Source organism: Amblyomma mixtum, chromosome 1, assembly GCF_055824585.1.
Source record: "Amblyomma mixtum isolate Tamu chromosome 1, ASM5582458v1, whole genome shotgun sequence".
In the NCBI taxonomy this organism is placed as follows: Eukaryota; Metazoa; Arthropoda; class Arachnida; order Ixodida; family Ixodidae; genus Amblyomma; species Amblyomma mixtum.
In genome coordinates, this window is record NC_143012.1 from 272254080 (window position 1) to 272326168 (window position 72089).

At 47.8% G+C, this 72089-nt stretch overlaps 2 protein-coding genes across 3 annotated transcripts in view; one reads left to right on the top strand and one right to left on the bottom strand.

Moving 5' to 3' along the window:
- LOC149371694 (uncharacterized) overlaps positions 1–20308 on the top strand; it is a 34185-nt gene extending 13877 nt beyond the window's left edge. The window contains exons 6-9 of the mRNA XM_089565934.1: positions 2756–2878; positions 12013–12193; positions 13748–13919; positions 15335–20308. Coding sequence (XP_089422060.1) covers positions 2756–2878; positions 12013–12193; positions 13748–13919; positions 15335–15465 — 607 coding nt within the window. The 3' untranslated portion in view covers positions 15466–20308. The remainder of the gene's footprint in view (positions 1–2755; positions 2879–12012; positions 12194–13747; positions 13920–15334) is intronic.
- A 12008-nt stretch (positions 20309–32316) lies between these two features.
- LOC149371695 (uncharacterized) lies at positions 32317–54429 on the bottom strand. 2 transcript variants are annotated; one of them, XM_089565943.1, is made up of 3 exons: positions 54334–54429; positions 43949–44305; positions 32317–32577 (listed from the first exon to the last, which is right to left on the bottom strand). In XM_089565943.1, the coding sequence occupies exons 1-3, from the start codon at positions 54347–54349 to the stop codon at positions 32330–32332; spliced, it is 621 nt and encodes a 206-aa protein (XP_089422069.1). In that variant the 5' UTR covers positions 54350–54429; the 3' UTR covers positions 32317–32329. The 2 variants fall into 2 exon arrangements, with proteins under 2 accessions (XP_089422069.1, XP_089422070.1); XM_089565944.1 differs by having other exon boundaries at positions 43949–44445; positions 54334–54381.
- Positions 54430–72089: the final 17660 nt, after the last annotated feature.

Consider the following 72089-nt stretch of genomic DNA (forward strand, 5'->3'; position numbering starts at 1 on the left):
ACCAAGAGCGCCCGTCGACGAAGAGCGGAGCTGCGAGCGAAACGTCCGGTCGCTTCCCGATCCCAGGGAGAAGAGAGCTAGCCTTCCCCCGCGCGCGAGCGGCAAAACACGCCATCCGTGGTGCTGCTGTCGCTGCGACGCGAGCGCCCTCCCCTGTTAGCTAGAGTAACCAAACTAAAGGGAGTGCTTTGCGGAGGAGCTAACTACAGTAGGGGGTGCAATGCGGGAAAGTGAACGCAGGGGACAAAGGCGTCCCCACATCCCCCCAACCTTAAATAGACCCACACGCCTGCAAGTTACATGCTATGGAGGAGTCTCCTGGTCTTCATGCACTTGAGGCAGGTCTTGCAGCGGAGGTCACGCCGACAGCGTGCACGCAGTCTTCCGCGGTATTCCGAAGGCGGCGTGAAGGTCTCCGCTGAGACGTCTCGCATGGCCCGCGGACTAAGTGCCCGCAGGCCCGCGAAGAGGAGGGCCGGTTGACCACTGCAGGCCAAGATTCCGCAGTAGTCGCCAGGGCAACAGCAGCCAGAGGTGGCTGCTGTCTGGTCTCGCCACAGCTGGCCCGGATGGATGCGGTGAACAAGATACAGGCCGCTCCGTCGCAGCAGGCGGCAGCGAGACGATGTGCACAGGACAGCAAGCCGCAGTGGCTCAGCTGGATCTTAAAGATTGCCAAAACACACTCCGCATGCCTTTAAAGTAGGTCACGGGAGGGGAAACGGCGTACACAAGGGCCTGGTGGCTCAATGCTCAACTCGCTAGCAAAACGTGTCGGGCGGCTGTGCAACGCAAAGTTCGAGTGAACAAAGCCCTTTCTTGAGTTGAGCGAGAATGCTCAGTTCATGCGAGGTTAAAAAAACGGGCGGCCAGCAAAGTGCGCCCCCTCTCAACACCACGGTCCGGTGGTCATGTCACTTTTGACAAGGTGCAGGCAGCTATGAATAGCCTTAGGCCTCACTACCATAGTGACGGTCAACGACCCCCAACAAAAGAAAGACCCGAAACGGGTTTCGTGCGCGCAGCCGCGAGGAGACATCGGCTTTGTGGGGTGGTCCTCCCCACTCACTGCACAAAGCAGCTTCTGAGCGATTGGCGCCCACCGCATCGGACGGTGTCGGAACGCCCGGTGCCGAGCTGCAATACCAGCGAGCTCGTAGTGGCACCCGTGGCCCCAGGCCACCCGGCTCTCGGAGCCGCGACTCCCAGAGTCGAAAAAGAGACAGCGAGAAAATATATACAGAAAACTCGGACCACCCACGCGGCTTCCGTACTCACTCGCTTCGGGCTCGGCAACTCCGCGGGCGCTAGGCCTCACGCTCCCTCGATGCGGACCAAGTGGTTCTTGAAGAAACTCCAGGAAGAAAACTTCACAAAAAAAAAACATGCTGAGCAGGTCGAAAAGTTCAAACATGCTGCAGCGCAATACACCTCGCACTCAAGAAAGCATGCCGCAGGTCCTAGCGATCAAAATTCACACTAGGCCTACCACTTGTCAAGTACGGACAAAGAGCGTTCCTCGAACCGAACTGACAGTCGTCCAATGTTCCAAGAGCAGGCCCCACGTTGGGCTGCCAGATGTGGGGTTTAAATCGGGGAGATAAATACGTTCTCCCCGCTTAAGCGCGGCTGACATGATTCAAAGCCGCGCAGACCCCACCCCGTGATCGCGAGCGCTACTGAGCGCACGCCGACCACGGCGGGCCTTGCTCTGCGGGAACAAAGGAACGACACACTGGCTGACACAAACAAGGCATTTATTGCTATAAGAACAATAACGCCAGCTAGCAACAAAATACACTGAGGAATCTAGGATGTCCGACTCACCAGCACGGCTACGAGCGAGCGTTCGCCCACGGTAGGGCAAAGGGATAAACTCCGAGGCCGAGCGGGACGGGCTCGGCGGGAGCCAGTTCCGACCAAGAGCGCCCGTCGACGAAGAGCGGAGCTGCGAGCGAAACGTCCGGTCGCTTCCCGATCCCAGGGAGAAGAGAGCTAGCCTTCCCCCGCGCGCGAGCGGCAAAACACGCCATCCGTGGCGCTGCTGTCGCTGCGACGCGAGCGCCCTCCCCTGTTAGCTAGAGTAACCAAACTAAAGGGAGTGCTTTGCGGAGGAGCTAACTACAGTAGGGGGTGAAATGCGGGAAAGTGAACGCAGGGGACGAAGGCGTCTCCACAAGGGGGACTAGTTGGTTCCTAGTTGTGACCGGCAGGTTTCCGGTGGGAACTGTCTAAAACCAATCTTAATCCTCAGGTGACAGTTTTCAGTGGGTTACTTTGCGGCTAACTTTTCAGATTGCCAAAACACTTGGTTACTTCATAATTGAGTTGTAAAAAAGCTATAGTATTTGCTGTCGTCAAAAAGTAGTGACAGAAATTTCGAGCGGCTGCGTTTTTAGAGTGAAAGCTCTTATTCGTATGTTCAGAGCCTAGCAAAATTGTCGCTTGCATGTATGTGGCTAGCGCGAGCGCTCCTCATCGTCATCTTCTACGCAGCACTGCCTAGTGCACGCCACTGCCCACTCACTGTTGTCTTCTATGCAGCACTAATTGGGTGGTCCTGACCCAAGCAAAACCATCTCTTGTGTGTCCGCTAAAAAAAAAAGACAGAAAATTGAATCAATCATGATGCGGGTGCTTCAGTTTAGTCATTCAAGCATGTAAAATCAATGAAAACAGTCTTTGCCAAAAAAAAAAAAAAAGCCTGTGTTTTCGCTGTGAATCGAATGCTTTCATGTCAATTACTTACTCACAGGATTGACATGCTGGTGGCTCATAGCAGTGCCATCTACCCAACCCTGAACGTCATGACAAGGCCAGGTATGCCCCAGGTGAATGCTGTGGCCCTGCTGGCACCAGCAGGACATCAGCTGGTCAGGTACGTGTCAGTCGCCGCTACATGACATTTCAGCATGCTGCATAGCCAAGGTGCACATTCTACACACCTGAGCGTATAGAGTCGTATAGCCTATTTGATAAAGCGTACAGAGCTTGGATGAAACAAAAAATGCCCCAAATCCAGTCATGTTTGAAGTAGCTACTTGACCTGAATTGCGACATTAGTGTTAGCATTCCCTGTATAATTGCGGAGTCGTTCCTGTCATTAATTTCAACTGAATTTAGACTTTATTTTCAAGTGTGAATTGCGCTTAAGGCAGCACTTCCACGTTGTGGGGAGTAGCCTAGGTCCATATTCAGACTTTGTCATAATCGAAATCATCACAATCGGCCACAGCGGCCACACCTGATTGGTCGAAATGCCAAAAGCAGATGTGTTGGCTCGGATGCAGTGAACGCTACGGGACATTACGTACATGAGGTACGCTCCATAGCAGGTGCTTAAGAACCACAAAGAGATTACAGCCAACATGGCAGCACACTCTAAAGCGGAGCCTCTCGCTTCGGAGTGAGCTCGTCTGTGTTGCTGAATTTTTTGGCACGTGAACTGGCTATAAATTGGGTACAGGGCTTTCGCTTCGTCTTATTTTGCCTCTGACAAACTGGATGGACGATAAATTTCGCCTGTTTTTAATTTCGTTGGACGATTTGGTAGCTCAATGGTTATGGTGATTGGTTGCTGACCCAAAGGACGCAGGTGTGACCCCAGTTGCGGCGTCGAATTTCGATGGAGGCAAAATTCTAGAGGCCCATTTCCTGTGCAGTGTCAGTGCACATTAAAGAACCCCAGGTGGTCGAAATTTCCAGAGCACTTCACTATGGCATAATTTCCAGAGCACGTCACTATGGCATCTCTCATAGCCAGGGTTGCTTTGGGGCATTAAACCCCCGTAAACCAAACCAAACCTGACATTAAAAACCTTGCTCAGAGAACTCATGCATGAAGGTCTAAATTCATTCTTGCTTAGCAAAGAAATAATTTAAAGTGAGAGCGTTAAAGGCCTGTTCTCCAGAAAATTCGTTGTCAGCACTGGGAGCAAAAAATCACTGGCATGGCTCCGGTGGGTGGTCCCCAGAGAGCAACAAGAGGCAGATGGCCACCTAGGTCAAGTGACCTTGTGGCGTCATCACAGCCTGGTCAGCAAACTGCCCACCATGGTCATCATCATCATCATCATCAGCCTGACTACGCCCACTGCAGGGCAAAGGCCTCTCCCATGTCTCTCCAATTAACCCTGTCCTGCGCCAGCCGCGGCCACCATATTCCCGCAAATTTCTTAATCTCATCCGCCCACCTAATTTTCTGGTCGGCGGCAGTTATATTAATGATTGTTTGCTCGGGAAGAGCAACCTGGGCCGTGCAAGGCCCACCGCTGTGAGCACCTGCCATCACAGGTCCACAGTGGCGCATTGCTTAACTGCTGCACCTCTGTTCCAGGAGGGGTACGAGGACTCCCGGGGATCCATGAATGTAAAGTAGAGAATGAAATTCATGTGCACATTTGACATTTCTCCACTAAAAAATCATAATGTTCTCAAAGTAGTGTTGCAGAGTGTTAGGGTAGCCATCTACAACTCTTCAGGAAGTGGACTCAGTTTAAAAGCACTACTGTGCGTTGCATTAAAGCCGAATAGTTGGTTCAGAAGCATGATGAAGAATACAGCGAGACCCCAGATGCACAGTGAAGCAGGAACGAAAGATGACACATAGCGCAGGCTACGAAGTAAAACTGTGATTTCAGAGGTATGATGTGTATAGTTTATATCAGAAAAAAGAAAGAACCTCAGATAGTGCACTCTTAAATGTGTATGCTTGTTTTTGTTTTCTTTTTTTTTCTGCTGTATTTTGGTAGAAGCTGTGTCTTTTTACCCAATGTCGGTGAACAAAACATAAATTGTAAATTCTTTGTATCAGCTCGGTGTTCCTTCTTTCGTCAGTGTGCACCTCATATTTTCTGCGCGCATCATGAAGTACTTTGATCTTGTATTTGAATGAACGCGCTTTCGGAACCTTCAGTCAGTTCTTGTAAATTCTGTCTTCAGCTGCAATCTTCAAGTGATCCAGATTCCCTATGGCAAAGCAAACGTGGCTGTCGCACATCATTTGCATGTGTGAGACATTAAACATTGTTGTCTATACATTGTTTTGATAAGTGCTGTGGATAACGTGCTAGAGAATGAATTAACTCTGTTATGTTCCTCTGAGTCAGCGTGGCACCAGTAGCGTTTCTTGTCTCGTGCATGAAATGTATAACTAGTGGTCATTATTGAGCACCTGCCATATTCTGAAGGCAGCTGCGAGAGGTGTAGTGGAAGGTAAATTGGTATCAATCACCCCAGGTCTTTGTCAGGCGCCATAATACTGGGATGATTTCACTGCGACTGAAGTATGGTTGGGATCAGATCTGCACCCCATACACAGTGACCGAATGTCCTCGCCTCTGGGTCAGCATGGTCAGTGAACAAACTTGGGTGATGATTAAGCTAAGCATGCTGGATATATACCTTTTTATGACTGCTACACTCATTTGTATTCCTCGCATATCATAGATCAGCTTTCCACAAGACGGGCTTTATTTTTGCCTTCACCTACAGCAGCACGTCCTGAAGTTTTTACAGTGGTAACAAGTTTTGTACTGTGAACAGGATGCATGTAGACCGCATTGATGTGTTGTTGGGATCAAAAGTCTGGCCACTCTGTCTACTTTTGATTCTCGTGTTGAGTCTCATGTTGAGTGTCCACTTCAACCTTAAAGACCAAAAGCGCCTTTATTGGTGCCTTAAAAGCAGACCCTCTGCACTGAAGGCTTGATGGAGGGGTGTACCGTATTTACTCGCATAATAGGCGCACTTTTTTTCCAGAAAATCCGGCTCAAAGTTCGGGGTGCGCCTATTACGCGGGGTAAAATTTCCGGAAATTTTTCGAAGCGCAAAATTGAACATACCGCATAAACGCACTCGTGTACGGGCCGCACCCCGTTTTCCCGAAGAAAATAATAATAAAAAAAAGATCCGTGTAAGGGCCGCACCGAAACTTTCCACGACCCACGCGGGAATCGCCTTCGAAATGCATCCGCCGAGGCCTCCGCGATCGGCTCCGGCTGCGCGCAACGGGCGCTCGATCGCGGAGGCCACACACGCGCACAGGAGCTTCCAGACGTCGCCCACGGAGGGCGCCCAAGGCCAAGGTCATCATCAACGTTTTCCTCCGCCGCGAGCTTTCGCTATCTATATCGCCATCAGCATCTCCAGCTCGTTTTTTGTTTTGTTTTGTTTTTTTGTTGCTGTCAAGTGCCGGCATCTGCGGTAGCGCGATAGTTCATCGTGGTTTATGGGTTTATGGCTTTGCCGCGGAGCGTTGCTGTTTTAGCTCGACGGCCAAGCACCTTAACAGCTACACGGCTGGGAGTTTGCTCTCGAACACGGCTAGCGTGCGGCAGGTCGGAAAATACGACGTGGCCGATAAGTGCGGCAGTTGCGACTGTTCCGTGCCTAAATTTTTAGTACGCGACTCCAAGTGCTGAGGTTTTCGCGGGCCTAAGTCGGGAACGTTTCCGGCTGGAGATGAAGCTTTCCGAACAGACGTTTAAAGTGAGCATCCCTGAAAACTGCGTGCGGCTGTTCTACGCGATGTCGTACGTGCTGTGGGTCCGCAGCAGCTGCGACGGCAGCAGCGCTAGTGAGGACTAGTAGTCAGTTCAGCAAAAACTGTTAAAATAAAGATTGGGGGGCGGGGGGCGGCGAGGCGTCGGCGTGAAATCGTGTAAATACAGTATTGATCACAGTGCAAAGTTCGGGGTGCGCCTATTATGCGCGGAAATAAAAAAATCTGATTTTTCGCGACCAAACTAGGGGTGCGCCTATTATGCGAGTGCGCCTATTATGCGAGTAAATACGGTACATCATCATCATCATCATCATAATCAGCCTGACTACACCCACTGCAGGGCAAAGGCCTCTCCCATGTCTCTCCAATTAACCCTGTGCTTTGTCAGTTGCCGCCACTGTATCCCCGCAAACTTGTACATACTTCAGGGGTGTACATATTTCAGGCTAAAGTATGCATGGACAGCAAGTGATGAGCTTTCACAACTGGCACTGTGCTATCGTAGACATCTGTGCTGGTCACAGCTTTCACTGTGTGTTGCCACTCGGTGGGTTCACTGGCTGCGTATTGGTTGGCCGTGAGAGCCCGCATAAAAATTTTTGATTAACACATTGTTGGTGCATTACTCTAATGTATAAAGAAATTATGAGTGGATGAAGACCATTCCACATACTTTTGATAAAACAAACTCTGGAAGCCAGTAAAAAAAAAGGTCAAGTTTTCACCAAACAATGCTGCTCAAAAGTATCCCCAGTGTGTGACTGAATTCCAGGAACGAAATCGTCAGTCTTGTGCTAAGCAGTGGCATCACGAGGCCTTCCTTGTCACAGAAGTTTGAGAAACAGCTATGAAGCTTGCATGTGCGTATTATGCTTTTAGGTCTTATCTGGGACATACCACAAACACTTCACAACTTCACCAGCGCTGCGACGAGGAACAAAGACAGAGAAGGAAGGACAGGGACAAGCGCTTGTCCCTGTCCTTCCTTCTCTGTCTTTGTTCGTCGTCGCAGCGCTGGTGAAGTTGTGAAGGTGTACCAACTAGCTCAAACCACGATTTTGCACCACAAACACTGTAGAAGGTATGCGCCCTTAATGGTGCCCTTCAGAGTTGTGCCACAGAAAAAAAATGCAGCATGTTAGAAAACTTGGCACAAGAAGCTGTAGGACTGCCCCTCGGTATAAAAGCTGAGATGTATGCGCTACATTCAGAGCACTCACTCGTGTGGTCAGAGATATTTAATGCAAGCACTTCGCAGCACCTTTCCGGTGAATATGCGCCATTCTAATCATACAAAACAAGCCCTCGCACTGGCATTAGCGTCGGCACACAGTGTGCCAACTTTTCTCGCCCCACAGTACCACATATACCAAAAGCTTACCGGCAGTGCAAGCAGGAGCATTTTAATTTGTCTCCGCATAGACATCAGTAGAATGTGGTATCGCATCTTGAGCCCACAATTCGATGCCCTCTTCAAGCGAAGAGTATTGCGCATCAATATGCAGCTCACCTTGCCAACTCTGTGGTTTGCACGTAGGGTCTTTGACAGCGGCCTTAGTGTGTGCCGGAGAGGCGCAATGAAAACGCCGCTCCACGAAGCTAATTCGCTACTTCGAGCATCATGCAAGTGATCGGCCTTATTCCAATGAATACTTGAAGCAAGCTGCTCAATGCCAACCTTCCCCGAAACTGGCAAGCAGAAGCAAAGAATCAGGACGTCGAGGGAGACAATACTGCAAAAGTGCGCTCCTCGAAGCAGTCACTCGCCCTCCTCGGTTTTTCTGTCCTCCGTCGGGTGCCAATAACTGCATGCAATAAATGCATGACAGCTAACAACTTTACCAGCCGAGAACATGTATTTTTTTTTACTATGCCATACCCTGTGGCTGGTTGCTGTATGCTGAACTGTTGCAATGCCGTGCATTTGTTCACACTTGCATTAGTTTTTCTTTTCGTGTTGAACTAGCGGGCAGATAACGTGGTCACCAAATATTTATTCTTCCTGGGGATAGCGGTGTCTTTAAGGGACTATTTGCGTTAGCAGATGCACTTGGAGTGGGCGCGCTCCTAGTGCTACTTGCAAGTGCGATGCGGTTGATTGCGACGTCTTGGCAGTAGACCTATGCCATTGGTTGGAGGGCGGTCCTCCGAGGGGGATTCACCTCTCGATTATACAGCACGCATTATGTGGAAGGAGCTGATCTTGCAAATTACCGCAACCGCTACCATATTTAAAAGTTACCTTTTATCCGCCTGCAGAAATAGTAATGGCGCCTGCGATGCACACTCATGTTCAGTGTCATGTGTCCCGGCACATTCCTCTGTTCACAGGCGAGAAGCACAGTAAGTGGTCGCATGGTGTCACTGAAAGAAAGATAGCAGGATGGACACGATGCAGTGAACAAGGACCCAAACGGACAAATGGCATTCTTTTTCATTTGAACCCTTCTCTCTTACCTTCTGTCCATACTACTACCTTCCCTTGAGTACATCCGACCAACTGGCCAGAAACTGTATCTTCCTACTGAGCATCAAAGTACGGCAGCTCTAACGTCGCCCTAGCAAGACCAGCCAGCAAAAAGTCGTTCCGACATCGTCCCCAGTACACGTGCGTCACAGCATGCTCTTACTGTACATATTATACGACCACTGTCTGTTGAAATTTTAAACATAGGAGCCGGGAAAGCTTTTATCCGGGAGCGTATTAACTGTGTGAAATATAGTGCAACTCTATGGGATTTTGAACGTATGAGCCGGGAACATATCAACGAGGTTTTACTGTGCCTGACTGCAGTAAAAACCATCTGCTATGCGAGAACTCCCTTTGACTTGTGAGCTCTATTCACCCCTAAGCTGACAGTGTGGTGGGTGCTATGGCTTGCAGGACTACCATATTTATAATCATTTAATGAACACACCCGCATAATGAACGCACTCTTTGCTTTTAGTGTGCAGCCTGCTTATAAGGTAGTGAATGCTAGCCGGGGAAAAAAGCTAATAATATAAAAGGTGCCCTTTTTTGAATGCTGGAAAAACTACACAATAGTACAAAGCCCCATTTGTAGAATGTCAACCTACTACAGTCGATCCCGGATATATCGAACTCGAAGGGGATCGCGAAAAAGTTCGATATATCAATAATTCGAAATATAAAATATGCCTATTAGACGCTTATTTTAAAACTGCGCAAATCTCGGACAATTTCCCAGATCGTAGCAAGTGGGAACTTACCGATTTACTCCTCTCAAGTCCACAAAAACGAAAGCACAACTCCACGATCAGCGCGCTTTATTTCGCAAGAAAAAAGTCAGTGAGCTTTGCTTGCCTCTTCCTCTGCACCATGCAGTTCATTAAGCTGTCCTCAAGCTTGTTGATAGTATCCAAATGAGAAAGTCCAGTGCCCTCCATTGCGCCACAACAGCGACGAATGACGCTGAATGCGGATGCAAGTTCAGCCGCAGTGCATGGCGGCTGGGCCTCTTCGCACAATCTTCGTCACTGCTCGGGTCCGCTTCCTCGGTATCGATGATGTCAGCCACGATGTGAGCATCAGAAATTAGGTGTCTGCGGGCCTGCGGCCAGCAGGGTTTCCCTCTTCCCAGCTCCTTATGGCCATTCCCATTTCCTTTCACACCCCCCACAAAGTTCCCATCAGTGACTAAGAGCGCAGCTGTCCAAGGCCAGCGCCTCGTGAACTCTTATTAGGAGAAGCCCATTTGCAGGAGCGCGCGCTAGTGGAAGAAGCCCACTTCCAGGTTGGCGCTTACTGGGAGAAGCGCACTTGCGGGGGCTCGGCATGGCACGGAGTTCGATATATCAAATATAGGGTGCACAGGAGTTCGATAAACGTAAACAAATTTCCTATACTTTTGCATGAGATTCCCAAGGGGATTCTAAATCTGTTCGATATAGGCAATAATTCGATATATCCGGGTTCTATATATCCGGGATTGACTGTATTATATCTCATCCAACGGGACTAACCGCCAATAAGAATACCGTGTGAGGAACTGGAGAATGAACTGTAACCACATCTGCTCGCAAAGCGAACAAATGTGACCCCCCCAAACATCCTTGCAGTATCTCAGGCAGCCTACTGGAATTCCACGCAGGGAGGATCACCCTACTTGCGGCATGCATCCTCTACAACACCCAGCGCCTACAATCAAACACCTGATGTGGGTACCCGGCTATCAGTGATATATCACGACTCTATAAAGTATGTGCCAGAAATATCTACCTTCGGCAAAGGGCCTCGACAAAACACAGGAAGTATACGTCGGACGCCTACATTCCCATATCTGTCCAAGTTACATGCCGTGGACCTGGACTCCTTTGGTCGGGAATGTCACATCTATGACGAGATCTCCAAGCTGTATTATGTAGACTGGGCCTTTCAAGCCAATCCTGAATTAGTGCACCTTTGTGAGCCAACAACCGAGGTGTGGGAAGTGGCTCTGCCAGCTCGCAGCTCGAAGACCAAGTCCGGCTCCTCGACCAAGTAAGGGCGGCAGCATCAGCCAACAAACTCCGGGACTAGGGACCTCGACCACGTCAGTCCCTCTCGCATAGACGTCATGCCTTGTCAGTAATTGCAGGGACATCTCTGGCTGTGTGAAATGGTTCCTTTGTTGTTGATCGTATTCCATCCGTGCTCATTGCTGTTGCTTTTTAGGTTTATAGGGGCGTATCCCTCTGTCAGGCCAGTCATAGGCTTCTTGGGTACACTCCTAACATCTGAGATGTTGAAATAAAGGTATTTGTATTTGCAATGAAACATTTTCACCACCTTATCTACAAAACATTTGTCAGCTCAACGTGCCATACTGTGGCAACTTGTTGCGGTTACATTTTGCCTTTAATGCTCCGAGGTGTGCCATGGCCATTCGATCTCCTAGTCCTAGAGGAAAGTCTAGTTGTGCTCTCTTTGGACAGAATTATGGGCTCCTATGCGTGTACATGTGCATTGTTGGCCATGTTCTTGAGCATGGGTACCATGCTGAAGAGTACATCCTGCCGCTGTGGCTCAGTGGTTAGGATGGCAGACTGCTGAGCCCGAGCACTTTGGTTCGATCTCAGCCATGGCAGCCACGTTTGGATGGAGACAAGGCACCCATGTAATGTGCAATGTTAATGCATGTTTGAAAAACCCCAGGTGGTCGTAATTATTCAGGAACCCTCCACTACGGTGTTCCTCATAGCCTTCGTCGCTGTGGGGTATTAAACCCAATACACCATACCATACCTTGCTGAAGAAAATCCTCTAGAGGAAGGATGAAGTATTTATTCCACCAGCCTGCTTCTATTTCATTTTTGCCATTTAAAGTTTTGTCAAATATTTTCCCGGCATAATGAATGTTCCCCCCCCCCCCCCCCCGTATTTTCTGAGATTTTGTGGGAAAAAAAGTGCGTTCATTAAACGAGTAAATACGGTAAATGCCTTTCATGGTCTGACTTGGCTGGCTGAGTCGAGAAGAGCTCATGCTCTCTTTCTTTCCCTGCTGCAGGGCAATCAGGCCCCTACCTCTAATGCGAGCCTTCGCCGTGCATTACACCAACCCCCGGTACCAAGGCTTCATGCGGCATCTGGGCATTGCAATCATGAAGTACACACGGAACCCCATCAAGCCCAATATCGAGGACGCCATCATGTCACTGCAGACCATGATCTTCTCTGACTACGAAGAGGTACACTCATTGGTTGACTTGTGGGGTCAGTTTTGATCTCGATGTTTAGTGGAGTTCACAGTGAGAGTGCCAGCTTATGGACTGTTGACACCTTATTTTAGAGCGCAGCTCTTGGGTGGCCATTCCTACATTAACTGGTTGTCCGAGTAGCAGAGCGACCTCTAAGATGGCAGGAAGATCCCGGAGGGTGGCACGTTGTGTTCGTGCAGAGAGCTGCGCTCAAATCTCTGTCTGTTGTAATCGTCTGTCAATTTTTTTTTTGCATCTTTTCTTTTCTGTAATACATAAGACGTTAGAATACATAGACCAACCTGTGGTACCTTTCTACGAGCACTAAATAATTTATAATTGAATTTCTTCTCTCATGCTGTTTTGGTTTCATCACTGAACAATTGCTGTGATGTGTAAGGAGTGTTTAGGTCATGTGAGGCATGAAAAAAAAATTCCTAAAATAACTGCTGATACATTGTTTTTTGTTATTCCAGCTCTTGCAGCAGGCTAGCTTAAGCATTATTGTGAATTCAAACTGTATCAGTGATTATATTGCAGTTTTTGTCAAGCCTCACATGACCTGAACATTCGTTACATATTGCAGGCTTCATTCAGTTTTGAAACTAAAACCGAGAAAGCATCAAGAAGAAATTCAGTTATAAATTATTTAGCTGTTGTAGGGGAATGCATGGGGGGTGATCCATGTATTTTAGTGTCTTAACGCATCATTTGAAAGAAGAAAACACCCAAGCAAAAATTCGGTGTCTAAATTCCTTTAGGACTTGATGTTGCAAAAACTTAGTGCATTCTTCGCTTATTGTTAACTGATTTTGCATAGTGTATTCAACATGGCACACATTATGATTTATAACGAAATCGCATATCTCGGCATAATGGAGAATTGTGCGATGAAATGAGGGAGCAGATTTCAGAACAAAACAAGCTTTATTATTTGTTCTAAGTATTAGCACAAGAGCCCTTTTAAAAGAGCTTCTTCACTGTTAAATCTCCATTCTGATATTAAGCACATGCTGTGATTTTTTTTCCCTTTATCTCAAACATATATGAATAAAATGGCTCACTCTTTAGAAAAAAAGGGAAAAAAGACGGGCACACCTTTTTGTGAGCCAAAACCTGCATAAGGCTGAAAGTAAGTTGTAGTCAGGATCTGCTGACGATCCTATGAAAACTGTTGCATTTCATCTACACCCCAGTTATATGTTTACAAAATGTGACTTTTGGCAAATAAATCTCATTTCTTTGCATCTAGGGTGCATTACTTAAGATTTAACGGTGTTCAGTATAATTCACATGCTCAGATTTTGGCTGCACATATTCATTTCAGAGTGTATCCAAAGATGCCGCTAAAATTGTTTGTTTTTTCTAATATTATCTTCTTTTTTACTTTTGTCTGCAAGCTTACATAAAAATACGTCATACTTTAGGGGTTCTGAAAGTTGGGTTGTGAACAGGCTATGAAAGGTAATGCATGCATTCAAAGCTGTGTCTGGAACATGTGGCCTGATCTCGATTAGCAGTTAAGTGAACTGTGTCTCTATGCAGGCGGGAGATAAGATAAAACAGGTTGCAGACAGTGGAGTTCCCTTGCTGATAGCGTTCAGTGAGAATGACCGAGCCATCAACCCTGAAGTCATTTTCAACATGGTCGACTTGATTGGAACTCGCAATGAGGACTTTTGGCTCTACGATGCTGATGGGAAATTGGTCCGTAAAGGTAAGCCATACATGATTCACGAGAACAAATTACAGTGAAACCTCGGTTATTTGAACTCAGGCAGTAATTTGAAATCCCAGATAATCTGAAGAATTTCTGCGGTCCCGTAATTTCTCATGCAAATTTGACTGGATAATTCCAAGTGGCAGCCTGCATCAGCCTGGCAAATTTGGAGATCTGAGGGTGCTACATGGTAATTCCCAATCCAGATTTCGCTGCGAACCGGTGCCGCGGGACAGCACCACATAGCAATGCCGATGCTTGATATGCGAAGTGCCCCAGCTCAAATACTCACAGCTTAAGAACCAGTCTGTGGTGTGGCTAGCAGAACACCGAAATGGGCGCTTGCACTTGCCTCACAGTGGGACCCGTTTTGCTTTGTGCCCGCGACGGGTTGACTGCGCCCAATGCCAGTCTGAGCCGTTTCTTTGAGTGGTGTATTGAGGTTAGAGGGTTAGGTTAGGGCCGATTACATTAGTTCAGTCGTGTGCAAGTCGACCTTTCTCTGGAAAAACAATCATGCAATATTCAGGGGTCAGCCTGAGGTAGTTTTGGACGAGCAGCGGGTAGTACGCGCCCCGTGCCAGAATTCGTTTACAGCACAACGCTCGGGTCTCCGGGCATCACATAAAGTCGTTAATTAGTATGCAAATCGGTTCCACTAAAGAAAATTCAAACTGCGCGCCATTTACCTAGTTCATTTGCGCTGGCTATCGCTTTCTCGAATGAGCCATCGGTAGCGGAGAAACGAACTGGAGTAGTATTTGGACTTAACTTCTTTTGGGGCCAGCAAAGGCTTTGAGTTGAAGGGTAGACTTATGTGATGCAGTATATGGTAATCGCAAAGTTTGTCCAATGTAGGTAGTGCGTTCCTACAACAACATTTTTTTCCTGGGTCTTGTTTTTTTGCTGTGTGCAGTTAATTCGAATATGTTTGGCGGCCCCAGTGACTTTGAATTAATGACGTTTTACTTTACCTTTGCATGGTAGAATGCGTTTAGCTATAAAATGATCCATGTGAGATTACTTCAGTGAATTTCTCACTCCAAATGTGAGCCAAAGCCATTCATGATTTAGTGCAATGGTAATGACAATTATTCAAGCACGGGCCTTTATATATATGCACCTGTGTGATGAGCATTACTTATTTTATTCAAAAGGCTGACAATGAAGCTCTTGTGTAGCCATGGCTGTTCCACTCTGGTTGTGTTGTATCATTCATGCAAGCCATGCCCCATGTTATTGACTGAGAGAGATCTGAACTAGTTATTTCGTGGTTGCTGCATGCTTATGTGTCCTCCTTCAAGTCTCAAACTTTGCCGCAAGCAATCTGACCTTTTCAGCTAAATTTTCCAGGCTTTGGTCTTTACTCCTAAAAGTGCTTGCTGATGCATAAAAATACTTTTATTTTGTAGGGTCACTGGCAGGCTCAAAAAAAGTGATGCTTTTCAAGAAAGGAGGTCACTATTTGTTTCGTCGGCATCCCGAGGTCATCAACTCTGCAGTACTGGAGCTCTTGCAAACAACCTGTGCTGCGAGCAAGTAACTTTATCTCCACCATGAGGAGACCAACTCAACGAAGACAAGAGTTTTCATCGAGTTATTTCCCTCCACCTCGGTTTTTGAAATCTCCATTCAGGGAACTTTTTTGGAGAGAACAAAAGATAGCGTCTTCTGAAAGAAAAGATGTTAAAGGGACACTGAGGAGAAATTGAAGTTGGCTTGTATCGACAGAATACCAGCTCCTGATTACAAAAACGCCACTCATACTGACAACAAAGCTCTTGTAACGTAGAAAAAAGCAAGAACCAAAATAGAGGTATCGCCGCCACAGGCCAAACTCGCAAGTACAAGCGTGATGACGTCATAGGACAAAACAGTGTTGCTAGAACCAATAGTTCTAGCAACACTCGGACACGAGAAGCTACGAATCACTGAGGCGCAGCCAATGTATGCGCAAATCTCTTTGACATCGCCAGATGGCGCCACGTACCTGGCAGCTACGCGCGCGCCTGCAGCATCGGGACCAATTAGCGCCTGCTCACCGGCGGTAGACGGGCTCCCGGTATTCCGCTAACGGTAACAAGGTACACGGTATGCTAAAGGTGTCTATTTGCAAGAGTTTCGTTGACGACTTCGAGAACGGGAGCCATCATAATGCTGGCAAAATGCCGGTGCAAACGTAAACGAAGCGACGGTAGCGACGGCCGCAATAGCCGATAGATGCCTACAACGTGCGGCCGGCGGTAGCGTTCTTTTTTGGCTGCTGCTAGGCCGCACTGCTGGCCGCCAGAAATCACGGAGTCTGTGTTACGTCATGTGCACGTCATGTTTCACGTCACTTAGTCCTGTGTCGTCATAAGAGAATCTCAAGTTTGAATCAGAGCATCGGGAAAAACTTTTTCAACTTCGAATCCAAATTTCTTAGAAATAAATGCATCTTTCGCTGCCGGCCAAGTGGCAACAGAGCCATGAAATGCCGAACTATCGGATTTTGCTTTAAAAAAAAATATCAATTGAGCTCTCCTCACTGTCCCTTTAAAGCTCAGTAGGCAGAGTATGTGCAAGGGTACCGCTCTTGAGAAAGTTGCTTTGAGCTCCTCGTATCGGTGACAGATCTAGAGCGATCGTTAGAGTGAAGTGTGAGCACTTAATTTTATTGAGTCATTCTTCTTTGCACTGAGACACTCGCGACTTGTGTTCAGTTAGAAATTCTGAGCCTTGATTGTCTTTTAATGTGTCAGTCAAAGCTTCAGCTGACTGACGGTATGTACAAACCACCATCTGGGCTGGTAGTTGCGCACATTTTTCAATGTACACCCATTGACATGCGTTGTTTGCAGTGGACAAAGTAGCCTTTGCTTTGCACAAGGTAGACAACTGCACTGTTGAGCACAATATTTATAGCAACTGCTTTGTTGTATGTCAAGCTGCTGCATGCATGGAAATCTCAGCATAGCCTGAGCTTTGTGGAAATGTGTGCACGTTTTGCGTTTTGTCTGGAATTTCAAACAGCATGGTGATGTTCAGTGTGAACATTTTATTAAGTCTAGATTCGCTACAGTTGGATGAACAGTCACACTATTGAGAAGACACTCATTCACAACTCACTGATGAGACAATCTTTTTGGATTGCAGGCATTCTAGTTATGACAAACCTGGCCTGCATTTACTTTACTGTTCAGCGCTTTCCTTGGTCTCAATCGACATTATAAACAAAAAAAAAAGTGGGGGGCGGCTGGGTATGAGTAGTCTTCAGTTACAATCACCAGGAAGCAACTGAAATTAATTAAAGGGACACTGAGGAGAAATTGAAGTTGGCTTGTATCGACAGAATACCAGCTCCTGATTACAAAAACGCCACTCATACTGACAACAAAGCTCTTGTAACATAGAAAAGAGCAAGAACCAAAATACAGGTATCGCCGCCACAGGCCAAACTCGCAAGTACAAGCGTGATGACGTCATAGGACAAAGCAGCAACTCTAGGACCCGAGAAGCCACAAATCCCTGAGGCGCAGCCAATGCATGCGCAAATCTCCTTGACGTCGCCAGATGGCGCCACGTGCCCGGCAGCTACACGCGCGCCTGAAGCATCGGGACCAATCAGCGCCGGCTCACCGGCGTTAGGCGGGCTCCCGGTATTCCGCTTGCGGTAACAAGGTACACGGTATGCTAAAGGTGTCTATTTGCGAGAACTTCGTTGACGACTTCGAGAACGAGATCCATCGTAACGCTGGCAAAACGCCAGTGCAAACGTAAGCGACTGTAGCGACGGCCGCAATAGCCGATCGATGCCTTCAACGTGCGGCCGGCAGTAGCTTTCTTTTCGACTGCTGCTAGGCCGCACTGCTGGCCGACAGAAATCACGGAGTCTGCGTTACGTCATGTGCACGTCATGTTTCACGTCACTTAGTCCTGTGTCGTCATAGGAGAATCCCAAGTTTGAATCAGAGCGGCGGGAAAAACTTTTTCAACTTCAAATCCAAATTTCTTAGAAATAAACGCATCTTTCGTTGCCGGCCAAGTGGCAACAAAGCCATGACATGCCGAACTATCGGATTTTGCTATAAAAAAAATATTAATAGTGCTCTCCTCACTGTCCCTTTAATGGGTGACAGGACTGGCATGCAAGTTTTAGAGGAGTGGAAAGACAAGTCTATCCTGTGTGACAGCACTTTGCTCTTGTATAGTATTATATATGCACATGCATTTCTGTTTGCCTTGCACCAATTTACTTTAGCACGTTCCTTTGTGGTTCTTCCATACCCAAGATCACAAAAACCGTTCATTATTTTACACTGTCAACTCCAGGTGTGGTAGTGACACGAGCTATGGCAGTTTTTCCCTTGGGCGATTCGAGACTTATTATCAGATTGGGTGTCTCTTTACTTTCACCTTGTTTGTAAATGAAATGCAATGCTCAGAGCTTATTAGTGGTGAGAAATCATGCAAGCATTGGATGAGCTTTGCTTTGTCATGTTTTTGCTTTTTAAGGTGTAGGAAAGCATAAGTAATTCATGCAACATTTTTAGTGGGTGCAAGTACAGTTTTAGCATCTCACTGATGCGATTCAAATCCTTTAAATGTGGTTGTGGGCAATTAATGCGCACTTCTTGTCTCGACTTTATCTTCCTACCTCCGCTATCACTCAGGACTATCCCAAAGAGGTTGCTTGCTTCAGTGACTCATTTTGATTGCTGGGTTTCTTCCCACCTACAGTGGAATGTTGCCATTTTTTAGTGTGATCTGTGGGATGATTTTAATAGCATGCATGGTTGTGGGCAAAGCACTTTTAAATTTTACTATTGTGCTGCACACATTTAGCACAGCAGTTAGTAAAGACTCACTTAAAGAAAAACCACAATACTCTTTTCTTTCATACCATTTTTTTATTGCTATGTTTTCGAGCACCACTCGTATAACAGTGGGGTTACTTGTTCGGTGCTGTTTTTCTGCACTGAAATGTGGACATCATCGTGGCACAGCAACAAGCAGCTCATGCTTCCCTTCACCCTGTGCTGCGGTGTTATTCTACCTTGTCACAGGCTCTGTATAGCTTGATGTTGCTGAGCCTACTCAACATTGATACAGCTGTATATGCCATCCCGGCGTGCTCATCATCCTTGGGCCTCTGAGGAAGACTGTTGGTGGAGTGAAGAGTCTTCCATTGCTTTCAAGCAAAGATTGAATTCTGGCTGAACTGGTCCTTACATGTGCATTGTTTGATGCAATTCACCTCTCCGTCATGCATTTTTATGCTTGATTCTGCATTCCTTAGGGGTTCTTCGAAGCTAAGCTTTGAAAAATATTCATTGCAGTGGCTAAAGTGTTGAGATGCTGAACATGAGGGATCAGGTCTGGGCTGTGGCAGCTGCATTTAGTGGGATTAATCGTAATTAATCGTGGATTAATCGTGGAATTAATCGTAGGGTGCCTCTCATAGCCTAGGTGAAGCTTCTAAGTGTTGAATCTCACGTACCATACCACCAACAAGCTTTCAAAAACTTATTGAGCACACAAATGATGCTACTAAGATTTTCTTTCAGCAAAATTTTTTAAAGCCTACATTTTTTTTTTTAATTGTGCAAGATTGTTTACTGATAGATTTACTAGTTACTGGAACTGCTCTTTCATTTGTTGTCCGTTGAACATTAGTCACTTGGCCAAGCAGCACAGTTGATCACAAGAGCTGGCCAGCCATTTATAACCTGCCCTGTGCAATTCAGAGATGTCAGAATGAAGCGTAACAGAAAAAAGCAGACCAGATGTGATGCAAGTTCTATGGAGGCACTTCACAGGCTGTAGCTTGTCCCTCATTCAAGTTGTGAACCTCATTCCCAGAAGACATTTGAAATGGTGACGTCTTTTTATGCAGCAAATTCCAGACGTCTTTTTCATGCACGTCATTTTTTTTCTCTTTCTGTGTTCTTGATGCTTGTCATGTAACTGCCTGTTTGCTGAGCAAATAGGTCTTACTTTGTCTGCAAAGATATTTATTCGGCACTCCTGGTGAGATGCCACGTGAATGACTGTCATTGGAATGCTTCCGGTGCCAGATTCTGTGAGTCTTGACTGAGCTTTCATCATAAATGCACAGACGGTCAGCATCATATTCCGTGGTTGCTGAAGGTAGGAAGGCTGGTCATTCTCCCTTGCTCTGGCATCGTCTACACTCTGAGTGTTTACAAAGATGTACTACCAGTTAAGTTTTACACCTGTGTCTGACAGATTAATGTGCACATCAGTGTGACAGGCATCCTTTTATATAGTATGTTGAATTTTATACATTTTTCCAGTTACCTTCGTGATGCTTCTTTTGTGCAGCTCATGATATGTCTTCAGTATGTGCGGCTTTATAAAGTTTAATAAAATGAATGTGTGTTGTCTTTTTGCTATCACCATGAATCGTAGCCACTTCCACCATGTGAACAAAAGCAGCAAATTTTGATTCAATGGTACATTGCCTCATTTTTTGGAATGCTCCTCAAAGCAGCCATGGCAGCCACGTAAGCAAAGTGAATGGTGCACAATTTTAATGTCAACAGTTTCAGAGCTCTTAACCCTTTTGCTTCCGCCGTACTATGTACCATATGGGCACAGCACGGTCTGGGTTGCTGGGGAGAATTTTAAATAACTTGTATGGAAAAGGTAGCGTGCGAGAAATTTTTATTTTATTCAGCTGTCAAGACTATTGCAAATCTAGAACAAGTAAAATTTGTCGTCTGTGAAAAATCGCTCGTCACACTGCTGCCAGATTTCGCCGTTTTTTCCTACACTTTGTACGCGAAACATCAGTGAAATGCTTTTTCTGCTCCGTGATTTGGCGGTATTTGGCAATCAAAATGATTCCATTTAAAAGTCTTAGAAGCGTTTGGGATGGAGCTGGTTTCCAGTGCTCCTGTAACAGGACAGCACAGCCACATGAGCTACCTTTTTGAAGAGAACTTTCCTCTCTGTGTGGCACATTTTTCTCAATCGCATTTTGGTAAATATGTAGCTGATGTAAAAAATTTATCACTAACGGTAAACTCTTTCTAAGCATGTAAAATTATATGTATCGATAAGCTCAGTGCTTGTTTCCTTACAAATCGCGTGAAAGTGAAATTCAGGCGCGTTTTCAGCATCACTTCTGACGTGCTATAGAAGTGAGCTGAAACGAAAGGGACAGCGTCAATGGCGAATTCTGCCCTCTCTACACCGTGCTGCAGCTTCACCCCATCTCAGTGCCATGCATAAGCCGCCCTCACAGGTTGGTTGGTTGGTTGCGACTGAGAGAAGGATGAAAAGGAAAAGTGCACGGGCCTGGCGACTGGCTCGAGCCGAGCCACCACCGCTGCCACGTGCTGATAGAAGAGTGTTGAAAGATAAGAGAAAAAGAGAGAGAGTAAAGACGCGCTTCGCAACAACCGCGTCTGCCGAAGCGGACGCTGGCTGAAAAATGGCTGAGGCTTAACTTGGTTAACCCTGGTCAGATGCGAAGCATATTGATGGCTAGGCTTGTTAATACATGGCTTTCCTTGGTTGAATACTTGATCATTTTAATACAACCACTGAAGCCTTCGTCGTGGGGGAAGACAACGGCATGGCTACAGCGGAACGCCGACTAACCCCGAGACGCGCGTTGGGTGGGCGCCTGGATTGCCACGGAAGCCGCGTCCGCCTGCCCGGTGGAGCGAGCGTTTCACCTACACCGAGTGTGAACGCGCGTTCGAAATGCGCGGGAATGCCGCTCGAGGACATTCCGGTGTCTGGGCGATGGCATCGTTCTCCCTCTCCCAGCGCGTGACGGCGATCTGTCGTGACGTCATGTGTCACGTGGTATGTCACGTGGTGTGTCGTCACTGTACCACGTGGTCTGCACGGCGTGCAACCACAGCGACGGCGCGAGGTGGACCCTTATCTTCCTCTGTCGTGACGTCATGTGTCACGTGGTGTGCACGGCGCGTAACCACGGCGAAGGGCTGTAGTGTACCTCTAGTAATATGCTTCGCATAAAAAACGGATAAGCGGCCGTAGCCCGACGACTGCAACCCGGCCCTCACAGGGCCTCCGAGTGGCTCTAAATATCCCCAGGTGGTCGAAATTATTCCGTAGTTTTCCACTAGAGCATCTCCTTTTTGGCCCCCTTTATTTCTTCCGGCGCCAAGGTGTCCATCAAGAACTGAGGCATAATCATCGTCATCAAAACTTTGGTCATTACTAAGGAGTTTGGAGCACGTCGGCTCCCGGGCCTCCACATAGCCCCACTGGACTCGAGCCTTTCTATCCATTCGGTCAATAATGCTGGCAGCCCGGTCGGCAGCGACGGTTTGTAGGACCGGGTCCTAGGAGAGCAGCAGGGTCTCCCCGGTCCTCACAGGTGCTCTAGGCTTCGCGGGGGAGGACCAACCAGGCGATGAGACAGGAGTCCGAGAACAGAAGCCAGAGGTTCAGTACAGATAGTACGGTGGTGATAGAAATACTGAGAGGAGAGCGTGAAAAATTGGGTTTTGAGGAAAGAAAATGACGCAGCAACTGTCTCCATATCTCAGTGGACATCCGTACCGCGCCGTAAGGGAAGGGATAAGGATGGAGTGAAAGAAGAAAGGGAGAGGTGCCGTAGCAGAGGTCTGCGAAATAATTTCGACCACCTGGGGATCTTTAACGCGCACTGTGTGTTTGTAGTTTGCAACAAAGGGTTGCTTGTCGATTGCTCAGGTACCTGTGCGGTGGGGGACACAGCTGACTCAAGGCCATGCCAACCGTGTTCAACGCCAACACCAACAGCCTTGTAAAACGTTGTCAACGCCAACACCAGTGAACACAATGAACGCCGACGGGCTATGGCTTCTGCGCTGCGTTTCTGGCGCAACATTGCCAGTGCCTGCAGCCTGCATCTCTCTCTCATCATCCCACGTATACCTATGAGCGCGATTCAGTTGTCTACTGACGCAGGGAGCCAGTAATGCGCACTTCCTCTCTTTAAAATGATCGGATTGTAAAACGTTGTAAACGCCAACGCCAATGAACACAATGAACGCCGACGGCCTATGGTAAAAAAAAAAAATTGGTAAATTGCTGTAGAAAATGCTGTAGAAAATTCGCTGCAAAAGGTTTTGCAAGACAAAGATATGATGCTATACCTACAGGACAAGAATAGTTTCTCATTAATAGTTGAGAAACTTGCTCCTCTTGCAGTTCAACAGTAAAGCTGCCCACGTCAACAGCTTGTTCTGCTTTTGGCTCCTGTTGCTTACTGTTTTGTCTTTGTGCCTGACTTTGTTTACGTTCAATAAAACTTATTAAGGCGGAAGCCTTTAATGCCTCATCGTTGTAAGCAGCAGTTGTCGACAGAAAATGTCACGCTTTTCAATTGGTGGAAACGGTCGTGACGTCACAGTGCGCGAATTTCAAACGGGGCCAATTGTACTTTGGCTAGTAACCATGCAACCAATTGAAGGGATCGTATAGTGATGCTCCAAGTAAGTGGGACTGAGCTTAGTTAATTGCTAATTACCTAATTAGCTTTACTAGTCAGGCCATATAAATAAATAAAACCGATTAAGAAATTTGTTGAGCTCAGGAATTGAACCCCGGTCTTCGGCGTGAGAGACGAGCATGCTCTCCACTCCGCCATGCCAGCTCGATGGTTTGGAATGAACAAAGGCGCGTGTAGTGAATACGGTGTCTTCACTCACTCTCATCCTCCTCCATTCCCTTCCGGCGAGGTTTAGGTGTCCACCGACAAATGAGAGACAGATACATTTCCTTTCCTCAAAAACCAATTTACCGACGAGAGAGGCGTAGAACCGAATGGGCGATGGCGTTCTATGGACTCCTTGGCAGCGTTGCAAGACGCTGTCGCGTTCCACTCTTAGGGGCGAAGCTTAACATCTTAACCACACATCAGTGACCACACTTTAGGTCAAAAAAGTGCCCCCTCCCCCCTGAATTTTGTGACACAGTTACTGTGTAGTCTCCTTTCCTCAAATACAATTTTCATTTTCTTCATTATGGCTCCTCTTTATCTATCTTCTTTCACTCCCACTTCCTCCCTTCCTCTACGGTGCGGTTCAGGTGTCCACCGAGATGACAGAGAATTACTGCGCCATTTCCTTTCCTCAAAAAGCGTTGCGTTCAAAGGGCAAGGCATCGCGCCGAACGGGTGGTGGCGTTCCGTGGACTCCCAGGGATGGCAGCGCTACAACGCGCTGTCGCGTTCCACTCCTAAAGGCGAAGCTTAAGCGTCATTAATTAGCTGTTAATTAGTATTCAGGCATTAATCAGTAATTAACCATTAATTAGTGATTTATCATCACTTAGTATTTAGTACTCAATTACATGTGACGCCACCAGTGCCACAGAAACAGCGAAGGTGGTGCGGAAAACGCTTCCGCCTCTACCCACTTTAGACAGTCAAAGTGCCCCCTGAATTTTTTAGGAAAAACTGAAGGCAAGCTCATCTTTTGCCTAGCTGCTAGTGTTGTTACTTACCTACCTTACCTTGAACACTGTGCATACAGTGCATAATTTATACGTTTCCACATTTCTATACATAGCTAGGCATCGACAGCTGAGGTGCCAACCATTGGCGACATCTGTCTGTACACAGGCTGGTGGTTCTCCTTCAACTAGGCTCAGAGCACGAAGTACACGACAGCAAAATGGCTACAGGCTCTCCTCTGCTTTGATGGGAAGCAACATTGATTTTACATCCTTGAAGCCAGTGAACGTTCAAGAGATGACACAAAACAAAGCATTTATTTTTGTACATTTTTTTCATCTACCTAATGCAGCAACCAGCATCAGGAAGTCGATTACAGAAACTCAACATTCAGAGGTGCAAGTTAAATGTAAATGACTTGTAATGTCCCACACCACCATGCAGGGTGTGAAATGCATTGCAGTGCAGTGCATAACTATGCATAGTTAATTTTGTTTGTGAGAAAAGTTATTGTGCATCCACCAAATTTAAGCTGCAGTAAGTGGACGCCTCTCACTGCTGGGATAGCTGCCATGGAACTTCCCATCTGGGCTCTTGGCGCACATAAGTAGAGGTTTTCAGCCTCAAAGTCTCGGTGCATACTTGTCGGGGCATAATTCGTACATGCAGAAAGACTACAGTAGTGCTGAAAATTCAACACATTTGTAATGTAGTTGCATTTTTGCATTACAGCTCAACTAAAATTAAATCACATGACAGAGTTGTTAAGCATGCCAGCTTATGCAGTAATTATTCCATAAAGCATAGCAAATATCCAACGAAAGCAATTAAGCAGACAAGTACAGGCATCGCGCAATTAAGCTGACATCGCGCAGCGCACGGGCGCCTTTCGCGCTTCGCCTCCATCGAAACGCGGCCGCCGCGTCCCGGATCGGGTCCTCCGACTTAGTAGCCGAGCGCCCTAACCGCTAGGCCACCGCGGCGTGTATAGAAAAAGTACCGAAAGTCCTCCGAGGATTTGCACGGTTCAAGCTCCTTGCCGTCGTAGCCACCTAGCTACAATGTGCGCACCAGTGCGCTCGTACGTAATGCTAGGCTGCGGTTGCTGGTGGTTCATATATTCAGCGCCTGGAAGCACGAAACCTCTAGGAAATATGTACTCTAATATATATTAGAGAACTATGTAGCAGCCATATGATAACCGTAACAAGAAGCGGACTTTTCAGCGAGTGAATGAAGCTTCCTAAACTTCAGCGCGAACAGACGACGAACGCCGAAACGCTCGCACTTACAACGCTTTTCCGCCCTTAAATCCAATATGGAACGTCGAGCGTGGACATGATAATGCACGTAGAGCATGCTGACCTTTTTTACGACTTCATTCGTGCGTATTAATTTATTAAGAGCGAATTTAAGCTTGGTAAATCCGCATTTCAAGCAGAGCGCCGTACACACGCATCTCGCCGAAAGACCCGGAAGTCGGAGTACCCAGCATGCCTTACGGCTCGTTCAGATAGCCAGATAGCCGTTCAGATACCCAGCATAGGCAACGGGCGAACGTAACTCCGGCGCCGACGGAGGCGCCTCTCGCGGCGAGCAGCGCAGCGGAGACAGGATACGCTCGCCGTCGCACGCATTGGCAGTCAGCTCCGTATGCCATCTGATCGCCGCGGCTGGGCTGCGTACTCTTTTTGCGAAGAATGCCGGGGTCAAATACGAATGATTCTCCTGCTGTTGTCAATCTGAAATAACAATGAGAGATGCGAGCCAGAAAAATACAAGCGATGAACAGACGTAGCTTACCTCGAGATCTCCACGCTCTTCGGCGGCGCGTTGATTATACCTGTTCTACACGGGTACTTTCGAATGACATCTGAGTCGAATGGCAGTCGAGACTTGGAATGGAATTCGAACTCGACGGACTCCCGCGGTGCTACACGGCACTTTCCAAACGCATTCGAAATTCTCAGCTCGTTTTCAGTGTACAACGACGACTACGGTCACGCTAGTCCGACAACGGCACTATCACGGTGAACAGCAGCATGTGATTATAGCGAACTATCTAGTTTATTATAATATTATTGTAGTGGCACAAGTTTTTTCGCTAAACGACACCGACTAGTCCGATCAGCGGACGGTCAGCTTTCATGCCCTCGGGAGTTCGGCGGCTGAGCGAAAACGCGCTGAGGTGACGGTGCGAATACATGCGCGCTTATACATTATGCGGATTGGAAATAAGCGAAACGAGCGCCTATATTTCACATGTGCACACATGGACACTCACTAGCGACAACCACTTGCCAAATTAATTTCAGTCGACGACGACTCCGTTCCCTTCAGCGACGACTGGCGAGCCCGCAGGGTTGGATCGGTGATTGTGAAGAACGAATTCACAAGTTTTAGCGAATGCAAATGGTCAACGAGTGTAGTTTTGACAAGAGTGACATGAAAGCAACTATTGCTTACATCGCAGGACGAGCATACGATGAACGGGAAGCGGCGGTGTGACTCGGGCTGCCGAGCAGTGCTTTACGGCCAGCAGCAGTCGTCGCCGTCGCTAGCTTGTGGGTATCAAGTTAAGCCATTTCAGTTAACGCGAACGGTCACCAAACATGCTTCTGGATAAAGTAGTTTAAAATAAAGTACGGGGCATGTCGGAGGAAGCCGGGAAAATTAGCGAGAAGCGCCGGTCCTACGCGATGTCAACAACCCGGCTGTCAAGTGTTTCTCAGGCGAGCGATCGTGTCGGCGCTTCCCACAGATTGTCGCACTGCGTAAACAGGCACGGGTACAACCGGTACAGAAGAGAGGAGATTATTTAATAGAACTAAAGCGCATATTTCGTTTTATGTCTTGCAAACCAGTACAAGCTGTTCATACGCAGCGATGTAAACAGCAGCATGAGTACAGTCGTCCTCATCAGCGCACTCCTGGGGAAATTTCATGCACACGCGGTAAATGTTCGTTGGTGTACTATTATCTGCAAGCACTCACTTAGACGGAACATGAACTATTTGCTAAACAAACAGCAGAAAAAAGCGAGTAGCGGGTATCGAAATGAACAGCCACAGAGCCGAAAGCAGTCGCGCTGCTGTGGGCGGGGCGAAGCGACGACGGCAGCGACGGCTTCGGTCGCTTCGGGCTGTGCTCGCGTTTCGAAGGCAAAAATCTGGAATGTCTCCGCGGAGCTCCGTCGACTCGAATGTCATCTGAACCGAATGCCGTTGAAAAACTTCGTGTAGCAGCGTTAGCTCGGCAGTCGAGTCGAATGACATTCGGTTGGAAGGCATTCGAAACGCCCGTGTAGCAGGGGTCTGCGCCATGCATTTCCCCCTTATTTCGGAGCCGCTTGAAAGCACGAGCTCTTTCACATTGTGCACGTGACCGGCTTCAAGCAAAAGCTTGCCCTTTTTCAAGTTCGCTCCTCGGAAGAAGGAATTCAAATCGTCCAAATCGCGAAAGGCCGCCGATATAACCATCGGCACGCTTTCCACCGCCATTCTACCAGCCTCGCGCAAGGCTGCCATGCCGTCTGCTACGGCGGAGCAATCCTGCGATATGTTCCCCGCCTGCCCGCTAGATGGCGCTGGTTGTTCAGCGATCGTGGCGGCTCCTGACGACTGCACCACCTAGATTTTCCGGAATGGATGGAAAGCGAGTCGAGAAGCTGCGTTGACACGGTGCGCCGTCTGTCGTGCGGCGAGGCAACCGCCATCTCCGGCAAGGCCGTTGGCGCGCTTGCTTCGAAGGTGCAGATCTCCTGCTCGTTGAAAATAATGCCACAAGGAAGAGTCACCGCTTCTCTTACTAAAAACCGTAGTGGAAATGCTACATGCTAGCATCCTAGGAAGGAACCGAACAAGAGCGGAGCTGTGGTTCTAGGCAACGTGAATGTGCCAAAAGACATCGCGGACGTCTTGGCAAAAGGACCAAAATACAGCTTTGAACCTTCCGTACCGGCACACGAGCTCTTGGCTTTTAATCGATGCGTCGCAAGGAAAGCAGAAAAAGAAAATGAAGAAAGGTGCGTTCTCGACGGTGTTGACAGTTTGGCAAGGACCACACTTCTGAAGAAACCCGCTCCGAGAGGGAAAGCCTTGACTGACAAGGTGATCGCATATTGCAAGGAGAACGGCCTGTCCATGCTGCAGGCGGACAAAGAAGGGAACTTTGTTCTCATGCCTTCAGGCCTTTACAACGAGAAAGCCTGTCAAGCAATTTCGAAGAACTTTGTTGAAATCAAGCCGTCCGCTACAAGGGTCAAAGGCAAGGCTGTTGACCTGTGCTAATCCATGGAGCTGCAGAGCCTGGCAAGAGGTCTTTTGAACTCTTCTGTGAATAATTTGTAAATCTTCTTTGCTATTAAGACCCATAAACAAGATGCACCGTTTAGGGTCATAGTTAGTGAGAAAGGTACTTGGCAGCAACACATTAGCCGCTTTTTGCTTAAAAGCCTGAGGGATTTGCACGTTCCTCACCCTTTTTCTACGAAAAAATTCTTTAGATGTAGTCGTCGTGTTGGAGAGGGAAAAGGAGGTTGGTTGGCCTTCTCTATAGATGTTGTAGATCTTTTTTACTCTGTGCCCCATAGCGACCTGTTCATTGCTGTACGACAATGAATTGAAGCAAGCGGCACTATTGCATTTCAGAATAAGGCAGGGGTGAGTGTTGATAATATTATGTCTCTTTTAGAGTTTTATATTAAGTCCACTTTCATCCAGTTTGATAACCGGCAGTTCCTACAACGCCAGGGCATTTGCATCGGTTCATGTGTCGCGCCAGTTTTATGTAACATTTTTCTCGCATCCATTGACAACACTTTGGCATCACTAATTGACGACGGAACTGTACTAAAGATATTTAGACATGTTGATGATTTTTTAGTGACTTTAAAAAGACATGACACAGGCCGCTATGAGGAGACTGCCATGAAAATTTTAGAAATGTTTGCACAACATGGGAAGGGGCTGTCTTTCACATTCGAGTTTCCTGAACAGGACTGCCTCCAGTTTTTGGACCTTAATATTAAGTAGGGGTGTGCGAATATTCGAAATTTTCGAATATATGTCGAATATTATATTTTTAGTATTCGAATTCGATTCAAAATCCAAGTATTCGTGTTCTTTCGAATATTCGACCCGACGCGAATATTCGTATCTATCCGAATATTCATTGTGAGCACCGGCGTTCATTTCGATCCGCAAGCCCTATCGATAGAGACATACAACATGGCGGCGCCCAGAGCAATGCGCATGGATGAAGGAAAATTTTTCCTTCGAATTTTTCCTTCGAGTAAGGAAAATTTTTCCTTCCTCCAAGGGCCATGCCGTAGCTGACTGCGCTGGTGAGCTTTTTTGTGGCTATACCTGCGAAGCTGCTATAGTCAGAGCTGTGCATAAAGTACCTCGCAATACGTGCCAGGTCACTGCCAAGTTAGAGGGCATTTTCTGTGGCTGGAGGAGTCGTTTCAGCTAGAAGGGAACTACTTCTGCTTGACCATGTGGAGCAGCTGGTTTTCCTTCACGACAACCTTTTATGTTCATCCCAGCAACGCGCTTTTGTGCTGATGGCAAGCTAGCCTTAATCAATGCTGTGTACTAGCCATCCTCTCTGATATTTCCGTTCTTCTAAGAATAATGTTCGAGACTTTGATACTTTTTGTACAGCCACACACACCTTTTGTGTTCATTTAATGATCGATAGTTGAACTGTGATGTTCTTAGGTGCTCAAATAAATGTTTTGTAGTGGTTAAATGCGTCTGTCCTTGATTATTCGATATTCGATTCGATATTCGGAATCAAGTATTCGTATTCGATTCGTATTCGAAAAATTTGATATTCGCACACCCCTAATATTAAGCTGAGGGACGGAAGTGTTTGCTGGCGCTACCTGCCCAGGGCCAAGAAAGATTTTTTACCGTATAATTCGGTTCAGTCAAAAACTGTTGAGAGGGCTATCGCCACCCTTTCTATGGAATCAGCACTCCTGAAGTCGTGCTCTCACATGATGCGGGCGAGCTTCCAGGGCGAGGTGAACTGACTGCGTAAAGCAGGGTTCCCTGACCACGTCTTGGCTGCCGTAACAGAGGCATTACTGCGGAAACTTAAGGGCAAGCCAAAGGGGCAACACCGGTAAGAAACTTTCGGTGAAGACAAACCAGTGGTAAAACCGTATATGCACAAGGTGTCCCACAATTTAAAATGAGTTGGCAACAAGTACGGAGTCCCCATTTTCTTCTCCGCCCCCTGCAAATTGGCAAAGATGTGCCCCAAGATTAGCAGCGGTGCTAAAGAAACATCTGGGTGTGGGAAGAAGCACTCAAAGCCCTACGTAAGGTGTGCCACGGGAGTGGTCTACGAGATCCCCCTTATATGTGGCAAGGTGTCCGTCGGTCAGACTGGATGCTGCGTCAGTGAGCGTGCCGGGGAACATAGGTCGTTAGGGAACGCATCAGATTCGTTCGAAAACCTACCTGCCCATTGCCGCTCTTGCATTGATGAAAATAAAAAGAATTGTGTACCACGACTTGAAGAGATTAAAATTCTGCTCGCGAACTGGCAGAAGCCTTTTTTTTTTATCAAAGAGAGAGGTGGCATGTGCGTCAGCACCACTTCTATCTCCCTACGAGGAAGTGAGCACAGATTGCTAAAAAATACGCGATTATGAGAAGTTATCGTCCGTGTGTGTGTGTGTTTTTGCCATGTAAGAAATGCGCTTGCGTTCACCTTCTTCGGGCTGTATATATGCAACATGCGGCTTTCAATAAACTTAGTCCGCGCCCGTCCTGTCTGTCTTTGTGTGGTTTGTGCAGGATTTAGCGCTGTTTTTACTTTCCTGAACACAGAGTGCACTTTGCTTTTCCGTTTAGCACCGCGTAGCCACTCGAGATGCCGAAGCGCACTCCCGGTAAGTGCGCTTAAACGCGTGCTTGACAGGGCTGGTGCACTCGCTATGTTTTGGTAGGCACTTTTGTTTGCTGTACGTGTACAGTAAAGCCTCGATAGTTCGGAGAATTTCTGCGGTCCCGTAATATCGAGTGCAAATTTGACCAGATAGTTCGAAGTGGCGGCCCGCACCATCCTGAAGATTTGGGGTGCCACGCGGGAATCCACGATTTCACCAAAGCGGGGAGCCGCAAGGCGGCGCCGCAGAGCCCAGTCTCTAACGGCGGCGCTGGCACCGAGGCTACTAGTACACTGTACCGAGGCACCATACAGTCTCTGGCATGGCTTGCGGACCGCCGAAACGCACGCTCGCGCTTGTCCCGCGACCGGTTGACGGCGCCCCGCAACCTTTTCTTTGTCGAGGTTAGGCCACCGGCGTCTCTGATAGAACCGTCGCGTGTCAGTAGACAACCGTGCGGCGTTTGGACGAGCGCCCCGCGCCGGCGTCCATTCACGGCTGATGCAAATAGATTCCGCTTAGGAAAATTCGTTTGCTTGGTTCGTTCGCGCTGGCGGTCTCTTCCTCGGACCAGCGATCGATAATCTCCGAGGCGTGCGTCTCGCCGGAATCCGAAACTACAGGATTGTTTGCAGTCGGGCTGCACGCGATTATGGAAGACAGAATGGGGCGCCGTTTTTTCGTTTTTGATTTCCATTGGCTTCGTCCTTGTGATCGCACCGTTTATTGCGCCGAGATGCGCGCGCGTCGCGATTCCATCCCGCGGGAAACTACAAAACAAAGCGCGACGGCCGGAGGAGAGGGACGAAGGGGGCAGGGGGAGGGGCGTACAGCAGGGGCTACCGGTCGAGGGGTAGATTTTTACGCGGCAGTATGTGCGCTAAGTTTTTCCCATGCAGGTAGCGCGTTCTCGAGAAAAAAACGTTTGCCTGGGTCACAATTGTTTTGCTATGCTCGGTTAATTCGAGTATTTTTCGCCGTCTCAGTGAATTGGAATTGACGAGGTGTTGGTGTAGGCTTATCTGTTGCGAACTCGCTATCGACGGAGGTACACTCTGGGAAGCAGGCAGTGCTTCGCATTTAATCCGACGTCAAGGCAGAGGAGGGCGCATTGACGAACTCTGGGTAGGCGGTGGCCCTCAGCACGGCGGCCAGCAGCGGTGCCACGCGCAGCGACATCAGTTTGGCAATGCAGCAGCGCACGGCCTGGCTGGTGAGCTCGGCGATGAACTTCTGGTGCACCATGCTTGCGCCCATCTTGGAGAAGGTCAGGCCCGTGAACTCCTTCGCATCGAACACCTTCAGCTCGGCCGCGCCATCCGTCGGTCCTGTGGGGGAGTAAGCACCATCACCTCGAAACGAACCAATTATATTTTTAATACACTCATCTTCAAAAGTAGGAAGAAACAGGCTTACAGAGCGCGCTCTGTACATATGTCCTGTGTGTGTTTTCGTTTCTCCCCGTCTTCTCTGCGCAATAACGTACAGTACTTCTGAAGAAGTGAACCAACTCGTCCAAACAAAAGTACTAATCGGTCATCTTTATGAAATATTGTTGGATGCCAGTCGTGATGCGCTGTCGCGACCAAAATATTATTGGGCGCGTGTTTTCAAAAAAAAAAAAAAGTTTATTGCGCCTCTGCCTTTTGACCCATTCGCGCAGTATTGCTACCAGTGGATGGAACATGCACTTGGCACATTTCAGACGATTGGATCACGTGACTTCGCCGGAAAAAAAAATCCGCGCACTCGCATCCCCGTAAACTTTTGACCGCGACAGTACGCATGTAAATATCGTTTATAGTGAATCAGATGACATTTAATTATCGTAGTGAATACAGTTGGGCCTCGTTACAGCAAACTGAAAGGGGCCCCGCGTTCTTTTCGTGATAGCCGCTGATTCGTTACAGATGTAGGTGCCCTTGCCCGCGACTCTCGGATGCGAACAGGGATCACCGTATAGACTTTCTTTGGCAGTGCAGTAGGGAAGGACCTTTGTCTGGGGGAAGTTGGAGAGATGATAGGCCACGGCATGGAGGTCCGTCTCCCCTTTCCTGCCTGTGTGTGAAGCGGGAGCTTTCAACATGTGCACCGAGAGTCCCCGGCATAGCCGAATATAGGAACACAAACCAAATGCTCAGTCGCGCACCCTCGTATTCCGCGGCCGGCAATGGGCTTCAGCGCCTAGAAAACGGATCTCAGAGAAACGATGTCGCAGGTGACGGGAATTCAGATTATGCATTTCGCTTCCTTTTCGAATTGCTGCGGCTGATACGGGCTGCAGTGAAAAAAGATGCTCAGGATTAGCTTGGTTAAGCCAAGAATGCGTTGCATATTGCGCGGTCTTTTTGCGCGAGGTATTGCTTGGCGGCACTCGATTTTCTCAGCAGCTTTTCCTCCGTGACGTATGGATGGATGGATGGATAGGAGCGTCCCCTTTGAAACGGGGCGGTGGCAACCGCCACCATTTTTCTTTCCTTTTTTGTTTATTTTTCTTTTCTTTTTTTTTTCTTGTTTACTGTATTTGCAATTCTCACCAAGAATCGCTATCATCTTTACCTACGGTTTTTCCTCCGGCTGTCGTGACGTCACGTCACGTGGTTTGGTGGCTGCCCGGCCGCGCCCGAGGGCTGAACTGAGTGATTGCAATATGCTACGCATAAAAGTGCAAGCGGCACGGGTAGCTGTTTCGGTTGGCTTCCCCGCACGAAGGTACATGAGAGAAGAGATTCATTTTAAAGGAGTTCTCGCATACTTCAAACTCGAGGAGAGTAGGCTTTTCTCTGCTTCCTTTCTCACCGCAGGCGGCGGCATTAGTGAGCTGCCAATGGTTGCAGCCAACACGCGGAGCTACGTCAGAGTCACTCGCTGTCTGACATTTCTTCGCGCCCGATGCAACTGGTTTGGTCATTATGCCCGCCTTTTGATCGCCGATGCAGTGGTTGCCAGCTATTATCTGACTTGTGGTGCCCTCTGGGGTGGATTCTAGAGGTGGAACGTTGTCAATAAAAGGACTCTGAAATTTGTTCCCGAGCGGGTGTGGTCGCCCTCTTGCCCTCGGCGGCATTGCCACTTACGAATACCCACGCGACATATTGTCATAAGTGATAGCAATCTGAGAAACTGCAGTCTCCGACCGTCTCAACGACCGTCCACGGCATGAAAACGACCCCGGAAGCAAGCGCCCAATCGATTCAATGGTTAAGAATCTTGGGGATGATCATCCAAGCGGATGGGAACATCGCATCACTCTAGGAAACCTCAGATCCCCCGTATATGAGGTATCACTCAATCAGAAGAATATCGAATTAAAAAAAATTGCCGACGATTACGTTACTTCCTAATGCGAAATTTAAACGCACCTCATCAGCTGTTTCAGCTTTTCGATAGACTGAGGCAAAGAATTCGAGCAAGACATGTATGTACAATTACAGACAACTTGTTATTTTTCACACATATTCCTGCCTCAAGAAGCACTCCACTAACAGTTCTTGTCATGAAGGCAACTTGGTGGCCCGAGAAATAGATATATGCTCGACTTGCTGCCCCAATGCCTGGTTCTCAAAAACGAGGTCTGCGCAAGTGTTTCGCGAGGTTGTCACAGCTGTGGGAGCCGTTACGAGCGAGAGGAACGGGACGTTCTCCCGCATAAGTGGTAAGAAATTCCCGTCTGTCTTAACGAGGGGGTACCCAAAAGAAACCGGACTAAATTTTTTGGTCGGCAAAGCTTCTGTGGTACCGCGTTTTGCCACTAGGAGCGCATAGAACGAACATCCCAGAGTCAGTAAGCCGAGTGCCGTCGTTGAAGGAGGTCAGACTAGTTTAGGCAGAGTTTTAGAGTGACGACTGTTTTGTGTGAATGTCGTTTTTGCAATGGCTGATTTTCGTGAACAGCGTGCGCCGGTGAAAATCTGATTTTTGCTCGAAAAAAGTTGGATGGAAACTCTTGAAATATTATGAAAGACGTACAAGGACGATGCTATGGGGACAACTCAAGTGTTCTTGAATCGAATCCTGAATCAAAGCAACAATCATGCCAATGGAAAACTTCAAATTCACCTCGCCTCAAGAAAGCTCGTCGGGTGAAACCAAACCTCAAAGCAATGCTGATTTGTTTTTTCGACGTGAGAGGAGTCGTCCATTGAGAATTTGTTCCGCAGGGTCAGACAGTTAGCCAGGCTTTCTACTTGGATGTTTTGAAAAGATTGAGCAACAGTGTGCGGTGGAAGCGGCCAGATTTGTGGCGGTCGGGTGACTGGTTTTTCCATCATGGCAATGCCCCTGCTCACACAGCCCTGTCTCTACGGCAATTTTGGACCAAAAATGGCATGACCCCTATTCCTCAACCCTCATACTCTCCCGACCTTGCCCCGTGCTACTTTCTTTGTTTCCTAGAATGAAAAAATAGGTGAATGGAAAGCGTTTCGCTGATGTTGCTGAGGTGAAGAAGAAAACGACGGAGGCACTGTCAAGCATCACAAAAGATGAATTTAAACAATGTTTTGAAATATGGAATGAAAGATTCGACAAGCGTATAATTGCAAGTGGGGAATACTTTGAAGGAGATTGAAGGTCTGTTCTTAAAATGTGAACAAATAAGTTCAAACAAAAATAAGTCCGCTTTCTTTTGGGCACCCCCTCGTATATCTACATTAAAGTCCCCACCCACCCTGCCACCCTGGCAGGTGGCAGCGTTTCTGGCACAACGTTGTCAATGACAAAGCATGAGCGCACATCTGTCACTACCGCCACGCAGCTTAAAGCACGATTGAGACGTCCGCTGTTCCAAGAGGGCAATTATGCGCCTTCCCTCTGTTTCAGACAAGCCTCTTCCCTCCGTTTCCGTATTTTATTTTATTAGGATGCAATTGTCGCTGCCTAGAGATTCCTCTGTATTGTGCCATTCGTAATTTTTAGCGTTCCGGACTTGCGATAGGTATGGGCACATGTCTCGGGAGACGCTATTTCCTATTCTAGTCGGGTACAGCGGGTCCGTGAGGGTGGTTAGTGCTGCGTCGGCTATGGCTGCGGCTAACTTCCTGCCTTTTACGTTCTCTTTTTGATATCCCCATTGGTAGCTGTACGCGTAGCCCTACCACCACTAAAGGCGATGCGCTCGCTATTCGCTTCGCTATGTGAAAGATTTCGTCGAACGTGGGTTTGCGTTTTTGCGGTCTGCTACAGATGTTCAGAACGAACACACCTTTGCAGGGCCGTTTGTTCAGTAGGAGCTGGATAAAGATGTACTCGATTTCTTTTCTCAAATTCAAATCTATCATTACAGCCGTGCACTCTTTATCCACGAGGATGCAGGTGGACGGACTCGTTTGGTGGGTGCTGTACGATCTGAGTTTGGCTTCTGTACCTACGTCTTGTAAAGCTATTTATCTCAACGTTCTGTCTGAGGTCTCAATGTATTGTTGAAGCGTTTTTCTTTTTTTCTTAAGCCCCCTGCATTCCACTGTATGATTTTTAATTTCTCTTTGTCGCATTTCGCCATATTGAGTAAGTGTTATGGATGGCGTTTTGCAGGCGTCCCCTCCTTGGGTGTCCTTCTGTACTATGCGTTTAGGGATCTTTTTGTTGGAAATTTTAATCATTTTTGGTCTGGGCCCTTCGGCCATTTCCAGCAATTTCCTGTCAATTTTGATTTCGTAGGACTGGAGCTTGCAGAGAAGTGGTTCTACCGAAGCTTGAATAGTCTTTTTTTACCGCCTCCTGAATCTATTTTTTGAATCTTTGCTTTAATTTCCGCAAATTTCTCTTCTATTTCCCGCTAGATCTTTTGTTCGAGATTTAGCTGTATCTGGGTGGTACGTGCTTCGATCTTTTGTTCTAGGTTCTGCTCGATTAGAGCTAACGGCGCTTCAAATTTCTGCTCCAGTCTCGCTTCTAGTTCCATGGTTTTTCTCTCGAACAATTTCTCTGGCCTCTTGTTCGGTTAGAAAACCTAAGTTGTTGGCGTTCGCCCTGTTTTGCGCTCCAGCGGAGGAAAGGCTCCAATCTTCCTCTTCGATCTTCTTCTCCGAAGGAGAGGGTTAGGTGGTCATCGCACTGGCTGGTCATCGCGTTCAGTGCCTCCTGTAGCTTTTCTAATTCCAGGCCTTGTGGGAAAAAAGGAGACATGCAGATTCAGGCACACGCTGAATCTGCCTGTCCGTCCCATCGCGTGGTCACTCTCCCTGGAATTCACACAAAGCTCCACACACGAACAGACCTGAACTGTGGCATGAAATTAGAATCAGAAACAGAAGCCTTTCCTCTATGTTCCCTCTTTCAGTAGAGGCGCTTCTTGGCGATGGTGACACGCATCTGATACGCGAGAATATCGAAGAAACCCTGTTGTGGTTCAGCCGTGCCCTTTTGACAGGACCGCATTAGGGACAAGCTCTGCAAGCAGCCGTTCGGACGAGAGTGCTTCGGGAAGAGTACGCTGCTTTGTTCGACTTGAAATTCTCTCAGCAGCGACCTTCGGCGCTGCGAGCTTTTGGTCTTGCGGGAGACAGTGGAAGACGACACAGTCGCGGCCAAAGTTGGTCGTCCATCCGAACGCAGAGCAGTATCTCGTGTTGAACCTGGTGTTCAAAACAGGGCTGGAACGCTTTGTACGTTTACAACACAACAACGTTCGTAGTATCCTGGCAACCTGAAACTTACGCCCAACCACCAGAGCGGATTTCAAATACACCTACCAGACTTGCACAAACAAACCGAAACCTCCCGTCCAAGGACGGGAGGCTGTTCTACGCAGCTCATAGGTGGGCTGCGCCTTGAAGGTCGCCGCGGCCCAATTGTGTCCGGTCATCTAGAGCGGCCCGAGGGCCCGTCGCCATCCTGTTCAACACCCCTCCCCCTTCATCCATCCTCACCTAATAAAGTTATCCCCGGCTTCTCAACGGGACGTCACGTGGACCGACATAAACGAGGTTTCCCTCTCCGCTGCGCTCCTCCCCTGCACTCGCTCGGGACGCGGGAGATTTGAACACCGCGCTTGCAATTGGTGATTGCACCAGTTTTTTAGCCAGAATCGAAAAAAAAAAATGAGTGCGCAGAGGTGATCAACAACGAGTCTAGTTGAGACCCGTTAGCACATTTTAAAACCGCCTCTGCCTTCACGAAATAAGCGCGCAGATCACGTGGCAGCCCCCGAGGGCACTCAGCGAGGCGTGATCCACGGCATAGAACCGGGGACATCATCCGCCGAGCTCAAAGCCAACTTAAGGGTGCGGACCCAGGGAGTCAAGATCCACAGCGCCCGAATGCTTGGAAAGTCAAGCTCAGCCGTCATCACGTTCGACGGACCCACCACCCCAAGACAAGTACTATACTACGGAGGGGAGATGTGGTGCTACCCATACCGCCCAACGCGGCAGATTTGCTATATCTGCTGCCAACAAGGACATAGATCGGACGTCTGCCCCAAACCGGAGAGCAAGGCCTGCAGGCTCTGCGGGACGCAGAACCCAACAGAAGGACATTCGTGCACAACCAAGTGCCTGGTCTGCGGAGGCGATCACGCAGCCGGCACGAGAGAGTGCAAGCACCGGCTCAAGACGGCCGAAGAGCTGCGAGGAGGACCCCCACGAGGAGGGCCCTCACAGCGATAAAGCCGGAGCCGGAACCGAAAGGGAGGACGTAGACCAAGGTGGTTCAGCTCGGAGCGGACCGGGAGCCAGGGCCAGGACGAGGCGAGCCAGTCCAGGAGCCAGTCGCAGAGCCAGGGCCGGGGGCAGAGCTGGACCAGAGACGAGTCCTACCCACCCCTGGTAAAGCAAAGCGGAGGCCCGGGACAACAAAAACAACAACAGAAGAAGAGTGGAGTGAAGGTGAGCTGGGGAGCAGGCCCTCCCAAATCACTTTTTCCGCACTCGGGTCAGCAAAATCAGACAAATAATGACAAGAAACTAGCTGAGGAGAACAGGGCACTAAAACAAGAGCTCGAACTTTGTCGCGAGGAAACGCGGCAACTTAAAAAAAGAATAGATGATCTCATAAGGGAGATGCAGCTCCAGAGGCAGGGTTCGCCTCCGCGGATAATGAGTCCGCCTCCGCGAACGCCGGGCCCGCCCTTGGAGCAGCATACACAACAACCACAGAGCTTAGAAAGCAAATTAAAGAGCTTTATGAGTATGATGCAAAATCAAATGACGCAACTGCAAACGCAGATGCAAAACCAAATGACACACATACAGCAGAAAGTAGCGCTGCAAGATCAGAACTTCCGAACATACGTCAAAAGCCAAAACACACAAAAAACCACAAATGACGCCAGAGACAGGCTTTTTAATGAAAGAAGATTCGGAGCAGAAAACGAAAGTGGAAAAAGTAGTGACGCGATATGGCAGGACACAACCAACTAGACATATGGCAGTGGAACTGCAGGGGATACCGGCGCAAGCAGGGACTCCTCCAGCAGTTCATTAACACTAGACACGCAACACCAGACATGATCATGTTACAGGAGACTAACATAACACCCACCCTGAGGGGCTATACATGCCAGGAAAGCGGACGCACCGCCACCCTCATCAGCAACAAGCTGGTCACCATAGCACACAAGGAGATTGAGGGCACACAGATAGAACATGTAATAACAGAGATTATACCCAAAAAGAAACACAAGGCCAAAAGCACTTTCATAGTTAACCTTTACAGCCCCCCCCAGACAAAGGGATGGCGATTTTAGCAAGCTTTTTTCGGAGGCGAATAAGCTAGCCAAGACGAACACCTTAATAATCGCGGGTGACTTTAACGCAAGGAGCTCGAGCTGGGGATACCAAAAAACTGAGAAAAAGGGGCAGCAGATATGCGTAGCGGCGGAAAACATAGACTGCGACCTCCTAACGGATGAAAACCAACCAACTAGGCGAGGTAACAGTGGGAGTCCAGATACTTGCCCTGACCTCACCTTTATTAAGGGAGCAAAGCAGGCCGAGTGGGAAAATCTGCTGGAAGACCTTGGCAGTGACCACTACATTCTAAGAACGACAATCGAAGCAGACAACGTAAAGAAGAAGATCGGAACGGCCCACCTTACCAACTGGGACGCCTTCCGCAAGCACAGCGAACGGCTAAAAGGGGAAATCACTTCCATAGAGGAGTGGAGCCAACAGCTGAAACAAATACAAGAACTCTATACAAAGGAAATAGATAGAACAGAACAAGCACCGGAGGTGGACAGGCGGCTACTCGGGCTATGGGAGGCAAGACGCGGGCTCACCAAACGCTGGAAAAAACAAAAGCTAAACAGAAAACTCAAAAAGAAGATTGCGGAAATCACGATGAAGGCAGAGGAGTATGCGACGCAACTGGCCAGGCAGGGATGGCAGCAGTTCAGCAGCTCACTGAACGGCACGCTCAGCACGGCCAAGACGTGGCGCATACTCAAGGCCCTCATGGACCCAACCAAGACAAAAGCAGAAAGTGGCAAGGCAATTCAGAAATTGGCCTACCAGTACGAAGGATCGGACGAAGAACTGCTAGAAGCAGTCCGCATCAAATGCTACGGCAAGGACAACCCCCAGGGCTACAACGGGGAGTACCAAGGAGCAGAAAATCCCGCAATGGACAGGCCGATCACAAGAAAGGAAGTCCAGGCGGCGATAAGCGCGACAACAAGAAATACAGCAGCCGGCGCAGACAAGATCAAGAACGCCTTGATCCGCAACCTCAGCGACGAGGCGATCGACCAGCTCACGGCGCACCTCAACATGCTGTGGGCAGAGGGAGTGGTGCCGAAGGAATGGAAGCACGCTGTCGTGGTTATGATACCCAAACCCGGCAAGAAGCTTCAGATTGAGAACCTGAGACCCATTTCCCTCACGTCGTGCCTTGGCAAATTGTACGAAAGAATCGTCACCAGGCGAATTCAACAATACCTGGAGGACGAAGAACAGTACCCGCACAGCATGTTCGGCTTCCGGGTGAACCTGTCGACTCAAGACGTCCTGCTGCAGATCAAGGAAGAGGTCATAGACACGGCACCTAGAACTGGCGAAAACATTATCATGGCCCTGGACATCAAAGGGGCCTTCGACAATGTTAGCCACGAGGCCATTATGGAAGGCCTAAACAACGCCAACTGCGGAAGAAGAACCCACGACTACGTAAGATCCTTCCTGTCAGAACGCACAGCGACTGTGGGATTGGGAGACCTGCGAAGCGACACCTTTACCACCCCACGTAAGGGCACGCCGCAAGGATCCGTAATCTCGCCAGTGCTTCTCAACCTTGCAATGATCGGACTGGCCAGAAGACTCAGCAAGATCGATGGCATCCAGTACGCGATGTACGCCGACGACATTACGGTCTGGGTGAATCGAGGCTCGCTAGGACAAAAGGAAGAGAGACTGCAAGAAGCAGCAACGTGTGTAGAAGAGTACGTGAGGGAAAGGGGCCTAGTATGCTCCACGGAAAAGTCGGAACTTCTTAGGGTAGGGTCCAACCCTACCAAGGAGGAACTGACAGTAAAGTTAGAAGGCCAAAATATACCAGAAAGGGATATGATACGCATCCTGGGCATGTGGATCCAAGGAAGCAGGAGATGTACCTACACAATTAGCCTACTCAAGAAGTCAACAGAACAAATAAGCCGCATGATAAAGAGGGTATCACAGAACAGAAGCGGGATGAAAGAAAGCGACACGATCAAGCTCGTCAGAAGCCTGATAGTCAGCAGAGTCACGTACTCGCTGCCATACCACCGCATGACCAAGAAAGACAAAGAACAGACGGAGGCGCTGCTAAGAATGGCGTACAAGACGGCACTCCACCTGCCAAGAAACACATCAAATGAAAAGCTGCTACAAATGGGCCTAAACAACACATTCGAAGAACTAACGGAAGCCCAGCTAAGTGCGCAAATAGCCAGGCTCCAGCAGACAGCCACCGGCCGCAAGCTCCTAAAGAGATTAGGGCACAATGTAGAAGGGATCGTAGATAGAACAGCTAGCATTCCAGACGAGGTCCGCCAGACACTGGACATCAGCCCTCTGCCGAGAAACATGGATCCCAACCTCCATGCCGCTAGAAGGCAGGCCAGGGCAGACTATGTGAAGCGGAACCTAGCCACAATGGAAAACACAGTATACACAGACGCGGCCCTCTATCCATGGGACCACAGGACCAGAAAGTTGCGAGTCGCGGCAGCAGTGGTAGATTACATGGGGGAACCAATTAGCAGCGCGACATTAAGAAACTGTACGGTAACGGAGGGGGAGGAAGCTGCCGTAGCTCTAGCGGCGGCCGAAGGTTACCGTAGAAACAAGTCTTTGATAATCCTGACAGACTCCAAAGCAGCATGCAGGAACTACATACAGGGCAAAATAAGCAAGGAAGCGCTGAAGATCCTCCTCGAAGCAAAGCTTCCAAATAAGACCTTAAGACACAGGATTTTCTGGATACCGGCACACACCGGGATAGAGGGTAACTCGAGGGTAGACAGCCTAGTTCGCGAGATCACGAGCCGAGCAGGGCAGTCGGAAACCCTGGAGGACCCCATGACGGTGGAACCAACGTATGCAGAAATATTAAACTATCACAGAGGGCGGAGATTCAAATACCCACCACCGCACACATCATTAACACAGCACGAGACGGTCTGCTGGCGGAGACTGCAGGCAGGGACTTTCCACAATTTATACATACTACATAAGATGTTCCCTACACAATACAGGGACACATGTCCGTGGTGCGGAGCAACCCCCACGCTATATCACATCACATGGGAATGCGAACGTAACAGAACATTTCACAAGCTAAATGACCCGAATGCGGAACAATGGGAGGGCCTGCTGACCAGCAGCGAGCTCACGGCCCAAAGGGCACTGGTGCAGCACGCCTGCGAAGCAGCAAGACTCAGCGGTGCCCTGGAATAGGGGCGCCGACCTTGTGAAGAGGCCGAAGACATGAAGACATCGGCCCACCGCTAAAACCTGATTTTTGGAGCATTAAATGTTTTTCACTCACTCATGAAAGGGTGCCGCGGCGTGGCGGCGGATACGTAGAGCCATGCCGCCAGATGCGTGGGTTACATCCCGCCGCAGAGCGCGGCGACTGCGTTCACAAAGTGAGTTGGCGGGCCTTCTCACACGTAGGCAGCCTTTTTTAATTATTTGCTTTCACATGAAGCTCCTAGCGACATCATGTCTGATTGCCGACTCGTTCAATCTGACCTCCCACAGTGATGCGACTTTATTTCTTCTGGTTTACCCAAGGAGAGGGAATATGGCCACTGCGTGCTATCTTATATCAGCACCTGTGCGAATTACGAAAGTGGTTGCGCGCTTCGATTCTGCGATATGCTTCTACTCGAATAAAAAGCTGAAAGTCTCCGCCCGCGGTGTCGTTTTCGTCTCTTTATGTCTCCTGTCCTGTCTTACTTGCGCAGTTCTATACCCTTTATTGAGATTGTCGCGTGGCACATGCGTCACGGCGCTTCGCGATTCTATTGACGTCGCTTTGCATCCTCCCGCAGGCGTGGGAAATGGCCCAAACTTGCTGAGCCTCAGCGGCGAGGGCAGCTACAAATCTCTAATTGCGAGCGGGCGGCTGTCGGTAATAGTTGAAAAGTTAACTATTAGAGTACAGTTAACTACTTTACCGGTATAGATGATTCACCTGCTTTTTGACGTCCGCAAAAACCTTCTTTAATTAGTGGCCGGCTTCCCAGAAACACCCGGTGACGCACAGAATACTCACTGCCAATGACGAGGTCTATGCGGACCATCTCCACTTTGCCGCAGACCTGGCCGTTCACTTGCTTCTCGCCGTCCCTGAAGCTGTAGCAGGTGTCGAACTCGCAGTCGCGCACCAGCAGCGTGGCAGCGAGGTCGAAGCCCTGGCGCTCCTCGGGTTTCAGCCAGGGCCTGCCGTCGTGGCAGATGCGGCTCAGACCGCGGATCACCATGCCGCAGACGGAGCCGCCGTACCGCAGGCTGCAGGCCGCGTCGCACGTGCTCAGCGGATCGCTGGGCTCGACGTCCTCGCGCAGTTGCGGGTCCTCGCTGAGTCGGCGCATGACGTCATCCACGTACTGGCGCGCCGCGAGGATGTTCCCTGCCGTCGAGAAGTCGGCTTTTGTGGTGCATCGCGTCGTGGTTTAATGCCAACTACCGTATCTTCCAGTGGTACACCTCGTCAGTTCTCCCCATTGGCGAGACTTTAGAACGACTGGCAAGCTGCATGTGGGCTCGACCCTGCGCCAGTTCCAGTTCACACTCCCAGTAGTGCTTTTAGTAAGAGACGGAAGCAGAAATGCAGACGTAAAACCTAGAGTGCAACACAGAGTGTAGAGTGCAACACAACTTTCACAAAGCGTGTAGCCATAGAATAGCGCGCCAGCTAGACTTTCGACTTGAAAGTCATCACCGTGAACGAAGTTGTCCCAATCACAAACAGCGTTCATCATATGGTCGCTCTAGACCAATTCTCACTGAGCTCGCGCGGCCTGTTGTATGTTTTGAATGAACAATTAAGCAATGTTTTTGCATAGATAACTATTTTCTAGAGATATTTTTCAGTAATTATTGCGCAAACACAATCTGCGGTGGTGGGTGTATACATTATTGACCCGGCTCAGGATTTATAGTACTTTATTTCTTACTGACGTCTTTGTCGGGAGCGTGTCACAATCCGGTGCTTTCAGCTTTGTTCGTGCGAAGCGCTTGGCTGGCTAGCTTTCACTGGCAGGGCAGTGTTATGCTATTTGATGTCGACTATAGATACGAACCACAAGATTCACATTAACGCGAATTTTCTTGGATAATTCGGCTTTAAACTTGAATGAAGTAAAAGTTTTATTGCACAAAATTAAACGAGGGTAGGAGGGCTGTTATGAGGACATTTACTCGTCTGAGGGTAGAGCTAAACATACCAACAGAATCTGTAACATCGGCTTGCTTGTTTCTTGGCTGTTTGTCGATGACGCAGTGGTTTCAGATGAGGTCATGCAAAGGCGGCTGGTGAACATCTACGGTTTACCTGGCATTCTTATTCTTATATGGAATGCACCCAAGAGGTAATCTATTCCATATACCGCTGGCCTGCGGCAAACGGTACTTGGGCCACACAGGGAGGTGCCTTAATGAGATGCGAAGGGAGCACGGCGAAGACTTAGAAGGGATGGGAAGGAGCAGCATAATCGAACACATTCGAGAATACCTAGATGCAAGGGCGTCCGCAGAATTTTTTGCAGGGGGGGGCCCCGTTGGTGCCCCGGGGGGGGGGGGGGGGGGGGGGTATGTTCGTAGCAAAAAGGCGCCATTTGCGGAGTAAATTTATTTATTTATATATAAATAAAAATTATACAAAATGCACACATGAAAGAAAAATTACAAACAGCAAATTAAAGCGCGGCTAGGAGAGGTACATTGGAGTTTATCAACGAAGAAACAACTAAAATTAATAAAAAATGCAAAAAGATGCTATATCACTTCGTGGAGAAGAGTGCTCAGTCTTCCTGCATACGGGTTCTCGACTCACCCGGATTGATGACCAGCACACAGCACAATATGTTCGCAAACACGCAACTACAGTCACTCAGTCAGTCTTCCTTGAACAGCAACTGTAGGCGCCTGGATTTTTCTGGGCGAATTGCGTAATTACACGTGTGATAAATTCACTTCTGTGCTTCATTACACGCTCTCGGTGCACACTCATCATACACATTGATTGGAAAAACTGTTGAACGCGTACGTTGAAAACAAAAGATGACTATATATACAACGAAAACTTATTTACAAGATAAATGCACGCTCGCAGCTTCATACACCTCGCTCCATCTTGCTTGCGCATCCGCACAGTCGAGCAACCCCACACACACTGCTCGCCGCTCGTCGTTTTCTCGTCCGCTGTCTTGGTTGTTCTCAGCTTCGCTGACAACCGGCCACTAAAAACACCCAAGCACAAACACAGAGGCGCGCACACGTGCGAGGGCTTACTTGCCGCAGTATCCCCGAATGCGCACTTTGGGGGTGAAAGGAACGCCGCGCAACTTCCGAGGGGAAGGGACACTCGCCACTCCGGTCGGAAAATTTGTTTTTGTGTTTTTATGGGGTTCAGAGCCCCAAAACGACTCAGGCTATGAGGGATGGAGTAGTACAGAGTTCCGGGTAATGTCGACCACCTGGGTCTCTTTACCATGCACTGACACGCACAGTACATGGGCGCTGTTGTGATTTGAGGCCCAGCCAGAGGTGACAGGCGAGCCAGGCAGGCGCCATCGGGCTGCGTTGACCAAAGGCGCTGGTTTTCACAGAAGACGCAAAGAACGCTGGTGTGGGGGCGCCTCGGGAGACTACGTCGCCGTGAACAAAAGCAGCTAATCCCCTTTGCCGGAGATTCTGAAAGCGGCGCTTCTACCGAACTGCGCTACACGTGGATCGGAGGAGACAGCGAGCGGCGGCGGCGCCAACTCATCGCCCGCTTGCCCCTGAGCAGCCCGACAAAGCGGGGGTGGACACGGCTGATTTGTCCTTCCCTCCTTAAGAATTCATCGGTGACCGGCGTAACGACATAGGCGAAAACAAGATGCCCCGTGCACTGTCTGCCTCCGTGTCGCTATCTCTCTAGAGATCAAAGAAACAGACACCCATCTCAAGGCGGCTCGAAACACATGCTCGCCGGTGCTGCTGTATGTCTGGAACAGGTCGCCCTTCAGTAGAGCTAACGATGGCGTGGTTTGAAAACGGCGGAACGACGCACGCCCGGACGCGGCATTTCGCAGATGTGACCATGCGGGGCTGCTTTTACCCTTTTGACTGAGCGCACCACCGCCGCTGGTGTGCGGCCATCACTCACGGTTCGAGTGAGTGATTTTCCAGGGGGGTGCAACCGCCCCCCCCCCCCCTTGCCCCCCCCCCCTCCGGACGCCCATGCCTAGATGTAGTCTAGCGCTTGAAAATACCACAGTTCTGGGTGTATTGGAAGCCCAACCTGAAGGGAAAATAACTGAAGCCCTCGAAATTGAAAAGTCTGGTAGCAGGCTGGCGGAGTGACGCGCTGTTCGCCCTGTGCGAGTGGCTACGGGCGGCGATACACTTTCTAACTTTGCGCCCGCCTAGACGCGGACGACCGTCGCCCCTTTTTGAGGCCGCAAGAACACTGTAACGCAAGTGATGTATAGCCTCCGAGACTGCCGACGGGAGAGACGGTCTTAGTCGATTGTATCGCCAAGAGGTGGCGCGCCATTCCAAAGCCCAGGAAACACCGTTAACGCTGCACCTGGGCCGCGCCTTCAAAACAAGGTGTGCAGGCATAAAAGGTACATTCGCTTTTGCTACGTCTATGCCCACCAAGTCATGGAGCACCAGTTGCATGAAAAGAATTTGATGTTATATATGTAAATACAATGACTGAGCAGAAACTTTGCGAAACGGGAAATAGCTGGGGCGACAGACATAAAGTACTGAAACGTCCACAAATTTTGAAAGGGTCCATTCATACCGCCAAAGTGGAGCCATGTATGAAGTCAATGCTAAAGGTGCCAGAGGCCAAACGAGGGCTCTCCCACATTTCATATTTGCCAAATGGCAGATTGCTCTGTACATCGCGAAAGCCCTCTTTGTGAACGAATAATTTCCTATCTCTGCCAAGCGGTGATGCTGCCGGGTTTCTCAGCTCCAATCTTTAAAATAACCGGAATGGCTTAGCCCATGAAACGAAGTGAAGACTGTTGAGAGTCGCTTGGCCTGGTCTGCAGCAGCCTTTCGTTCTCCACACCAATTATTAAAGACTAATTAGATCACTTTTTTAATATCGGCTAAAAAAACAAAGTGTCATTTCAAAAGTTGTCGATCGTTTGAAAAACAGCAGGCGGAAATGTTTGCACCAAGGTAACATTTCGGTGGCTTTATTTACCGCCTTAAAAGACCATGTAACTAGCTGCTGCGCATATCCCGTGCCCAGTGGACACGCAAAGCCCCCTCAGGGTGAGCGCTCCTAAGAAAAGCGCAGTGTGTTCTCTGAGACACGTCTCGGATGCTGAAGCAGCATCGCCGTCACGTGTAAGTTTTTTAAATTTCTTTTAAAGTTAGTAAAAAAAGCTACTTCCCGTAAATGGTACCGCAGTGCAATCATTTCGGTCGGGTGTTTTTCAAGGCTATCACAACTTCGGGACTGGCACTTTATCCTGCCACCGGGTGATTCCACGAGAGATCAAACTGCCCAAATACTTCAAATTTTTAATAAGTCAATTATTTTATATATTGCGCACACAGTATTCAGTAGGCCAATAGTGATTTTTTTGGTGTGTGTAAAAATTCGAATACTTGATGAGAAAAAAAATTGTAAGCAACGTCGTGGCAGAGGCAGCGTTTTCACGCGCAGCTCGATTTCGAAAATTTGCGATGACGTAAGATTCAAGATATGAAAGCCATGGTGGATATATCTTGCGTCCTAAAAGTACAGGTGAGAAAAAATATGTCACGCTTATTTTCGCCATTGTGAAGAAGTTGTCGCTCGCTAGCAAAAAAGTAGATAATCACACAAGTCTCAAATGAAGCTGTTTTCAAGAATTTTCTTCTCCGCAATTATAGATCACATCTCCTTCGAATTTGCGCAATAGAAGGAGCTAAACTACCGACGTTCATTGCAATATAATAGAGGGAAGTACAAGAAGCATTGCCCTAAATCTGGCATTTTTGAATATAGTAGAGTTTTTCAAATAAAAAAAAACCACCCCCAATTTTGCTCAAAACTCCTGAAGTAAGTCTCTAGAAGGAGGCGAAAGAATACCACACAACATGTTGCATTATTTTGTTTCCATCAGTGCTATCCAAGCTCAAACAAGCAGCTTCTTGAGCATCGGCAGGAGTGCCTAAATGAAGGGGCGGCCGCAGCAAACATGCCCTCCGCAGCTCTAAATCCTCCCCAAATCCAAGACAGACACTTTTCTCATCAAGAAAGAGCATACCTAATAACTTTTTTGCAGAAAAATACAGCGTCCTTTCAAAGCCAATGCGTTTTTAAAACATCACTATATGTGCTTGCCAGAGACGGTTTACAAATCCCCACTCTATACTATCGGCTCTTAGTCTTTTATTAATGAGGGACGACCTCATTTACTCATTTTAGAGTCTCTGCGATAGGCAAACACCTGAAGAAAATTGTGGATAAGTTAGGGGAATGCGTACTCCAGCATAGCTATAACCAATCCACCATGTAACAAGCATTACCAATCAAAATAAATGAACAGCGGCTAAAAAAGAAACCAAAATGCATTTGTAAATCAAACCCGAGTTAAAAAAAGGAAAGCCAGGGTATACCTGGAGTGCAACGACAACGCGAGGGCCTGGAGGCACGCACGGCTTCATAGATGCACTGTGCAGTAAGAAAATTACCCTCAAAACTTTTCTTTACATGCATTCGTATGGATCGCAGTCCCAACTATTACCGGCACTACGTGATACTAGCGGCACCACTGAATCCTGTTGATTCACAGCTCGGTATTTGTCCGTAAAAAAAAAAAAGTATTCGCATTTTTACACACACACAAAAAAAAATTCACTATTGGCCTACTGAATAATGTGTGCACAGTGTATAAAATTATCAAGACTATTAAAAATTTGACGTCCCGCCAGTTTCGCAAGTGGACAACGAAACGCCAAAGCAACCTCCGCTATCCTGAACATGATTGAAGAATGCAGCGCGAAAAGACAAGGACGAAGGAAGAAGTGGACAGGACTGGCGCTATCCTGAAAGCGGCCATCACCAAAGGTGGCAATGTGTGCCACCGGCCTCCGAAACAGGCTCACTTATCTTCTATTCAATGAAGTTTTTCGTCCACCTCTTACATTTCTGCCGTCCGGTAAAGTGTTGTAATCAGCGTGCTCTTGGGTCGTGCTGGGAAGCGAACCAAAAGGAGTGCTGGCGAAGAAATTTCTGCCACGCGCGCTCAGCGACCCGTATCAGCTTCAGCACCCAGCAAATAGAGCTAAATATTCGAGTATATCTCTCAATGTCCTCTACGATATTATTCCTACAGGACTCGTTTTCTAGGCGCTGAATACAGCGCTGGCCGAAAAAAAATGAGCGCGAGTTTGCAACACACATATTCGGTTGGTGTGCGCATATTCAGCCACGTGGTGTGTGTTGAAGGCTTCCTCAATACACATCGGCGGCAAAGGTATACAGGGTGTAAGATAAACCTGCTTGCTTGCGACAGGTTAGAATGAAGTCACGGCTGTAATGAAGAAATCTCAGAGCCCTTTTGACTTCGTTATAAAGAAGTTCAACTGCAGTCATTTTTTATTAATTATTTACGTTATCTTCTTCCATGTGGGCTGCAGGCCTTCACAGAACCCACTAACCCGCTACCCCCACAGTGAAATCCCTCTCCGAGCACTGCAACGGCACCTAGAGGCTTTTGCAGAACACCCTGTTCCGCTTTCCTACACATTGATACCCCTTACACTATGGCTGCGCTGCTCATCCCCAGACAGGAATTAGGTACGGCGCTGGGTACTCGGGACGCATGGTAGCAGCCTGTGTATCCATTGCACGCGTCTGCCGAGCGCTCCGTCTTCCAGCGAGAGTGACAAGCCGCTACGGGCTTTGAATTTTCGGCAGGTGCCCAGCGCCAGGGCTTTCCCTGTGGTGCACCTAACCTCTATGTCATAAGCGGGTCATGGCGTAACGATGGGCATTTCTTTTTCTTAAGGCAGAAAGAGTGGCGCAAATTCACTTCGAGGAAAGCAGGATACATAGAGCTATAGGCAGCAAGGGAACCCCACAGGGGTCTGTCCTGTCCCCGCTTCTATTCAACATGGCCGTGATCGGGCTTCCAAGCAAACAAGAGCTGACTGAGGGACTCAATCACTGCATGCATGCAGATGGCATTACCAGGACGATTGCCAAATGAATCGATGGTCAAATAGAGGGAACCCTACAAACGGTCACAGAAGAAATTGAAAAGTGCGTAAATGACAGGGGACTTCGATGCTCCCCGCAAAAATCGCAAATGCTTTTCTATCAACCCAGAAGTAAATCGCGGTCGGAACCCCCGCTGATATCTCTGAACGCTCAGGAACTTGATATGCCGAAGGTGGACAGGATTGGAGTCTTAGGGCTTTAATTACATTCAAAACAACGGTTTCAATGGGGATACATTAAACAAATTGGATATATACGCGCAACAGACTTTGCGGCTCATCCGCAGAATACCAAATAGGCGTATGACATGCATGAAAGAAACTAATATAATCTAATTGGTTCAAGAATTCGTAATAAGCAGGATCGCTTACGTAGCTCCCTTCTTTAATCTCAAGGCGGCGGAGAAGACCAAACTCTGAGAGACCTTCTGCAGAAGTGTCAAGCAGGCTCTAGGTTTACCCACTGGGACCCCCACCGTAAAACTACTAAAACTAGGCCTCCACAACACCCTGAATGAAATTGTAGAAGCCGTACAAATCTCGCAGCACGAAAGGCGGTCGGAAACGTCACAGGCAGGAAGTTCCCAGCGCGCCTATAAACTATACGAGAGTCAGCTAGGCCACAAAATGGACATGATTAAGAGCGTGCGTGATAGGCATCCCACAACTACCCAAAAACATGCATTCCGTCCACCGCAAGTATCGCGGAGAGGAACGGGCTAAAGCCCCCAGCAGGCGTTTCAAAAATTATCCGATAGAAGGCGTGGCCTACGTGGACGCAGCCCACTGCGGGAAGGGGAGAATGGTGATAGCGGTAGCTATCGTCTAAACACATCTCCGTGTCGTCGCCTCGACCACGTCGGGCAGTGCCGAAATTGCGGAAGAAGCCGCCATCGCGCTCGCAATAGCGGGTACGTGGGGCGTCAACGATAGTCAATGACTCCAAGTGCAGTGATGAACTTTGCCAGGGGGAGGGTCTCCCCCTGATGAACGGAATCTTGCGGACCGCAACGGACGACCGAAAAATTCAGTCTGGACACACGCATCCCTGGCTGGAAATGAAGCAGCTCACGAACTGGCTCGAGGTCTCACTTTCTGAGCCAGTGGGCATACCGAGGGCTTCACAGACAGGGATCGTCTCGTTTGTTAGAGAGAGATCACACATTACAGACTCAATAGACCTAAGTGTTAAGTCGCCGCGACGCTATGCTTCCGGCGAGACGCTATGCGAGACGCTAGGCGAGACGCTAGGCGAGAAGGAAGACGTTAGGAAGACGTTTATTGGCAACCGGCCAGCGTTTTTAAACGGTAGCTGAAGGAAAGCGAGAGAGGGGGGGGGGGGGGGGGGGGTGCAAGCACTGTCATGTGCACGTGCCGAGCCGACGCACGATGATCTGGCGTGATAACGATAAGTACCTCCGGCTGATAGATAAATCACTGACAAAGAGTCAGACCACCTCTTGGCGCCGTCTCCAAACCTTTTAGCCCGAGGTTCTTAAACCGGACTCAGGTGGCCTCGGATCGGGGATTCACGAAGGAGCTCATGCACTCATTCAGCGAGCTGACGCAGGCCTACAGAGCCTCACGCCAGCTCTACCCGCCGCCCCACTCCTCCCTAGATAACAAACAAGCAACGCTCTGGCGGAGACTACAGACACACTCTCTCCCCTCGCCCCTTACCCTAGCCCACTATCATCCCTCCTTCCCCAATCCGGCATGCGCCCTATGCCCAGAACCCTTCGCCTCTTCCCTCCACATCCTTTCCCTCTGCCGGCGGACCCTCCCCCGCGGGACCTAGAGAACCTCAAGACCTGGGAGGACTGGGAGACCCTGCTGCGCTCGGAGGACCCGGCCGTGCAGACCATCGCCACCGGCCGGGTTGCCAGTGTTATGGACCTTAGGAACATAAACACTTGAGTGCAGTGGGGTCGTGCGGGGACCCTGGGGCGTGCCCCGAATTCCTGTTGTAATAAAGTTTTCCCTCTCTCTCTCCAAAATCATACATTCCCGAACCCGGTTATGCGTAGCCTTTATGATCCGGGACAATATTGAAATGACTGCAAGCTATGTAACGACAAAGCGGATCTTAATTATGTTTTTTGGAAATTTGGAAATGCTCTCTTGGGGGTGTAGGCCTTGTCAGGAGGCACGCTTGGTCTACCTCCTTTAGCCTCACCTCGAGGGCATATTGTACATAATATGGTCAAATGAACATACTACTACTATACTACTACTGCCCCCCCTCCCCCTCTTGTGGAGATAAAAAAAAGTCCCTTGAGCAACGAGAGGCTCTCCTACTCAGTTCCATTCCGCAGACTCAAAGGTCGTCCAACTGGCCGAAGACGCTGCCAGGAGCCAAGACCTACTGGCCGTCGTTTAGGCGAGGGGCCTAAAGCCCCTCAAACTGTTTGAAATAGAAGCTTTACAATAAAAAAAAAACATCATAGAAGCGTTTTCGAATGGCTGCTGTCTTTCGTGATTCACATGGAAGAGAACGGCGAAGGCTTCTCGGTGCAGTGCTATGAGCCATTGCTGAAAAGGACCTTCGTCCGCAAGGTAGGTTCGCGACTGACCAGCGAATGGAAACCGGCTAATTGCGATAGTACAAAAATACGGCGAACGAGGCTTTAGGACTATACAAACTAAACTTATGTGACTGGCTCCTTTGGCGGTATTTTTCTCACTATTTGCAGCACAAGAGCGAGAAAGTTTTCCAGCGGTCGTTAAGGGAGCTGCCATCAGCACATAACATATCGCCGGAAGTGGATCCAACGGACTCGTGCGTCGCGGCCGCTCAAAGTTGCCACTCTCTGATGCCACACAGAGGGCCGGATATTGGTGCATTTTGATGGAGCAGAATTGAAAAGGCTTTGCTGAGACCTGCTGCACAGTCTATCACTGAGGGCACACTCATAGCCTATGTGTTCTTTGGGACGCGACGGTTTTGTCCTTGAACGAGGACGGTTTATAGGGCTTCGGAAGCCAAATTTTTCAGATTGCCGCAACAAAAATATATTAGTAACAATATGAAGATAACCTCACACGCCGCTGATACGTTTGTCAATCTCAAAGCCTCGTCAGGTAGTTCATCCGAGCTGCGTTCCTCAGTAATACATTTAGCCCTCGGGGAAAAAACGAGCGCATGTGCACAGCGCGAGACTAACGCACAGCAGTGAATATCGGGAGCGATAAGCATAAAACTGTGGCCACACTCACGCGTATTTTTAGCCATCGTGAGGAACGCTCCACTTCTCTTCAGCTTCTTTGTCTACGCAGATCATGCGTTCGAGGCCAACTAATCTTAATAAAAAAAAAAAAAACTCCAGGGGTGCGCTTAAGCCTGCTTAGGTGCAGTAATGCGAAAGCATTTCTCTCACTGCTGCCGATTACGTTGCTGCGTGTTCGTTTCTTTATGCCTTGGTGTTTAAGTCATGTTTTCGCTCTAACTTCGGTTCTACCACATCCGAAGACGTGGGCCCCGTTGTTAGAGCGCCTAGTAAGCGCACTAAAGTAATACTTTATTAAGGCGAAAGACTTTAATGACTCATTCTCCCGTCCGTCCAGCGTTGCATCCAGCGCAACCTATAAAACGATGATGATGATGATGATGATGTCCTCGGGATGAAACGTATCACAGGTGTCCACCGATATATGTTGTTGTTGTTGTTGTCCTCTAGATAATGGCGCGTACCCACTGCGGGGGATTGGCCAAGACACAGGCGGCAACTGATAGGTGTACAAAATGTTAAACAAGAAAATAATGGTTATGAAAAATAAAATAAACATGATAATAATAGCAATTAGGAAATGCACTTCCTTTCCTCAAATACAATTTTCATTTTCTTCATTCCGGCACCTCTTTCTTTTTCTTCTTTCACTCCTCTAAGGTGCGGTTCGGGTGTCCACCGAGATGAAAGAATTACTGCGCCATTTCCTTTTCTCAAAAATGCGTTGCGTCCGAAGGTGTTTCCAATGGGCAAGGCATCGCTACAGTGAAATTCTAGGTCACTGTAGCATCGCGGCGAACGGGCAATGGCGTTCCGTGAACTCCCTGGCAGCGCTGCAACACGCTGTCGCGTTCCACTCCTAAAGGTGAAGCTTATGCGTCATTAATTAGTAATTAATCATTAATCAGTAATTAGTACTTGATTAATGATTATAAATTAGTAATTAGTCGTTAATTTGGTGTGACGTCATCGAGTGGTGATGTCACCATTGCCACAGAGGCCGTCAAAGTGTTGCGGCAGTGAGTGAGTGAGTGAGTGAGTGAGTGAGTGAGTGAGTGAGTGAGTGAGTGAGTGAGTGAGTGAGTGAGTGAGTGAGTGAGTGAGTGAGTGAGTGAGTGAGTGAGTGAGTGAGTGAGTGAGTGAGGGAGTGAGTGAAAAACTTTATTGAGCTCTAGGTTCCCTGGTCTTCTGCAGTATTCAGATGGCTTCATTCACCTTGCATAACTGTTGATTGCCCTTAGTCCAGGGCTCCGCTGAAGGTTGCTGCCAGTTGTGCTCGCCGAATCAGACTTTGGTCGACCCGGCGATCGCTGGAGAGTACTCCCTCCCATTGCTCCGCACTCGGGTTTGTTATAACGGGTACCACGCTTATCCTCTGGCACGCCCACGTTATGTGGTGCAGCGTGAGTGTTTCTTGGCACCAGGGGCATTTGTCATTGTATTGTGTGGGATACATTTTGCTGAGTACGTTTAGGTTCGGGTACTAACCCGTTTGTAGCTTCCTTCACGCAACAGGGTTCTCTCTGCTAAGGGAGTTGTGCGGTGGTGGATACTGTTTTCTGCAGCCCTTGTAGTAATCTAGTATCGCCGAATAGTATTGGGGTACAGGTTGGGTCCACGCAAGGTCGCCTAGGTTGGATGCTCGGTAATAAGTGTACCCTGGAGCTATCCTGTCCGCCTCTTGGTTCGCTGTTACTCCCGAGGGTCCCAGCATCCATGCTATCGTATGCCTGATTGGTTCTTCGTTTGGTTGTCGTTGTGTTATGTGGTCTGCGGAGCGGAGTATGCGGAGCGCTCTGTGCCCTATTCTGCCGCGTAGGTAGTTGCGGCACGCCGTTTGTGAGTCTGTAAGGATTGTTACAGACCGTTTAGACCGATAGCCCTCCGCTTCCGCTAGAGCGATGGCTGCTTCTTCAGCCTCGACTATCGTATACAGTCTTGTAGTGATGCGCTGGTGATCTCGCGTAGGGTCGAATCAATCACCGTTGTTACCGCGTTGCTGTTGATCTGCCCCGCTGCTCTGGTGTATGTGGCTGCGTCCACGTATACCGTCGTTTCTTGGGGTGCTAGTGTCCTTTGTAGGTATTCGGCCCTCGCCTCGCTGCGGCAGACGCTTTCGCCGCTACTCACTTTAGACAGTCAAAGTGACCCCTGAATTTAATTAATTCACCAATTAAACTAAATTACCAATGAATTTGGGGAGTAATTCCCTAATTGAACTAATTAATTTGGCAGTTAAACAATTACCAAATCAATTAATCACTGAATCACAGGAGCAGCGGCAGTGAAGAGTACAGCAGCTATAAGCATTTTTTTGCGTTTGCAGGTCAGTTGTTGGGACAGATGATCTTTGTTTCGTCTGATGTAGTCTGCTGTCGCTGCTGCTGGAACCACTGTTTATTTGTTATTGCTTCGTTCTTGTGTTTGGCCGTCGAACATGCAAACTGCGCCGAACTGTCCAAACGGATAGATGACTTACAATCAAAACTTGAAGTTGATATTGACAGCCTTGCGTATAACATTTTTGACAAGGTAGAACTAAAGTTTCAATCCTCAGGAATAAATATTTTGAAAGCGAAGAGTCAGATCGGCAGCCTCGAGTCCAGTGTGGCATCCTTAAGACATCACGTAGAAGAGTTGCACAGCGAGAATACTCTCCTTGCAGCTGACAACCAAGTGTCGAAGTCTGAAAACAGTGAGCTAACAAGCAAGGTTGCTGGTCTGTAACAATATTCAAGAATGAATAACGTTGAAGTGGAAGGCGTTCCTTGCACACAAGGTGATGATAGTGTAACTATCGTACAAACCATTGTCGAAAAAAGTGTATGCCCAGTGACTTTAGCTGACCTCGATGTGGCTCATCGTGTTCCCACAAAAATCATAACAACATCCTGGTCCGATTTTTCTCGAGAACCAAAAAAGCAGATTTTGTGAGCAAAGCGCGGAAAACTCGTCTTACCTTGTTCGACACTGATGTCAGCGCCTCCTAGGACAGTTCCTTTTTTTGTCAACGATCCCCTGACTGCGGAAAAGAAGGCATTGTTCTCTAAGGCTTTGTCGCTGAAGAAAAAGAAAAAGTGTAAATTCAAGCAGTATTAGAAAAAACTGTGATGCTATTTACGACGCACTTTCTATGTTCCCCAACCAATTTTCAATTACCAAAATTTCAGAGACTTGGTTAAGTGAGCATAATAAAAAATTGTTCTCGTTTCCTTTATACGCCTCAGAATTCTCCCACAGACAGTTCCCTCATTCCTCTTCCCTTGTTTGCTTAATTGCTTAGCGAGGGCCTCGGTTCTGGCAGCCTTGACGCCATAGGAAGCATAAGAGGGTTCTCACACAGCTTCCACCCTCGCCGTTCGATGGCGTTCTACGTCACACTAGCGGTAACTCAGGACGTTCCACGTCCGCCGCTTACGAACGTGGGTGGCGCTGATGAACACTCTCAAGGTTAGGTTAATTGTAAACATAAATACCCCCGAAAGCAGAAGGTTTGACAGCCGTCGCCGTAGCTCAGAGGTAGAGCACCGGACGCGTAATTCGGAGGTCGTGGGTTCGGATCCCAGCGGCGGCATGTGGTTGTTTTTTCTTCTGCTTTTCTAATCAATTAGCTTTAAGCGACAACATATTCAGTAATATTCTTACTTGATCAACACCACAAAAAATAAATTAATTAAAAAATCCCCTTTGCTCCTTGGTTTCTGTGGCTGTTGGCTTCTCTCATATATATATATCCCATCAGTTCACTTATAAACGAGGAATTGACTTAGAATTTAACATACCTCACTGTAAATCTGTTTGGGTCGAATCTGATTCCTTATTCCTAGACATTGATAGTAGAAAATTAATCGCTGCCTGTATCTACCGGTCACTGTCGTCACCTATTTTCGATTTCTATACCACACTTCAAGAGAAATGAGGTATTCTCCCATCTGAAAATACAAATGTCGTAATAATAGGTGACATAAACATCAATCTCCTCGATGAATCCTATCTTGATAGCATAAACTACAGCAGCCCATTCCATAGCTTTGTTTTCGAGTGCATCATCACGGTTCCAACTCGATGCTCCACTTCTGGTAGTAACGCACTCATTTCCAGAAGCTGGCGTCATCGAAATAGACATTACAGATAATTTCCGGATATTCATGCGCTTTCCCAGTGCAACTCAAAATCATAGCAGAACGATATGCAGTAAGATTGCCTTGGATAAAGAAAATTACTTGACTGAAGTGGGTGAAGCTGACTAGCAGTCGATTCTGTCATTGAATGATCCTCAACAAGCCTATTCGCAGTTTTTATCACTTCTGACCTCATTACTTCCTTCCCATTCAAAAATGAAAAAGAGTAAAAAAAACTAGCTTCGACACAGAACCCTTGGCTCAGAGAGCCTTCTCAAAGCAATGCGCAGGAAAGAAAATCTGTACAAAAAAAACAAAAAACAAAACAAAAAGGCAGCTCTTCAACCTTAAACTTTTTGCTCGTTACAAGAAAGATAAGAATACCTTGTCTGCGTTATTTAAAACAGCTAAAAGAACTTATAATGAGCAAAAGTTTCTTGAGCGTGGCAAAAAATAAGCAGAAAAAGTGGGACATAGTTAACTCATTCATAGAAGAAACGAAAAGCGCAAAAAAATACCTTTGATCCAACATAACGGTATCGAGTACAGTAACCCAAAAGAAATTGCAACTGCTTTGAACAGTTTCTTTAATGAGAGCAACATGCCTCCTAAGGAAGCACTCCAACCCCCTCTATCCAATTGCCTCCCACACTCTTTTTTTTCTCTTTCCAACCACACCAAATGAAACAATTGACATAATCCGTAATTTTAAAATAACAAGTCATGGCCTTGATAACGTACATTCTGTTCATATAAAAATTATTGCGCATCTAATTAGTGGCGTTCTATCACATATTGTGAACCTAATGATTAAATGTGGTATTTTTCCACATGAACTAAGCGTGCAAAGATTATTCCGGCCTTTAAGAAGGGAGATAGTTCTTTAATGACAAATTGTCGTCCAATTTGCAAGCTTCCTTGTCACAACAAAGTAATTGAAAAACTAATTGAGAATCGTCTCGTTAAATGTTTGGACAAATTTAATATATTATCGCCATGTCAGTATGGCTTTCGTTCTGAGTTTTCTACTGAACTTACTCTTATAACTATTACAGAAAAATTAAGAATTGTCATAAATGAAGGAAAATTTGCAGCAGCCGTCTTCATAGACTTGTCGAAAGCTTTTGACATCATTAATCGTCCAATTTTGTCCACTAGGCTAAAAGAAATTGGTATTGCCGGCACCCCGTTATTATTGCTACAGAATTACTTGCGAAATAGATCACAAACTGTCACTCTTTCTGGTGTCTACTCTGATGGGTTTTCAAACTTAGGCGTACCAAAAAGCTGTATTCTCTGCCCCCTCTTATCTTTAATTTATATTAATACATTGCCAAAGTGCCTCGGTGCCTCCAATTGCTTATTATACGCTGACGACACCACAATTTATAACTCAGATTCAAGCGTTACTAATCTCGTATCAAAACTTAATCATGACCTGGACAACATTTTATCTTTGTGCAATCGACGCAGTTTGACCCTTATTTCTAGCAAAACGAAGTTTGTTGTTTTCAGCTCGCATCAACGGCAGTCACTTTGCGTTCCTCCTGTCTCAATTGGTCAGTATTTCATAGAGGCTAGCGATTTCGCCTTATTTCTGGGTGTGTATTTGGACAGCAATCTAAAGTTTCAAAATCACATAGCCGATATAAAGAAGAAAATGGCATACCGTTTGAGAATCCTTATAAAGCCCGTCCATAATTTTCTAACAGCACTTTAATATCCTTATATTACGCATTTATACATCCACACAACAGTTACTGAATAGTATGCTGGTGAACCAGGTATGGTACTCATCTCCCTAGAAATACACGGGATCGCCGATGCCATCACACACTTTGCCACCCTACCCCCCGCCCCCCAATACGTTGTCTATACAGACTCGCAGGCAGCTCTGCGTGCCTTCCATGAAAGAGCCCTCCCTTTCCCTACTCGATCGGCCTTAGATGCCGCCCTCTTAGCATTAAGCCTACGACCGGTGACCCTTCGGTGGATCCCTGGTCACATGGGCACCACCGGCAATGAGCTGGCTCACCAGCTTGCCTGCGAAACTATACACCGGGCGCCGGGGATCCCATGGAGAAAAACTTGGGGTTACAATGGAACCCTCTGCAACTGAGAGAGCGCACAGGATAGGGAGGTACGTCGAAGATAAAAAGAGGCCAATCGTCGTTGAATTTAATTTGTTCAAGGACATTAAACGGCAGGTTATGTCTGTTGCATTCCAAGTTTAAGGGTACAGATTATTCGGTGAGTGAAGACTATTCCCGCATGGTGCGACACTCAAGGAGCAGGTTAAGTGCGTACGCCCAGGAACAAAAAGCTAAGTACATATTAAAATTCAACAAACTAATCATTGATGGGAAAACCTTTGTTTCTGACTGCGCTACAGATTCAATTTGTTAACTTGTGGAATAGCAATCATCTTTCGTTCTCCGGCGCAGGTAAAATTCTGCGGACCAGCTATCTTTTCTGATCTAAGTTCCCAGAGCATCAGGAACAAGACTGCTGACTATGCCAGCACTGTAGGTGTGCCACAGTATGACGTTGCTATTGGAACCGAATCTTGGCCTTACCACAATATAACAAGTATTTCCGTCGCGATACACAGCATATCGAAAGGACAGGGACGTGCATGGCGGGGGAAGTTTTGATATCGTGCGTGACGATATTCAGAGTGTACCTTGCGCCATGTTCATGATTGCGCAGAATCAGTGTGGTGTAAATTAATCCTGTCTAATGGATACTGCCTTGCTGTCGAATACGTCTCCAGGTCACCAAGTTCAAGCAACCCGGATGTATTTCAGAGCGTCCCAAATCACTGTCAGTGTTGACGACAGATAGGATAATTATTGGAGGCGATTTTAATATGCCCGATGTTCTTTGGAACAACCGTCTCCCCGTCAAAGGAAGTCGATCAGCGTTTCACTCTGGCTTTTACGAAATTAACCGCAACTATGAACTTTTCCAAAATGTCGATTTCTCGACACGTTTATGTAGAAGTGGCGCAAATGTATTAGATTTTTTTTTTGCAACAAAAATGATGAAGTTGAATCCATCACAATGGCACCTGGAATAAGTGACTGTGAAGCTGTTACTACCACTGTTTCTTGTAGAAAATTAGCACTTCATTGTAGGCGTCTAAGACAAGTATTTTTGTACGAAGCAGCTGACTATGATGCCATAAAAAAAAGCAATAGTTTCTTACTTACCTTTGTTTCTCACTTATGGTGAAAGGTGTCACGTAGAGAACTTGCGGAAGGCATTTAAGGAAAAGCTTCTCTAGTTGGTTACAACCTACATACCTTCCAAAACATGTCAGGTAACAACGTGCTTACAAACCTCCGATATCAAGGGAATTGCACACATCTATTAGAAGAAAGGCCGAGTTATATAATAAATATCGTAAAACAAAGAGCCAATCTTTATCCAGTAGGCTAAAGGTATTGGCGGGTCTACTTAAGAAACAACTCCAAAGTGCTAAACACTCATAATTACCGTCTCTAGCCGAAAAGATCAGGGTTAACCCGAAAGTGGAATGGAAGCTTATTAAAAATACAAAGAAAGACAACATTGCAATTCCAGCTCTGCTGTACAGTGATGAAATAGTAGGAGAAGACATGAATAAAGCGAAAAGTTTTAATGCATACCTTCGATCAGTATTTGTCAGTGTTCAATCAGACCACAGTCCGGTCCCAGAGGATTCCGCCTGTTCGCCAAAAATGCGAGATTTCGTAGTAACATATATACGGGTGTAAAAGCACTGCTGTCTAGTCTAAATTCGCATTCTGCCAACGGCCCTGACGGTATACCTAACCATATCTTGAAGCGTTGTGCAACTGAAATAGCTCCTTTTATAGTAACAATATCAAATAAATCTCTAGAGTATCAAAAACTTCCCAATTACTGGAAACTGGCGAATATAATACCCTTACATAAAGAAGGTTCTTTTCAGGAGGACACAGGGGCGCAACAAAAGACACGGACAGAGAAGTAGACAGGGACGAGCGAGGGTTATCGCTCAAATGCATGTAATTATCGACCAGTGTCCGTAACCTCGGTTCCTTGCGAAACATTGGAACATGTCATACATTCTTGTCTTATGAAACACTTAAATTATAATATTTTCTTCACTCCAGCTGAACATGGCTTTCGTTCACGTCTCTCGTGCAAGACTCAGCTCACGGAATTCATGCACGACATTGCAGTAGGTTAGACAGCGGTGTTCAAATCGACGCGGTTTTTCTTGACTTCCGCAAGGTTTTCGATGTGGTGTCGCATTCTCTGCTTTAACTAAATTATCATATTTAGGTACCTCTTCCAGAATTCTCGGTTGGGTGAGAGATTACTGATACTAACGAAAACAAGTACTTATAAACGGTGTCACTTCGCAGTCTGTTCATGTGTTATCGGGCGTGCCGCTAGGCTCAGTCCTCGGGCCATTGTTATTTATTATTTTTGTGATTGATCTACCGAGCGATCGGTGTTCCCGTGTTTGACTGTACCCTGATGACTGTGGTTTACCGTTCTGCCACTGGCGCAAATGATACCCTTGTTCTGGTGAGTGCATGGTGCGAAAAATAGAAAATTTTCTCAACGAAGTGAATTGTTTCCACATGCAGTTTAGAAACAAAAAAAAAAGGGTACGCAGCCAATATATTTTAAATGAGTCGTTTGTCCCGACAAAGGACAGAGTCAAGTATCTCGGTGTCACGTTAACAGCTACATTGGATTAGAATGCGCACTTTAACACTATAACAGCCAAAGCTTCCCGCCTTCTTTGCCTCTTTCAAAGAAACTTTAAGCATACAACTTCATCCGACGTTGCACTGCACGTCACAAATATTAGGCCAGTTATTGAATATGGATGCGTGACTTAGGGTCCATTTGCGAATGTTTGTAAAGACAAATTAGGGCGAGTACAGAAGCGTGCTGCGGGATTTGTAACAAGGAATTACAGTTTCCATGTTCGGGGCTCCGATATTCGAGAATCACTGGGGTGGAAACTGTTATCCCAGCGCAGAAAAACCCTACGATTCAAATTTTTGATCCGATCTACAACAACGAAACCTCAATCGATAAAACCCTCTACTTAAAGGAGCCTCACTATGTTTCAAGGAGGAGGAATAACAAAATGGAAATTAGAAGTTATTTCTGCCGGATCAATGTCCTGAAACACTGGTTTTGTTTTTTCCCAACACAGTAAATGATTGGAATATGTTCTCTAATGAAGTTTTTACATGTAGAAATTTCCAGGCTGCCTTAGAAAGTTTGGTTTGGTTTATTAGGGTTTAACGTCCCAAAGCAACTCAGGCTATGAGGGACGCCGTAGTGAAGGGCTCCGGAAATTTGGACGACCTGGGGTTCTTTAACGTGCACTGACATCGCACAGTACACGAGGCTCTAGAATTTCGCCTCCATCGAAATTCGGCCACCGTGGCCGGGATCGAACCCGCGTCTTTCGGGTCAGCAGCCGAGTGCCATAACCACTGAGTCACAGCGGCGGGTACCTTAGAAAGTGTCGTGCCCATTTGGTGCTTATTGTTCTCATAGTAGGTTGCGCGGACGCCTAATGCGTATAAATATGTAGCTTAAACTGAAAGCTTGTAAGGTTTTATATAAATGTACCACTAGTGCTGTTAATGCTTCTTTATTTTTCGCTTGCTATATTCTGTTTTGTTGTGTTCATGAATTCCGTGCTTTTGAAGTGCACAGCGCGTGGCCAAGCGCTCTGCAAAGTTGTATAGTGGCGCCGATCATGACGTGGTCTCGAGTTAACGGGAGAGAGTTTGGCTGTTCCAGCAAGCGCGCTGGAACCTTTCGGCCCCGTTCATCTGCAGGACATCAAAGAAAAAACTACAGGCCCATACAGCATTTTTACCACCGACCAGATATGGCGGGCAAAATTTACCAAGGAATGAGCGCTTATTTCTTGCAAGAAGGGCTATGCAACCGGTTTTTCGCATGATTTCAGCAGTACTGCTGCCGAAGGACTTTATTCTTGTACTTCACCTCTAGCAACCTCTTTTGCAACCCCCTCACCTGTTTTCAAAGCTCTTCCATTTCCTCTTCCTTCCGTCCGTCTTCCGTCCGGTCGACTCATTTCTGATCTTGCTGGAGCTCCGCCTCCTCCAAGGAATCTTAGGTCTCCACCCGTTTCGGTCCCCGGACAGCGGCGGGAAGAAAGACGACCGACTCTGGAAACCGCCATCTCGCTGGCCCTTGTACCGGGGTCTAGACGATGACGACCCCGTTCCTCTGCTTGCTTGCTTTAATCCTAGCACTTCCCCTCGTCTTCCGTTCCGCGCCCATTCACCTTTCTAAAATTGACAAAGCAGTTCTTGCACTTGTTGCTGCCAGTCATGTATACACCGGTAAAAATGATGCCATAGGGAACGCACGTGTCTTGATCTCTTTCCGGCGTGGGTGGGTGGTCCTTCCCACACCGGCGACACAGGTTGTAATGGGGTAGTGGGCACACGTCATTCCAGTGGCCTGTCTTCTTGCAGTTGAAATACATCCTCCGCTCGATCGTAGAAAGGATGGAGTCGGAGGCAACGGCCAGAGTTGATAATCCTTGGTAGCTTCTCCCCGGCCAATGTGGCGACCACGTTCCTGGTCTTGCCCAGCCAGCGCGCGCTGACTACCTCGAGGCCAGGATAGCTTCTCACAAAATAGGCGAAAATTTCTTCCTCCGTTTCATGGCTGTACGCCCCGAAGACGATGTATCGCCTCCGGTGAAGGGTCGTGCGCGTACAAGTGGCGGCAAAATAAGTCGAGGCACGCGACAGGCCGCCAAAATCAAGTGAATGGATGGATGGATGGATGGATGGATGGATGGATGGATGGATGGATGGATGGATGGATGGATGGATGGATGGATGGATGGATGGATGGACGGACGGACGGACGGACGGACGGACGGACGGACGGACGGACGGACGGACGGACGGACGGACGGACGGACGGACGGACGGACGGACGGACGGACGGGTGGGTGGGTGGATGGATGGATGGATGGATGGATGGATGGATGGATGGATGGATGGATGGATGGATGGATGGATGGATGGATGGATGGATGGATGGATGGATGGATGGATGGATGGGTGGGTGGGTGGGTGGGTGGATGGATGGATGGATGGATGGATGGATGGATGGATGGATGGATGGATGGATGGATGGATGGATGGATGGATGGATGGATGGATGGATGGATGGATGGATGGATGGATGGATGGATGGATGGATGGATAGGAGCGCCCCCTTTGAAACGGGGTGGTGGCAATTGCCACCATGCTCAGCTTTTCTTTCTTTATTATTTTTTTGTTTGTTTACTGTGTTGGCAATTCTCATTAAGATTCGCCATCACCTTTACCTACGGTTTCCTACAATTCTAACCTTATGCCACATCTCTGCTTTTCAGCCACCAATCCTCCAATCGCTTTTTGCTTTGGACTTTCACTGATTTCAAGTGAAACTGCATCGCCGCGCCATCTGACGCTGCAGTTCTGACGTCGAGACATTGCAGTGCGCGTCGGCGTCCTTTCATGCTCGCAGCCGGGTCTTTTTTTCTTGCCTGCAGCGGACTATCCGATGACATCCACCTTTTGGCGTTAGGCGTCGCTTTCTTTATTCACAGCGTGACTCTCGCAGTTCGCTAAACCCTTGCCATGCGCCCGCCGAAGTGCGAGCGTGCCGTAGTGAATAAAGAAAGCCACCCCTATCGCCAAACGCTGTAGATAAGCAGCTGCTGACAACGTAGCGGACTGACAACGTAGCAGACTGACAACGTAGCTTTTATGATCGTCTCGTAAAAATATTTATTTCGTGACAACACACATGTACACCACGTACAAAAACGGACAATACTTGGCTCTGTTCATCCACTGCTCACAGCGAGAGACGCGTGCGCGCCGCATCTGCTGGGCGGCAACAAAAACCGCACCCTTTTGCTGCTGAAACAGAATGCGCGCGTCAAAGAATCGGCAGCAGGCATTTCACGGCCTTTGCTCCGGTGGCCAGGAACATTGTGGCACAGAAACACAAAGTTAGCCTAGTAGTACACTCTGGGGGGCTAATTGGTGGATGGTTTTGAAAAAAGAAGATACGAAAAACAGACAATACTCGAGGCAGGCTGACGAAACAAGCGCATTCTGTCTTCCTCCTGTGTTGTCTGTTCTGCGCAACATTGGCATTCGCTCTCTGTGGATTTTTCTTCATCTTTACAGAAGGTATGTCATTGCTTTTGTTGCTCAGGTTGCTTCTAACTGCCGCCGAGGAGGAGAAAAATGAACGCACATTTTTTTGTTTTGTTTTTTATCTCGATAATTATATGTTGTACAGTGAAGGCTGCGATTATTTCACTTATCGCATTCACGAATCACAAGTGCACGGAAACAGAGCCGCCCATTTCACAAGCAAGAACATTACACAAAAGACGGGGTTTGGGGTACACAACATGCTCCGATGACCCGTGAAGATGACGTGAGAAGGGCGGCCCTAAAAAGTGGCGAATAATATAAACATGGTATGGTCGGTAAATATCGAGTTCCCGTGACCTGACCAGAAAATTACACCGGCAAACAGCACTTTGATATAAGGAAAACTAAAATCAGAGTCTAGCATAAATGCGAGCAGAAAGCCTTTTTGGGTAGCAGCATGCTTCCTGTAGTGGGAAACACTAAATCTGGGAAAGTAAACCGCTAGCGCAAGAAACGGGACGACAGAAAGAGGACACACCACGAGCGCTTTCCTCGTATATAGTTCTTGTTTTCACAGCTTAAAAGCAATAAATTGGTGGTGAACGCCATACTTTGGCGAAAGCTCAAGTCTGCCCATTGTAATATGAAATACAATCAAGTCCTATAATAGAAAAAGTTATATAAGCTCTTTAGCTTGCTTCAGCTTCAAAACTTTTACGCATCGTCAGCTCCAATTGTGATTCACGATGTGACCGGAGCCGAAGGGTAACTTAGTGGCGCGTAGATATATAAAGACATCCATATTATTTTTTTCTGTCATTCAACTTTCTGCAATGCTTAAAAGCAGCACCTGTTTCGAGGCTCAACCGCATCGATAGAGTATTTTAGTTCACGTTCCGCATACATCGCTGGCGGCATTACAGATTTCTGCGGCGAAGTTTCAACAATCAAGACGGGCTTTAACGGAAACCTCGCTATTTAGTAGCTCGAGCAGTTAAAGGATTAAAGACACATTATTTTGGTGGCATATTTTCCTCTCTACAACGATGCGGAAGACACCACTATGTATGAATCGCCACGTGGTATTCGCCTGCGATCGCTAAATAATTTATTAAGGAATTTTATTGCTGTCATGCTGTTTTGGTTTCGGTTTCAACAGCTGAACGATGGGTGTGACGTCAAAGGGAGGTTATAGGGCACGTGATGCATGGAAAAACAGCGATATAATCGCTGCTTCATCGTTTTAATTCACTACAGTGCTGAAGCCAGCCTTCCTCAAGAGCCAATGACAGCGGACATAGAAGCAGCAGTTATATTGCTGTTCTTTCATGCCTCACGTGACCTATAGCCACACTTTGACGTCACAATAATCTTTCGGCTGTTGAAACAGAAACAGCACGAGAAAGAAATTGGATTCTAAATTATTTAGCGCTCGTAGGAGAATGCCACGTGGTAGTCCATGTATAATAACGCCTTACTCATCATTCCGAAAAAGAAAACACGCACCCAAAAGCTAAGTGCCTTTGCGCGTATGCTTCAGCAGGGAGGGCTGCTTTCATCTGATTAAACAGTTGCAGTAAGCTCCCGTGTTGTCCTCTTTCTTGCGTGCATCTCCGTTGCGCTGAAAATCCCGGCAATGTGTCTTGCGGACATGCCCAAGCTACATCAGGTTTGATGACACAGCTCGTTGATGTCAGGTCTGGAGGGCATGTCTGAACCATCCTTTGAGATAACTAACGCCTGTTCCGAAAAGGAACCGAATTTATTCAGCTCTCGATACGGCGCAGAAAATAGACGAAACCTGACGACGCGTACAGTCGCGAGCAAAAAATATTAGCACAGATCATTGGGGATCAGAATTTGTATATCTCACCACGCGGCGCTGCGGTACGCAAACCTGCCTAACGGGCCATTTCCATGTTTGCAGCGTAGGGGGGGACGGCATGAAGTAAGCTTTATCAAGCGTGCATGCACCGCCCGAGCGTTGAAGTGCCGACCCTACGTGACTGTGCTTGCGGCATTTATTTTGGCTCGGTTATCATGAGCAAAGATGGCCTCTTTTTATTACCTATTTTTATGTCCGCGATGGTTTGTCAAAAGGAACTCGCGGGAACAATAGATGATAGCGCTGCTTTTAGCGAGTAATTTTGCTGTCAGTGGCAGTCCGCTGAACCCCCCTAATACTGTAGAATGGGAACGGCCCGACACTCTCGTTATCAGCCGCTTCGCCACCCGCAGCGCCACGCGTTGTCATTCCGGCGCTCCGGTGTTCCGTCGTGTGTGCTAATCTTTTTTACCCGCGACTGTACACTTTCAGGTATCAGCCAACAGAGCACACCATTGCAAATAAATAATTTACGTTCAAAGCGGCGCTGTCCGCGCCACTGGCGCTCAATGTACAAAACACAGTGCGCGTCCATACTAAGTGTTTGATTCTGAAAGCAATAGTGGGTGCGCGGATGAGGTTTCTCCGCAAATGAGAGTCTCACACTTGCGGCATAGCATGACATACGCAGTGAACACACAAGACACACATTTGCTTCATAGTATTATTCCACATACATTCCTTTGTTCAAAGGTGTAACATTTGGGCAGCATTGCTGCACCATCAAACATAAACATCAAATATTCCCTGAGATTTGGAACGCCTTTGTAAAGGTATTTGCAGACGGAGGCCCCAATCCAGTAGCATGGGTAAGGTACATTTCCATTCAGTCTTGTTTTGCGCGTCAAACGCCGTAATTTACATTCGCCGAATAACTTAGGACTGAAAAACGTAAGTCAGCAGTTTTTGAATGCTGTGTTTCTACACCGTTCGCAGCATGGCGTATATTGACACGCGCCGTTAATTACTGTATCTGGCTAAGCAGTTGCATTGTGGGCAGAACCTGGCGTTCTGGCTTTCATTAGAGCAGCTTTTGTTGGGCTGTTCATCATCAGCGTAACAGTTTTCAGCAGTTATCTTATCAGCTGGCATCAGACTGCTATTGTTTTTTTTTTTCAGCGTTATACTAGAGTGACTGACCGTCAAACAGGTCACACATGTCAGATAAGCTCAACTATGTTCGGTCAGTGTTGCATTGAGGGCGTCACCGTGCACTGTGGGGCACGGCGACACACGTGAGAATTTCACGGGAAAGCCCGTGTCATGCTTTTTTTCGATTCAGTTTTGTCTCTGACGTCATAAACCGCAAACTAATTTTATAACTGAGAAAAATTTTCTTGGTTGCCCTAAAGAATGGACCACGGACATCGAGAGGCCCATATATACGGTAACTAGCATTCAGTGATGTACAGTTGACAGCACTCTGTATGATCCATAACTCTGAAGCTCTTGCCATAGCTCAAGAGACGACTCTTGGACGAGGCTTAACGTGTCCTTACGAGTACAATGTGATAGCATCAGAAATTTCAGCTCAGCGATTACTTCTTTCCTTTTCGCTTATCTATACTGCTTCTCTTTCATGGGCCTCATGCCACTGCTGGCTCAATAATGCAGCGCTTAAGCGATGCCCCGGCAGGTGGCTGTTTCAAACGCAGCCGCTGGTGAAGCTTGTGAGGCCCAGGTTGCTCTTCACGAGCTCCTATAAGGATCGCATTCGGGAGGCTCTATATTTCGCGAACAATGAGCTGATGCTCAGTACCAGGCGGGCAGGTTGCAACTGACCGGGAATATGGGTTGCAACTGCATTGAATTTATTTGAATTAATTTTATTGCCACCTGACATGGTGGGCAGATTGCCCGCAACCCCATGTACACGGTGCCACCTGATTTTCGTCACAGGCACGGACGGGTGGACGCCTCTCGTGAATGGGACCTCCGATGCTGTCGCGCTAATATCACACAGGCTGTTTGTCGACGTACACGGGCAGCACACGGCCAGCGAAGTACACGGCTTTTTTTTTGGAGGGGGGGGGGGGGGGGGGGTAAAGAAAAGAAAGCTTTGGCTGAAAAATTCTTGTTTGTTGAAGCAGCCCCAGGAGGTTCGCAGTTGATCGTTTGCTGACACCGCGAGCATTTTGTTTACGGACAAGTGATGCGTGCTGTTTGCAAATAGACTGCTTGACGCTGTCACCTTGTCGTGATGACACGCGCATCCACAAAGCGTGCAGTCTGATATTATACAGATTCATGCGTGCGTGTGAAAAATAAAATGCTAATGAGAGATGCAAACCGGTGGCCCAGTGTTTTATTAGCTCGAGTTTGGTTTCGCTTCGTTTGTCTTCCCGCGTATAGCAGACCATATCTCTACAAAAGTAAATTTAAATTTAAAATTTATTGATGTACATCTTATACGGCATGCGCAGGATAATTGCGTTATTTGCAAAAAAAAAGCTAGAATTGGCAGCTTGCAGGGGAGTTTAATATCGCATGCATGGATTATAGTCTGTGGTCTCTGCTCGTTTGGTTTGGTTTATGGGGGTTTAACATCCCAAAGCGACTCAGGCTATGGGAGACGCCATAGTGAAGGACGCCATAGTGAAGGGCTCCGTAAATTTCGACCACCTGGGGTTCTTTAACATGCACTGACATCGCACAGTACACGGGCCTCTGGAATTTCGCCTCCATCGAAATTCGACTGCCGCGGCCGGGATCGAACCCGCGTCTTTCGGGTCAGCAGCCGAGCGCCATAACCACTGAGACACCGCGGTGGTGGTCTTTGCTCGTGTTGGGACGCGAAAAACGCGGCTTCTTATGGGTGAATGCATCACTGCAGTCAACTAAAGTGACATCAACGAGCAGCTGACTGGAATATCCGCTCCAAATGTCAAAGTCATTGCGGCAGTCTGCGCCAGGAGTGTTATCGATGCAACGGAGTCAACGCGGCGGGAGTGAACGAATTCTTTGCACTTTTGCAGGAATGCCGATTAGTGTGACACGTATGCGCATGTATTACAACGCACAGGAGCAAGCGTCAGGCTGCAATGGTGCATTGCCCTCAATTTTAAAAGGCTTGCCAGAATATTATAAGCGTCTCAGTGGTGCATACGAGGGGACTGCGAAAGCAAGTATAAAGTTATAGACCTATGGTATGATTTACAATTCGGGCTACTAAATACTGCTGTGGCCCTGCAGGGTATTGTTTGCATTTAAGTAAATTAACTGCTTGTTGGAACAGGTAAGAATGGCCGAACACAGTGAACTCATTTTCTGTGTTTCATCCATATGACTGGTTCGTTTAACTAACGTATCCTAGACAGCGGTCAGGAGGTAACGTTGCACAATTCGCAGCACACAAAATTAGTGAAAACAAACAAAACGACTTTCACCGTATTGTTCCGTAAAACATACATGTTGTCGAAGGCAGAAATATAATACTTTGTATGACACACCGGACATCTTTACTGTGCTCAGCACACGCTTGTGCAGCGATGGTCATCAACAACTTGCGCAAGTTTTACGGTTTGCATTCCACGTG

Excerpts from the sequence above, each read along its gene's own strand:
- LOC149371695 (XM_089565943.1), bottom strand. Across the intron at positions 32,578-43,948 it reads CATAGACCTCGTCATTGGCA|GACCGACGGATGGCGCGGCC; the intron begins GTGAGTATTCTG and ends ACTCCCCCACAG.